This window comes from Triticum urartu, chromosome 2A, assembly GCF_056163025.1.
Source record: "Triticum urartu cultivar PI428250 chromosome 2A, HENAU_Tu73, whole genome shotgun sequence".
Classification (NCBI taxonomy): Eukaryota; Viridiplantae; Streptophyta; class Magnoliopsida; order Poales; family Poaceae; genus Triticum; species Triticum urartu.
This window is the reverse complement of record NC_141874.1, coordinates 351,112,551-351,184,639: the sequence shown is the minus strand read 5'-3', so window position 1 is coordinate 351,184,639 and position 72,089 is coordinate 351,112,551. Positions and strand designations below refer to the sequence as shown.

The 72,089-nt window shown below is 44.9% G+C and overlaps 3 long non-coding RNA genes across 45 annotated transcripts in view; 1 reads left to right on the top strand and 2 right to left on the bottom strand.

Moving 5' to 3' along the window:
- LOC125537076 (uncharacterized) overlaps window positions 1-590 on the top strand; it is an 8,522-nt gene extending 7,932 nt beyond the window's left edge. For 42 of the 43 annotated variants that reach the window (XR_015616400.1, XR_015616399.1, XR_015616404.1 and 39 more), the window contains one exon: window positions 1-105. This exon is cut by the window's left edge and continues 193 nt beyond it. This is a non-coding gene — a long non-coding RNA (uncharacterized LOC125537076). Of the gene's footprint in view, window positions 106-439 lie in introns of those variants that run through there. The other variant, XR_007295527.2, reaches the window with a different exon arrangement.
- A 54,164-nt stretch (window positions 591-54,754) lies between these two features.
- On the bottom strand, window positions 54,755-58,248 carry LOC147985076 (uncharacterized). The gene is made up of 2 exons (XR_015615094.1): window positions 57,588-58,248; window positions 54,755-55,063 (listed from the first exon to the last, which is right to left on the bottom strand). It is a non-coding gene; the product is annotated as an uncharacterized LOC147985076 (long non-coding RNA).
- Window positions 58,249-62,809: 4,561 nt separating this feature from the next.
- LOC147985075 (uncharacterized) lies at window positions 62,810-66,218 on the bottom strand. The gene is made up of 2 exons (XR_015615092.1): window positions 65,630-66,218; window positions 62,810-64,478 (listed from the first exon to the last, which is right to left on the bottom strand). It is a non-coding gene; the product is annotated as an uncharacterized LOC147985075 (long non-coding RNA).
- Window positions 66,219-72,089: the final 5,871 nt, after the last annotated feature.

Genomic DNA, 72,089 nt, shown 5'->3' with positions numbered 1-72,089 from the left:
TTAAAGAAAGTGTACATAACAGTTAGATGTTTGTGCTAGAAAGGAAAACTTGTTTGAATTAAAAACATTGACCAGTATGAATCAAAAACATTGATCAGTTTGATAGTGCTCTCTCCTACCTATTTTGGTTGATGCCATGATGCCACGAATAGTGAAAAATTTGTATGGGAATGTTTAATTATTACTAGCATGTAAGTTCAAAAAAATAAAACAGAGTCAGTTTGTCTATGAAATTTGAGGAAGTCCGTCAATAGACCCGAGGAAAATAACATGCTCTTTAGGTGTTGTCACTATTCCTGTGAGCACAAGTTTAAAAAAATGTTTACATTCTGCTCCTGCGTATGTTTTTGGGCAGTACAAACACATCGCCATAGTGAGTACAGATGCAACACCTTGGGAAGTACTACTAACATTGCCGCGCTGGGCTTTCCGTTTGCAGGGTCCACTAGGTTCCGTCCTGAGAGAAGCATCGCCGGCTGGGAGAGTTCAATGATCTGAACTAGGAAAGTTCAACGTGAAAATTTGCTACAGATTGCATTACTTGAGAATTTTTTTCTAACTGGGTGCAGATGAGCCTGGGCACCGAAACGCCCTACTCACTCTTTATTGACTTCCCTGTATTTTGTGAATAAATGTTTATATAATAAATGTTCACATAGTATACTCCCATGGTTGTACAAGTAAACATACACTAAGTGTAGACGTTCACTACGTGCTTTATAATCAGTTAAAAAATGTCGGGTGAGTTCAAACTAGAAAGACAGATAAGTCCAAAACCCGCACAACAAAAAAGTTTCACCTACGAAAGAAAATGTGGCACTTCCACATGAAGTTAATAAACAAGGGTTAGAAAAAAAAGGATGTTTATATAAAAAAAAGTGCTCAAAAGTTCAATTACTCTCCGTGTGAACGTTCATACACTCTGTTTCCAAAAGAGAGTGCACATTTTACTAGGAAAAAACTTGGGTAAGTTCAAGGACAGAAAAAACTGGAACTTCAAAATCGACAAAATAGCAGTGAGGAATACAAAGTAAAGTCTTGTTTGTGAAAGCAATGAGCAGCGCAATGCAGAGGAAGGCCTGGACATAAACGGAGAGGACAGTCTAAGCTGTTGTGCCTGAACTAGGCCTTGACAAGAATAGCTAAATTCAATAGCACATACACACCTTGTGCCACACAGGCCTGTCATGCTGCTGGCAGACGCCTTGGCTGAGCAGGGGCCCGCTGTCCACCGGCAATTTCTCCTCTTTCCTTTTCTTCGTTCTTCCAGAGAAACAGAGAGAGCTGATGAGAGAAAGGGCAGCATGCCACCGTCGATCCATCCCTCGCTAGTCGCTACCCGCACCCACCAGTCATTGTCGTAACCTGCCTCTGGCTGTCGCCGATGCACTCTCGGCTCTGATTTCATCCCCACCCACTGTCTCTTGGTCGCATTCGTCCGCACAGCACTGCGGTGTGCTGCCGTTTCTTGCAAGGGGTTCGGCCGACAGCCGCAAGAAGCCACCGTCTGCTGCATCCTCTATCCTATCCCTAACTCTCTGCTGCCCCTCCCTTTTCCAAGCCTCTCTCCTTCTTCCCACAAGATCGACATCCCTGATGGGATGGCCACTGAGTCACGGAGGGGCAGTCGATGGCGGTGGATGAGGAGATAGACGCCACAATCACTGCACTCCATCACTTCCTCCTCCACGGCAGGTTTCCTACCCGCATCCCTCCTTCCTTGCAAGTCGACGGTGCCATCATGTTGGAGACGGCTGTTGGTCTTGCGTTTCTCCGAGCTCTTCTCCTCCCTACTACGCGCTGGATCCGCGGGGATTTAATTTGACCATGGCGCCCTTGATGCCTCGCAATTCAGCACGTTACCTTGCCCGTGCCTGCTACTGATGCGACCATGTTGATTTGAGCCGAGGCGCGAGCAGTGCGCCAGAGACGTTGAGTGTGGGGATGAGCCCGTGGTGAGGCTAAGCTTCATGGCGATCGATGTGTACACCACGCTGATGAGCAGCGCCGCCACCATCCCGCGGACCGTCACCTGCTTGCGCCACGGCGGCTCCGACTCCATGTCCGACGAGGCGACCTCGCGCGACGTCTTGTCGATCTCGCCGGACGCGCCCAGGTCGTGGCGGTTCATTTCGGCGCCCACGAAAGCCCTCAGGGCGAGCATCTCGAGCTCCTCGACGGCGGCAGGGGCTGTGGCGACTACGCTGCGGGGATGAAAACACCATTAGCCCAATAACACAGGTCCAAACCGAGAGCATCAATTCATAAAGAAGATGATCAGTTCGACAAAAATGAGAGCATCAGTTCAACCCCTCGAATTCGTCAGTTCAAGAAGGGTAACAGAATAATATTCTGTTACGCGTAACAGAATAGCCCAGATGTATATATATATATATCTACCATTGTAGTAGAATGATGTATGTCTTGCTGATAATAATTTTTGTTACTGTGTGTGCTGTGTATGATCCAGGGATAGCACAATAAGCACAGAGACTTGGATTCTACCAAATCCAGGTCGTGACATGTGCTCCCCTCGGAGCACCCCCCAGGTGCTTCTTCGGCCCACTAGATGTCTTCTAGTCCAAAAAAAATCCACCAAGAGTTTCGCTGCATTTGGACTTCATTTGGTATTGATTTCTTGTGATGTAAAAAACATGCAGAAAACAACAACTGGCACTTGGCACTATGTCAATAGGTTGGTACCAAAAAAGGATATAAATGACTATAAAATGATTGTAAAACATCCAAGAATGATAATATAACAGCATGGAACAATAAAAAATGATAGATACATTGGAGACGTATCAGCATCCCCAAGCTTAATTCCTGCTCGTCCTCGAGTAGGTAAATGATAAAAACAGAATTTTTGATGTGGAATGCTGCCTAACATGGCATCTCATATTCTTTTCTTTATAGCATGGACATTTGGACTTTTATATGGTTCAAAGCAATAGTCTAGTTTTGACATGAGACTTAAATACTCAAGCATATCAACAAGCAACCATGTCTTTCAAAATATCAACGCTAAAATAAGTTATCCCTAACCCATCATGCTCAATCAGTGATCCATTCATGAAACACACTCGCATATTAGCTACACCCAATGCTCAAGTACGATCATAGTGCCCACTAGTTGGTTCTTTTTAAGAGAAGATGGAGACTCAAATAAAAAATAAAAAATTGCATAAAGTAAAAGAAAGGCCCTTCACGGAGGGAAGTATGGATTTGTAGAGGTGCCGGAGCTCAAAGCGAAAAACTTAGAAATAAAAACATTTTGGGAGGTATGCTTTTCCCACCAACAAAAATGACTTAGAGTTCCCAACACTTCCCATGCTAGATATATCATAGGCGGTTCCCAAACAGAAAATAATGTTTATTCCTTTTTCCACCATACTTTCACTTTCCATGGCTAACCGTATCCACGGGTTCCCTCCATACCAACACTTTCCAAGGAATTTGTTATTTGACAACATAAAGTAAATTCATTTTTCATTTCGGGACTGGGCATCCCTAATATCTTTGCCTTACTCTCATGCAATTACAAGTGAATAAACACTCATTGTGAGAATAACACATCTAGCATGGAAAATATTAGCCACCCCTCACCGCCTCGCGAGCAGTACGAACACACAAAAGAGAAGTTTATTTTGAAAATTAGAGATGGCACATACAAATTTGCTTAGAACGGCAAAAGAATACCGCATATAGGTAGATATAGTGGATTCATGTGGCAAAACTAGTTTAGAGGTTTTTGGATGCATAAGTAGTGATCATACTTAGTGCAAAATGAAGGCTAGCAAAAGATTGAGAAGCGACCAACCAAGAAATGAATAATCTCATAAGCGAGCATTAAGCATAATTAACACCGAATAATGCACCCCAAGTAGGATATAATTTCATTGCATGACTATTGACTTTCGTGCTTGCATAGGGAATCACAAACCTTAGCACCAATATTCTTACGCACAATTACTCATCAACATGACTCACATATCACATCATCATATCTCAAAACTATTTCAAGGAATCATGTTTTTTTGTCTGATGATCTTCATGAAAGTTTTAATTATATCCTTCTTGGATATCTATCACTTTGGGACTAATTTTCATGTGTTGCTTTTGATAATCTTAAACAAATATAAGTGAAGATCATGAGCATAATATATCTTTATCTCAAATTAATTTAAGTGAAGCAAGATATAATTTCTTTAAAATTTTACTAACTCTCAAATAAATCTAAGTGAAGAAAGAGAGCATTTCTTCAAAAGTAACAAAGCCTACCATGCTCAAAAAGATACTCTCTCCGTTCCTTGATATAAGGTGTATAGATTTTTGAGAAAAAATCCAAAATATAAGGTGTTTTGCGATGCACCACTCGTCCGGATCATGTTTTTAGGGATTTGATTACATTTCCTTATATTAGGAAAGCTCCTCTATTTTCTCATGTCAATTAGTCAGGTGTATTCTCGCCCAAAGCTTGTGAAATTTTCCCTCCACATGCATTCTTTAATTTCCGTGCCAAAAACTATACACCCTATATTAAGGAACGGAGGGAGTATAAGTGAAGCACAAGAGCAATTCCATAGCTCATAAAAATTGAAGTGAAGCATAGAGAGCAATTCTAACAAGTCATGGCATAATTTTGGCTCTCTCAAATAGGTGTTCCCAGCAAGGATTCATGACTCAAAACACAAAGAAAAACAAGCAAAGACTCATATCATACAAGACGCTCCAAGAAAAACTCATAGTATGTGACGAATAAAAATATAGCTTCGAGTAAAATACCGATGGTCGTTAGAAGAAAGAGGTGATGCCACTCGGGCATCCCCAAGCTTAGTTGCTTGCTTCTCTTTGGATAATAACTTGGGATGCCATGGGAATCCCCAAGCTTAGGCTCTTCTTACTCCTTATTCCTTCGTCCATCGTAACATCACCCAAAACTTGAAAACTTCAATCACACAAAACTCAACAAAACCTTCGTGAGATCCGTTAGTATAAGAAAACAAATCACTACTATAAGTATTGTAGGAAAACAATTCATATTTTATTCTTGCATTATATTTACTTTATTTCAACTTTTCTATGGCAAAACTCATCAAGGAAAACCATAGAATTATCAAAACAAGCACACATGCAAAGAAAACAAAATCTATCAAAAAACAGAACAGTCTATAGCAATCTGGATATTTCAAATACTTCTGTAAATCCAAAAATTCTGAAAACTTAGGACCATGTGAGAAATTTTTATATTAATCTTCTGCAAAAATAATGGGTATTTTATCATGTTTATGTGATTTTTAACAATTCTGTGACTAGCGTGCAAAGTTTCTATTTTTCAGCAAGATCAAACAACTATCACCCAAGAAGATCCTAAAGGCTTTGCTTGGCACAAACACTAAATAAAACACAAAAAACACAATCATAATAGTAGAATAATTGTGCAAACACTCAAGAGCAGAAAGAAAAAATCAAAAATAAATCTTATTCATTGGGTTGCCTCCCAACAAGCGCTATTGTTTCACGCCCCTAGCTAGGCATAAAGTAAGGATCTAAGTTTTGGTGTCCTTCTCCTTAATTTCCTTAGAGGTGTTTTTGTCAAGAGGTTTTGTAAATACAACATAAAAACGTATTATCCATAGAGACTTTAGCACTATTAAGTTGCCTATCATCATAACCCCTCTGATTTTCAGCAATAATCCAAGAGTAATGTTGATTAACATTATTGAAAACTTGTTGGAATATATCTAAAATGGGGACTTCCTTTTTAAGATTCTCATCAAAGATTTGATTATCCCCAAGAAAATTTCTTAATGCATAATCACTATTGTAAATAATTTCATCTATCATGGGCTTTCACGATTCATACCATAAAAATCAAATATTTCCCTAGTTTCCCGTATTATGTAGTCAAATTCATTCATAAGAACGAGCGTGGCCAACTTTTTAGCCTTAGGATTCTTTATAACGGGAACCTCAAAAAACAATCTTTGCAATGTAGGATGAGTATGAATAAATTTACTTTCAAGTTTTAGAACTAGTGCTGAAATAGCTTCCGAATAAGATCTAGTCCTTCTAAGTATAGGAGCATCATCAAGACTTAAATTTCCAACACAGTTGAAACATTCTTGGATACGTTCTTTTCCCATAAAATTCCCTTGCCCAAAGATAAAAGTTTTAGCATCAAAATTTCCCATACATCCAATCTTAGGAGTTAGGCCATCATCTGTTGCTGCCATACTGAAATCACTCATGATTGCAAGTAAAGGATAGATCTGACAAGAAAACGGCGAAAGAAAAAGAGGGCGAATAAAACAAACAATTTTGTGAAGTGGGAGAGAGGAAAACGAGAGGCAAATGACAAATAATGTAAATTGCGAGGAGATGATATTTTTGATTAGGAACCTAGTAGATGTTGATGATGTTTCCCCGGTAACGGCGCCAGAAATTCCTTTTGATGTCTGCTAGAACTACGTCGGTATTTCCCCAAAGAGGAAGGGATGATGCAGCACAGCGACGATATGTATTTCCCTTAGTGATGAGACCAAGGTTATCGAACCAGTAGGAGAACCAAGCAACACTACGTAAACAATACCTGCACACAAATAACAAATGCTCACAACCCGGCGTGTTAAAGGGGTTGTCAATCCCTTTCAGGCAATGACGCCAGAGATAGGCAAACGGACGTGAGATAGTTGTAAATATTTATAGATCAAATACCAAATAAAATGCAGCAAGGTATTTTTGTATTTTTGGTTTAATAGATCTAATTATAAAAGAAAAGGAAAATAAATCGCAAAAGCAAATATATTGAAAAAGAGACCCGGGGGTCGTAGGTTTCACTAATGGCTTCTCTCTCGAAAAATAGCAAACGATAGAACTTCAAATAAGGCAATTGATATAACTTCAAATAAGGCATCACGTCCAAGATTAGTAGACCGACTCCTGCCTGCATCTACTACTATTACTCCACACATCGACCGTTATCCAGCATGCATCTAGTGTATTAAGTTCATGGAAAAACGGAGTAATGAAATAAGAACGATGACATGATGTAGACAAGATCTATTTATGTAGAAATAAAACCCATCTTGTTATCCTTAATAGCAATGATACATACGTGTCGGTTCCCTTTCTGTCACTGGGATCAAGCACCGTAAGATCGAAGCCATCTCAAAGCACCTCTTCCCATTGCAAGATAAATAGATCAAGTTGGCCAAACAAAACCCAAATATTGGAGAAGAAATAGGAGGCTATAAGAAATCATTCATATATGAGATCAAAGAAGACTCAAGTAACTTTCATCAATAAAAAGATAGATCTGATCATAAACTCAAAGTTCATCGGATCCTAACAAAGACACCGCAAAAAGAGTTACATCATATGGATCTCCAAGAGACCATTGTATTGAGAATCAAACGAGAGAGAGAGGAAGCCATCTAGCTACTAACAAGGACCCATAGGTCTACAAAGAACTACTCACGCATCATCGGAGAGGCACCAATGGACATGATGCACCCCTCCGTGATGGTGTCTTGATTGGATCTGGTGATTCTGGAACTTGCGGCGGCTGGAATTGATTTTCGTCTACTCCCCTAGGGTTTGTGGAATATTGGGGTATTTATAGGGCAAAGAGTCGGTTCGCGAGGCATCCAAGGTGGGCACAACCAACCCGGGCACGCCTGGGCCTCTAGGCGCGCCCTAGTGGGTTGTGCTCCCCTCGGAGCACCCCCCCACGTGCTTCTCTAGCACATTGGATGTGTTATGGTCCAAAAAAATTCCACAAAATTTTTTTTTGTGTTTGGACTCTGTTTGGTACTGATTTCCTGCGATGTGAAAAACATGCAGAAAACAACAATTGGCACTTGGCACTATGTCAATAGGTTAGTACCAAAATGATATAAATGACTACAAAATGATTGTAAAACATCCAAGAATGATAAAATAACAACATGGAACAATAAAAAATTATAGATACGTTGGAGACGTATCACATAATTTCTTTGAGCACTGTCTAGGGTTTTACTAGCATATGGGATAACATTCAATTTCTTATCAACTCTTTGTCCTAGAAGAGCACCAACAACATAATCACTTGCATTACACATAATTTCAAAGGGTAGGTTCCAATCAGGCTGGTGAATAATAGGTGCAGAGATTAAGGCTTTCTTAAGAATTTCAAATGCTTCAACACAATCATCATCAAAAACAAATGGAACATCTTTTTGCAAAAGATTAGTAAGAGTCCTAGAAACTTTAGAGAAGTCTTTAATAAATCTCCTATAGAAACCAGCATGACCAAGGAAACTTCTTATACCTTTGATATCTTTAGGACACAATTTTTTTTCAATAGCATTAACTTAAGCTTTATCAACTTCAATACCTCTCTCGGAGATTTTATGTCCCAAGACAATACCTTCATTAACCATAAAGTGGCACTTCTCCCAATTCAAGACAAGATTAGTTTCTTCACATCTCTGCAAAACTCGGTCAAGGTTGCTTAAGAAATCATCAAAAGAAGTTCCGTATATGGATAAATCATCCATGAAAACCTCAACAATCTTTTCAAAAAAGTCAGAGAATATAGCAGTCATACATCTTTGAAAGGTAGTGGGTACATTGCATAAACCGAAAGGCATACGTCTATAAGCAAAAGTACAAAAATTGCATGGAAAAGTAGTTTTTTCTTGATCCTCTTGTTACACAGGTATTTGGAAAAAACCAGAATATCCATCTAGAAAGCAGAAATGTGTATGTTTTGAGAGTCTTTCTAGCATTTGATCAACTAAAGGTAGATGATAATGATGTTTCCTAGTAGCTTTGTTTAGTTTTGTAAAATCAATTACCATTCTATAACCCATGATAATTCTTTGTAGGATAAATTCATTTTAATCATTAGGAACAACAGTAATACCTCCCTTCTTAGGACACAATGAACATGACTCACCCATCTACTATCAGCTATGAGATAGATTATACCTGCTTCTAGAAGCTTTAATATTTCATTTCTTACCACTTCCTTCACCATTGGATTTAACCGTCGTTGGTGATCAACAACTGGTTTAGCATCAGGCTCCATATTAATTTCATGCTGACATAGAGTGGGACTAATGCCCTTAAGATCATCAAGAGTATATCCAATAGCGGCTCGGTGCTTCCTCAGAGTTTTTAATAATCTCTTTTCTTCATGTTCTGAAAGGTTAGCACTAATAATAATAGGATATATCTTCTTTTCACCAAGATAATCATATTTCAAAGTATCAGGCAATTGTTGATATCGAACATAGGATCACTCTTGGGTGGAAGATCTCCAAGAGTCTCAATAGGCAAGTTGTGTTTCAAAACAGGTATTTCTTTAAAGAATATCTCATCTATTTCATTTCTTTCATTCATAAACATATCATTTTCATGGTCTAGCAAATATTGTTCTAAAGGATCAGTAGGAGGCACAACAATAGAAGCAAGACCAACAATTTCATCTTTGCTAGGCAATTCTTTATCACAAGGTTGTCTACTGAATTTGGAGAAGTTAAACTCATGAGACACATCACCGAAACTTACACTAACAGTTTCTTTCTCACAATCTATCTTAGCATAACAGTGTTTAGGAAAGGTCTACCAAATATAATGGGACAAAAATCATCTTGTGGGGAACCAAGAACTAGAAAATCACTAGGGTATTTTATTTTCCCACACAAGACTTCAACATCTATAACAATCCCAAATGGTGTGACAGTATCTCTATTAGCATCTTTAACATCAATATCTTCTATTTCAGATGGTGCAATATCATCAATTATTTCTTGATATAAAGTAAAAGGAATTGCACGCACACTAGCACAAAATCACATAAGCCATGATAACATTGATCTCCTATTTTAACAGAGACAACAGGCACGCCAACAATAGGTCTATGTTTGTCCTTTTGATCGGGTTTAGCAATTCTAGTAGCTTGATCACACAAATAAATAATATGCCTATCAATATTTTTCCCAAGAGATCTTTAACCATAGAAACATTAGGTTCAATTTTAATTTTTTTAGAGGGTGTAGGTGTTCTTCTATAACTCTTGCGAACTAAAACTGATGCTTTAGCAAGTTTTTTTACCCTAACAGGAAAAGGTGGTTTCTCAATATAAGAATTAGGGATAACTAGATCAACATTATAAGTATTGGTTTATTCTTTAGCTTCAATGGGTTATACTATTTTTACTTCAATTGGAGGAGGATATTTAAACCACTTCTCCTTAGGGATCTCAACATGAGTAGCAAATGATTCACCGAAAGAAGCTACTATCTCGGAGTCAAGTCCATATTTATTGCTAAAATTCTAAAAAGTATCGGTATCGATAAAAGTTTTAACACAATCAGATTCAAATTTTATACCTGACTCCTTACCTTCATTGAGTTCTCAATCTTCGGAGTTGCATTTAATTCTTTCCAAAAGATCCCATCTGAATTCAGTAGTCTTGTTCATAAAAGAACCAGTACAAGAAGTATCGAGCATGGATTGATTATTACGAGAAAGCCGAGCATAAAATTATGAATAATGATTTCTCTTGAGAGCTCATGATTGTGGCATGAGTATAACATTGACTTAAGCCTCCCCCAAGTTTGAGCGATACTTTCTCCTGCACGAGGCCATATATAATTATGATCACGATGAACCAGATGCATAGGATAGAACTTTTGATGAAATTCCAATTTCAATCGGTCGAATTCCAAGCTCCAATATCATCTCATCGCCTATACCATGTCAATGCCTTTCCCTTCAAAGAAAAAGGGAAGACCTTCTTCTCGACTTCATATCCGGGTAAACCTACAAGCTTAAATAATCCACAAACGTTATCCACATAGATTAGATGCATATCATGATGTAGTGTTCCATGTCCTACATAATGATAGAGGCAAAGTTGTCCCATCTTTCGATGAGAAGGTGATTATCATTTCAGAGGAGTAGACTTTGACGATCCGACTACGAACGTGCGAGGACGTCGCGCCTTAGCAATCGCGAAACCAACTACGAGAGGTCATTGATCATGCCGGAGCATGATCAACCTAACCACTATGGTCTATTTCCTACAACCAAACGAAGAGCAAGCAAGAAACTGAGATTGCAATCTGGATATTGCGATTATAAGATGAAAGCTTTATTGATCAAGGTGGGGTTCTATGATGTCTTGGTCTGGTCATTGAACACAAACGAAGTACGCGAAGTTGCAGCTATGGCGAACTTTTAATCTAAACAAAACCCAAAGTCTAAACAATGCCCTAAGGGCTGTATATATGGAGGAGAGAGGGGGAATTTCGTGGCCCTTGGCGGATGGGTCCGAAACCAACCCTAACTCTTGTTTCCCCACACATATGGACTCAAAAAATAGCCTATAATCAAGTATTTCAAAATTACATGGGCCTAGCCCGAAAATAAGGTGACGCAGCACCTAGAATAGCCTCTAGGCAAAATTTATGAAGTGGCATCTTGTATATTTCGTCCAAGGCTTCATGCACTCGTTATGGTGGCTTCAAAGTCCTGGAATCATCACTTGTAACTCTGTTCTTGTTCCCCTTGCGCATGCCATCATCTCCATGCTTGAACTTGCTCCAAGGTTCATCTTTCTTGTCCAAGATAGGCCCTTCGTTTGTAAGCAAAACAAATGTATCCAATTTAGGTAGCATCATATTCTCATGAACATTAGAATCGTTACCAAGAAACAAAAGTACCTGGTAATTCAATTGGCATGCACGAGCTTTATTAATTGGTCCAGTATGTATAGTAGCAGGGGTTGTGGGTGTAACAATGGTATTGATGTCCTCATCATCCTCCCCTTCTTGAAATGAAGTCATCATCGACGGAAGCTCATCTTCCTCACCCAAATAAGGCTTCAAATCTGCAATGCTAAAAGTGGGACTAACCCCAAAATCTGCAGGCAGCTCAAGTTTATATGCATTATCATTTATTTTCTCTAACACCTTAAAAGGACCATCAGCACGTGGCATTAGCTTTTATTTGCGCAAATTAGGAAATATATCCTTACGCAAATGTAACCAAACAAGATCTCCAGGCGCAAACACAACATGTTTTCTACCGTTATCTCCAGCAAGTTTATAATTAGCATTCATATGCTCAATGTTTTCCTTAGTTAACTCATGCATTTTTAAAATCAATTCAGCAGGTTCTTTAGCATCAAAATTGACCTTCTCCGAAGATGGAAGAAGCCAAAAATCAATAGGTGCACGAGGTAGGAAACCATACAAATTTCAAAAGGGCACATCTTAGTAGTAGAATGCAATGAACGATTATACGAAAATTCAATATGATGCAAGCATTCTTCAAACATTTTCTTATTATTCTTCAAAACAGCCCTAAGCATAGTAGACAATGTTCTATTGACTACTTCAATTTGTCCATCAGTTTGGGGGTGACAAGTAGTACTAAAAAGCAGTTTAGTCCCCAACTTAGCCCATAAACATCTCCAAAAGTGTCTAAGAAATTTTGTATCGCAATCTGAAACAATAGTATTTGGCACACCATGCAAGCGAATAATTTCACGAAAGAACAAATGAGCAACATTAACAGCATGATCGCTTTTATGACATGGTATAAAGTGTGCCATTTCCGAGAATTTATCCATGACAACAAATATGATATCCCTCTCATTCTTTGCTCGAGGTAAACCTAAAACAAAGTCCATAGATATATCCTCCCAAGGAACACTAGGTACAGGCAAAGGCATATATAAACCATAAGGATTGAGTCGTGACTTAGCTTTTTGACATGTAGTGCAGCGAGCAAAAAAATGCTGAACATCCCTTCTCATCCTTGGGAAAAAGAAATGTGTAGCAAGTACATCCTCCGTCTTCTTCACGCCAAAGCTTCCCATTAATCCTCCTCCATGCGCCTCCGGCAACAACAAAAGACGAACGGAGCTAGCTGGAATGCATAGCTTGTTAGCACGGAACACAAATCCATCATTAACGACGAACTTGTTCCACGTTCTTCCTTCTTTAAAATTCTGCATTACATCTTTAAAATTAGCATCATGCACATATTGATCTTTGATGGTCTCCAAACCAAATATTTTGAAGTCAAGTTGTGAAAGCATAGTATAGCGACGAGACAATGCATCGGCAATAACATTTTCTTTACCCTTCTTGTGTTTAATGACATAAGGGAAAGTCTCAATGAATTCAACCCATTTAGCATGTCTATGACTCAGTTTAGCTTGACTTTTAGTATGTTTCAATGGTTCATGATCAGAATGTATAACAAATTATTTGGGCCATAAATAATGTTGCCATGTTTCTAAAGTCTGAACAAGAGCATATAATTCTTTATCATAAGTAGAATAATTCAGACTAGGCCCACTCAATTTTTCAGAAAAGTATGTAAATAGGTTTGCCATCTTGTAATAACACACCTCCTAATCCAATTCCTCTAGGATCACATTCAAGCTCAAAAGTCTTATTAAAATCAGGAAGTTGGAGTAAAGGAGCATGTGTCAACTTATCTTTCAATACCGTGAAGGCTTCTTCCTGTGCGGTACCCCAAACAAAAGGCACGTCCTTCTTTGTAAGCTCGTAGAGAGGTGCAGCAATGGTGCTGAAATCTCTCACAAAACGCCTATAGAATCCAGCAAGGCCAAGAAAGCTCCTCACTTGTGTGACCATTTTTGGTTACGACCAACCCTCAATAGCTTCAATCTTGGCTTTATCAACTTCAATTCCCCGTGGAGTAACAACATAGCCAAGAAAAGATACTCGGTCGGTGCAAAAGGTGCACTTCCCAAGGTTACCAAACAAATGTGCATCACGTAGAGCAATAAAAACAACACATAAATGTTCCAAATATTCCTCCAAAGATCTGCTATAAATCAGTATATCATCAAAATAGACTACAACAAATCGTCTAATGAAAGCACGTAAAACTTCGTTCATTAATCTCATGAAAGTACTAGGTGCATAAGTTAACCCAAAAGGCATGACTAACCACTCATATAATCCAAACTTCATTTTAAATGTTGTTTTTCGTTCATCTCCCAATTTCATACGAATTTGATGGTATCCACTACGCAAATCAATTTGGAGAATATTGTAGAGCCACTCAATTCATCAAGCATGTCATCTAGCCTAGGAATAGGATGACGATAACGGATAGTAATATTATTAGTGCTTCTACAATCAACGCACATACGCGATGTACCATCCTTTTTCGGCACTAAAATGATAGGAATGGCACAAGGACTAAGGGATTCGCGTATATAGCCTTTGTCGAGCAGTTCTTGTACTTGACGCATAATCTCCTTCGTCTCCTCTGGATTGGTACGGTATGGTGCACGGTTGGGTAATGATGCACCGGGAATTAAGTCAATTTGATGCTCAAATCCTCTAATAGGTGGTAATCCCGGTGGCACGTCTTGTGGAAACACGTCAGCGAACTCCTGCAAAATGTTAGTGACAGCAGGAGGCAAAGAGGAAGGCACGTCCTCGAATGAAAATAATGCCTCTCTGCACACAAACGCATAGCAAACAGATTTGCTAAAATCTAGATCATCAATATCAGATTTGGTGGCAAGTAAACATGCACTTTTCAATTTAATTTGAGGAACAACACTAGATGGTTTATTATTCGGCTTCATTTGTTGCTCAAATTCTTTTGCCACAATCTGATTTTCACTCCTATTTTTCTCCTATTTTGCTTTATTAGCTCTATTAATACCATATTTCAAAATGGAATCAGGAGTCATAAGAAAGCAAAGTAATATTTTTATCCTTATGAACAAGAGTATACTGATTGTTTCTACCATGGTGTATAGAGTTTTTATCAAATTTCCATGGTGTGCCAAGTAATAAGGGACATGCTTGCATAGGTACCACATCACAATCAACATAATCAGCATATGTAGAGATACTAAAATGCACATGAACAGTACGTGTTACCTTAACCTTGCCACTGTTGTTGAACCATTGGATGTAGTAAGGATGTGGTTGTGGTCTTGTGGTGAGAGATAGCTTCTCCACCATCTCCATGCTAGCCAAGTTGTTGCAGCTCCCTCCTGCTACCTCTTGAGCACTGCGTTGGTTTTCCCTTGAAGAGGAAAGGGTGATGCAGCAAAGTAGCGTAAGTATTTCCCTCAGTTTTTGAGAACCAAGGTATCAATCCAGTAGGAGACTACATGCAAGTCCCTCGTACCTGCACAAACAAATAAGAACCTCGCAACCAACACGATAAAGGGGTTGTCAATCCCTTCACGGTCACTTACGGGAGTGAGATCTGATAGAGATAAATAAATATTTTTGGTATTTTTATCATATAGATTGAAAGTAAAGATTGCGAAATAAAATAGATTGGAAACTTATATGATAAAAGATAGACCCGCGGGCCATAGGTTTCACTTGTGGCTTCTCCCAAGATAGCATAAGTATTACGGTGGGTGAAAAAATTACTGTCGAGCAATTGATAGAAAAGTGCATAATTATGAGAATATCTAGGCATGATCATGTATATAGGCATCACGTCCGTGACAAGTAGACCGAACGATTCTGCATCTACTATTATTACTCCACACATCGACCGCTATCCAGCATGCATCTAGAGTATTAAGTTCATAAGAACAAAGTAACGCATTAGGCAAGATGACATGATGTAGAGGGATAAACTCAAGCAATATGACATAAACCCCTTCTTTTTATCCTCGATGGCAACAATACAATATGTGCCTTGCTTCCCTTGCTGTCACTGGGAAATGACACCGCAAGATTGAACCCAAAGCTAAGCACTTCTCCCATTGCAAGAAAGATCAATCTAGTAGGCCAAACCAAACTGATAATTCGAAGAGACTTGCAAAGATAACTAATCATACATAAAATATTTTAGAGAAGAATCAAATATTGTTCATAGATAAACTTGATCATAAACCCACAATTCATCGGATCTCGACAAACACACCGCAAATAGAGTTACATTGAATAGATCTCCAAGAAGATCGAGGAGAACATTGTATTGAGACCCAAAGAGAGAGAGAGGAAGCCATCTAGGTAATAACCATGGACCCGAAGGTCTGTGGTAAACTACTCACACATCATCGGAGAGGCTATGGTGTTGATGTAGAATCCCTCCGTGATCGATTCCCCCTCTGGAAGAGCTTCGGAAAAGACCCTAAGATGGGATCTCTTGGGTACAGAAGGTTGCAGCGGTGGAAATAGGTTTTCGTGTTGCTCCTGGATGTTTTGGGGTATATGGATATATATAGGAGGAAGAAGTAGGTCGGTGGAGCTGTGAGGGGCTCACGAGGGTGGGGGGCGTGCCCAGGGGGCAGGCACGCCTTCCTGTATCAGTGTACAAAAGTAGGGGCTCTCCTTTTGACCCCTTTACTTGGGCATGGGCAGTAAGAGCCACGCGTCACGGCCACACTTAGCCGGAGAGAAGCCGAAGCACAAGACAACCAAGGCAGCCCCAAGACCAGAAGCACATGAGAGCAAGAGGGCGAGGTGGACTCCCACGACAAGATCCTTGCCGAGGCAGCCTTCACAGCACCGGCAAGGGCCTTGGCGGGGCAACTTGCCCAACACCAGCGGAGCGAGCCACCCTTGAGCCCACAGGCTCCAACCCAATCAACTACATTGGAGCCAAGGCTCGGAAGGCGCCTCTGTGGTGGCATGCAAATCTTCGTCAAGATCATAAACATGTGAGTTCAGATGAGGACCAGAAGACGGCGATCCTCGGCAGGATCCTAGCCGAGGAAATCCACAAGACCCCCGGCAAGACTCTTGCCGGGGATGACAGCAATGCCACGACAAGACCCTTGTCGGGCCCCCGGCAAGACGCTTGCCGGGCCCCCGGCAAGTCCCTTGCCGAGGGCATCAGCAGGGCCACTGCCAGGCCTGCGCCAGCCAAGACTCCACCGCCGTCCCCATGCAACTGCCAGCTCAACCAGTTGAGCAGGCGTCTGCGTGGTGACATGCGGCCTCTACACCAACCCAACAAGCTCCTACATGGTGGCATGCAAGTCTTCCTAAAGGCTCCACCACCACGCCAGCCCAGCAGCCAGCCAACATGGCGCCACGACGCCCCATCAGCTCGGACGCGTGTCAAGGCCAGGCGAGGCGGCGACAGATGGGACGTGCTTCCCTGGTGTCCCTGATAAAGCAAGGGGGGCACGTCGGTAGTGCATTAAATGCGTTTGTCCGACGGTCCCAGAGGATAGGCTCATTGACTGTAGACCTTTCCACCTCCTGTGTGCCACTGTGGCGACCCCTTTTGCCTATAAAAGGAGGCCCGAGGAGACCAGGAGGGGGATTCGGCTGTTTTGGGCAAGTTGCACACCGTAGCTAGTTCAAGAACACAAGAACACTCAAATACATCCACCAAAGCAGGACTAGGGTATTACGCATCTTCGCGGCCCCAACCTGGGTAAACGATCCATGCGCTTCCTGTCAGACCCGCTCTTCTCACAACTCCACGCCCGCCTACCGTAGAAGGGATCCCAATGACCCCATAGGTGTCGTTTCCACCGACATCTCTGGAGCACCAGGTAAGGGGCGCGGTTGTGAAAATCTGGTCTGGCAGTCAGCCTAGCAGTTTTTTATCATCGTGGCTCCCAAGAAGAAGGCCTCGGCGGTCGGTTCGTCGGGAGCCGGACGGCCCGTACCAGTGCGGGCGAGCAGCGAGCTGGTCGCGGACAGAACCCGAGGCGCGACCCGCGAGCATCAACATCGCTCTGGTAGTCAGAGCCCGGCGAGCGGCGTCGTTCGTGCGCAACGCGATGGGCCGCACGCCACGAAATCCAGAGACAGAGCTGGGCCCCCCGCAGGCAGCGCGGGACCCTCCAGGGGCGTCGCCGTACCACCCGCTGGTGGTGCGGCGACCTCCAAGACGCCCACTCCGGCACCCACAGTGCGCTCTTCCCAGGTTGTGCGCGACGAGCAGCGTCACCACACCGGTGACCCTAGACGCTGCCGTGGGAAGAGTCCTGTGCGTCATCCGCGGGACGAAGGAGGCCAGCGTGCCCGGCGAAGTGCTGGCGAGGATGGCGCACTGCCGCTGGGCCATGACAGAGCTCCGTCTAACGTGGTTAGAAGTCGAAGCACGCCACGGTCCATGCAGCTTTCGTCGCCACACACGGCAGCAGAAGCCTTGGCATGCGCGCAGCTGCTCCTCGACTTCCCTCCCACAGCGGAGAAGCTCGACGAGTGGAGAGCCACTATCCGGAGCCTCGTCGGCGTCGCCAACAAAGACGAGCCATGGCCGGCGGGGCCCTTAGGCCGGCGCTCCATCGAGCCACTGCATGCCGGTGGTGGAGGGGCCGGAGGCGCCGCGGCCACGGTGCACTCTCCTCCTCCACGTGAGCCACCGCAGATGTCGGTCCGTCGTGATGACGCTTGTGATGACATTTCCATAGCGTCATCCGACCCATGGACCCATCGCGACCAACGCCAGGTTCTTCAGGAGCGAGCCCATGTAGACGCTCGAACCACCACAAAGCGCTGGCGCGATACACGCCACCAGTCAGACAGGCGGGCGGGGCCTGCTATGCACCACCCAGCACCGGGAGGCTCTGGCGGCCTACCTTACGAGGTGGGTTGCCCAGCCTTTACCCGTGAGCTGCGGCAGTTCCAGTGGCCGTCCCACCGCACATTCAAGCCCGACGTCGGCGAGAAGCACAACAGCAAGACCCACCCGTCAGAGTTCCTCAGCATCTACACCATCGCGATACAAGCCGCTGGAGCTCGCGACGACAAGGTGCTTGCCAACTACTTCCCGTTGGCCCTGAAACCTAATGTCATGTCTTGGTTGATGCACTTGCTAGCGGATTCCATTTATTCTTGGTCAGATCTGTGCCACGAGTTCGTTGGTGCCTTCACTGGAGGCCACCAAGCTCATGGCCATGCGAGTGATTTGCATATCATTCCCTAGAAGGAAGGTGGAAACCTGCGCAAGTACATACAAAGGTTCAGCCGAGTGCAATACAACATCCCAGATGTTCATCCTGCCACCGTGATTAGCGCATTCCATCAGAATGTGCATAACCACAAGATGCGTGAAGAGCTGGCAATGAACAAGGTGAAGGACGTGGCCGAACTTTACGTTCTGGCCGATAGATGTGCCCGGGCTGAAGAGGGAAGGAAGTACCCTGGCGAAGACGCCGGTGCGGAAATCGACTCTACCGACGAAGACACTGCCACCCCGACGAAGAAGGGCCGGTTTCGCAACAGGAAACGCAAGGAGAAGACCGTGCTTGCCATCGAGGGATTTGGCGACACCAGCGCCACAAAGAAGGCCAAGGCAGACGACCCCGGTAAGGAGATTGCCGGATGCACCGCTTGCCGGGCCTTGGCGGCTGCCGACAAGCCAGGAGGCTCCGACAAGCAGTACTGCAAGATCCACCACACCAAGGCCCATGACCTCCAGAACTGCCGACAAGTTGAGCTGCTTGCTAAAAAGCAAAAAGCTGAATATGAGTGGCGGGACAAGGAGAAGGGTCAGGATGGTGCCGAAGGATCCAGCAAGAAGCGTGGCGGCCAAGGAGGTCGCCGCGGCAAGGATATCCAGCAAGAGAGGCCCGCTCGGGGCCGCGACAAGAAACATGAAGACGATGGATGAGGATGATGAGTCCGGTGAGCATGAGTTCCAGAAGGCTACGGAGGCCATGTGCGTCGATGGTGGTGCCTCGCTGCATACTTCTCACCGCCAGCTCAAACAGTGGGCGTGTGAGGTCACAACAGCGGAGCCCTCGTTCGACGCTCAGAGGCCACTGAAGTGGTCCAACACGCCCCTCATCTTTGATGCCGAGGACCACCCTGACCGCACAACTGCGGTTGGGTGTTTGTCGTTGTTGGTCTCACCAATGATACACAACCTCAAGGTGAACAAGATGTTGGTTGACGGCGGGGCCGGTCTGAACTTGATCTCACCCGTTGTGATCAAAAGGCTGCAAATTCCTGATGGAGACCTCAAGGAAACGGGCACATTTCAAGGGGTCAACCCGGGAAGGAGCCACCCGAAGGGGAAGATCATGCTGCCTGTGACGTTTGGAGGCGAGTTGAACTACAGGATGGAGAAGATTTTCTTCGATGAAGCCGAGATTCCCTTGCCCTAAAATGGGATCCTCGGCCGCCCGGCACTAGCCAAGTTCATGGCGGCGTCACACTACGCCTAAAACACGCTGAAGGTGCCTGGGCCGATGACCATCACCACCTTCCCCTCCGAAAAGAAGGACGCGCTGATCTGCGCTGACCAACTCTACCGAGATGCAGTTGCAGTAGCTACCGCTAAGGCACTTGCTCCTGCCATTGAAGCCCCGGGAGGGAAGAAGAAGACCAGCAAGACCTCTCGCACCCACTCCGGCAAGCGCACCTCTTCGAAGTGTTGTGCTGCCGTCGAGGACATGCCAGAGAGCTCCTCTGGCAAGGGCAAGAAATCCAGAGCTGCACCACCAGAGACCAAGAGGGTGTCTATCAAGGAGGATGGCACGGGAGGAGCTTTCACCATAAGCTCCACCCTCGACAGCAAATAGGAAAGCGCGCTCGTTACTTTCCTTCGGGCGAATGTCGATGTGTTTGCATGGCAAGCATCCGACATCCCCAACACCCAGGGAAGTGATTGAGCACCACCTTGCTGTCTGTCCCCATGCGCGACCCGTCAAGCAGAAGGTCAGGAAGCAAGCTTTGGAACGGCAGGAGCTCATCACAGAGGAGATCAGGAAATTGGAATCGGCGAGCTTGGTGAGAGGAGTGCTCCATCCGACGTGGTTGGCCAATCCGGTGGTAGTGCACAAGGCGAATGGGAAGTGGAGGTTGTGTATTGATTACACAGATATCAATGAGGCTTGTCCCAAGGACCCCTTCTCGTTTCCGCGCATTGACCAGATTGTTGACTCCACGGCCGGGTGCGATCTGTTGTCATTCCTCGATGCCTACTCAGGCTACCACCAGATCTTCATGGCAAAGGAAGACGAAGAGAAGACAACATTCATCACCCCATGTGGTACGTATTGCTTTTTACGGATGCCTTTCGGGTTGAAGAGTGCTGGCTAGACATTCGCAAGGGCGGTCCAAATTGGTTTTGAGCCCCAGCTACATAGAAATATAGAAGCCTATATGGATGACATAGTGGTCAAAACCAAGGACAAGGCAACCCTTGTGCAAGACTTAGAAGAGACATTTTCCAACCTATGCAATATCGACCTCAAGCTGAACCCGGAGAAGTGTGTGTTCGGTGTTCCATCTGGCAAACTTCTCGGGTTCTTTGTGTCGCAGCGTGGGATCAAGAAAAACTCGGACAAGGTCAAGGCTATTGAGCAGATTGAGGCACCCAAGCGGATCAAGGATGTGTGTCGGCTCACTGGCCCCGTTGCCGCCATGAGCATATTCATCTCCAAGTCCGCTGAGCGCGCCCTTCCCTTTTTCAAGATCTTGAAGAAGGGGGACCCAATGGAGTGGACCCCAGAGGCTGAGGCAGCATTGGAGGATTTGAAGAAATACCTTTCCTCCACACCAATACTAGTTGCGCCTAAACCATAAGAGCCGTTGCTGCTGTATCTAGCAGCGATGAATCAAGTGGTCAGTGTCGTGCTAGTGGTGTAGAGGGAGGTCGGTGAAGAGGTAGTGGCGGCGGCGGGACTGGCGGATGGCGAGCCAGAGATTCCCCCGGCAGGGCCCGATGCGGCAAGGCAAGGCCCCCGGCGGAGTCTGACACCATCAGGACAGACCCCATGCAATCAAGTGAGGCGGTGCAGAAGAAGAAGATGATGCAGCACCCGGTTTACTTTGTCAGCTCCCTCCTGCAGGGGCTAGGTCAAGGTACTCTGGTGTGCAGAAATTCCTCTCGGCCTCCTTATGGCCTCGAGGAAGCTGCATCACTACTTCCAAGCACACGAAATCACCGTCGTCACCCGCCTCCCGTTACAACGGATACTGCACAACCCAGACGCAACCGGAAGGATTGTGGAGTGGGCCTTGGAGCTTTGGAGCTTCGGTTTGAAGTTTGAAAGTACTTCGACAATCCAGAGCAGATTCTTGGCAGAATTTATTACAGAATGGACCTCAACGCCTGATGAAGAGATCCAGGAGACCACCCTCCCCAGCAAGGAAGCAAGTCGTGACTGGATCATGTACTTTGATGGGGCTTTCTCACTGCAAGGCGCCGGTGCTGGTGTGCTGCTCGTCGCGCCCATCGGAGAGCACCTCAAGATCGCGGCAGACCTCGGGGTCAAGAAGCTCATCGTCAGGGGAGATTCACAGCTTGTTGTCAGGCAAGTTAACAAAGATTATCAGAGCCCGTTGATGGAGGCCTACGTAGATGAGGTGAGGAAGCTGGAGGAGCAGTTTGATGGTATACAAGCGGAGCCCGTTCCCCGAGCGGAGAACGGCATCGCCGATTACCTGTCAAAGCGCGCTGCATTCAAGTTACCTGTGGAACCAGGTACTTTTTTGCTTCGGTTAACTCAACCATCCGTCGAACCATCAACGGAGAAGAACAAACGGAGGAAATCAGGCCCCGACAAGTAATTTCCTGCTGAGCCCCCGGGGGTCGCCGACGAGGGTGTTGCCGCGGATTCTGAGCCTGCCAAAGAGTGACTGATTTCGGCGGGCCGTCAAGCCCTAGCCTTAGAGACGACCACTCCCATGGCACAAGAAATGCCTTTGGCCCTTGCCGTCGAGCTCCAGGCTCCAGCATGGGCACAACATACCGTCCGATTCCTCCAAACAGGGGAGCTTCCTGAGGAGCAGGAAGAAGGGGAGAAAGTAGCCCGTCGGTCTGCCATGTATCAGTTCGTCGATGACGTCCTATACAGGAAGCGACCGAACGACGTGAAATTGAAGTGCATTCCCTGGGAGGAAGGACTGGGGCTATTGGCAGAGATACACAGAGGCATATGTGGCTCCCACATAGGGTCGAGGGCCCTTGATGACAAAGCGTTCCGGCAAGGTTTCTTCTGGCCCACTGCCCTCCAGGATGCAATGGCACTAGTAACCAAGTGTGAAGCATGTCAGTTCCATTCAAAGAAGCTTCATCAACCAGCTCAAGCCCTTCAAACAATCCCCCTCTCCTGGCCATTTTCGGTATGGGGGCTCGACATACTGGGCTCCTTCCCCCATGCTGTCGGGGGCTTTGAGTACTTGTACATTGCAATCGACAAGTTCACAAAGTGGCCGGACGTGGAAGCAGTGAGGAAGGTGACAACACAGTCAGCTGTCAAGTTCTTCAAGGGACTAGTCTGCCGTTTTGGTGTGCCAAACAGAGTCATCACCGACAATGACACGCAGTTCAGAAGCCACACCTTCATGCAGTACACCCAAGACCTCGACAACAAGGTATATTTCGCTTCCGCGCACACCCACGGAGCAACGGGCAGATGGAGAGGGAAAATGCTGAAGTACTGCGAGGCCTGAGAACAAAGACTTTTGACAAGCTGCACAAAAGCGGAAGGCGCGGGATTGATGAGTTGTCGGTGGTTCTTTTGTCAATCAGAATGATGCCAAATCGAGCCACCGGCCAGACACTCTTTGCCCTGGTATACGGGGCAGAAGCAGTTCTCCCCATGAAACTCATATACAGGTCACCTCGAGTGCTCTCTTATGACGAGCTTGAGCAAGAGCGATTCGGCAAGATGACGCAACGCTCCTTGAGGAAGATCGTCTTCGGGCGGCTGTGAGAGCAGCATGCTACCAGCAAGCCTTGCGCCGCTACCATGGCCGCAAGGTTCATGCCCGAAGCTTTGAGGAAGGCGACTTTGTTCTTCGGCGCGTTCAGTCGGCCAAGAATTCCAACAAGTTGATGCCGAACTGGGAAGGCCCTTATCGGGTAATATGAGTCAACAGGCCTGGCGCAGTCTTCCTGGAGACCGAAGATGCTATTACAGTGAGCAACTCCTGGAATATTGAACATCTTCGCAAGTTTTACCCATAAGGCGCAGTTGTCGGGCCCCCCGACAACCCACCTTTTGTACAAGCCTTGTCAGCAAGGCATGTAACCCTCTGTACAAAGCCAGGCGCAGACGCTGAGCATAAATAAATGAAGCACTGGCGCCCTAAGTTTTAGCATGCATGCTAGGTTAAGTCTCTCCCTCGGTTAGGGTTGATAGTGCGTAGCGGCGACTAACCCCTAGCCTAGAGGTCGAGTATGCATTTTTCTGTCTCCTTTGGTTCACAGGGCACATGGACACTTCTGTTGAGCCGCTTGGGATAAAGAAAACAAATCGGCGCTCCGGCCCCAGCATGCCGAGACTGCCTGGGGCAGAAGACACAAGGATCTAACCACGGCAAGCCAAAGTTGCCGGGGGCTGCGGATTCAGATAAGTCCTTCATCTCGTGTTATGCATTTCCATACAAAATTGGGACAAATGAAACCTCGTTTTGCTCCAAGACCACCGTGCCCCCCCTTCTTCTTGTACCCAAGTCCCTGGGACAGAACCGGGTCGTAGACGTGGTGGCAAGGAAAAAAACGGAGGGCCTAACTCTACTTCGCCCCTGCCTCCGCCGAAGGCGTGAGAATGGTCGATCGAAGTCAGGGAATGGCAAGGCCTGTTGTCGGGCGACAATGTTTAACTTAAAAATAACAAGGATTCGTTCCTTGGCATGGGCCTCGCTCATGCACAGATAACCCAGCAAGCACCCTTTTTCATTAAAAACATCCCATATAGGTACAGTTCATACGGAATTAAAAACATGAGCAAGGGGATGACAAGTCTTAAAATTAACAAGTGCTCGCAGGCTTACAAACTAAAAAAAGATAAGATGCCCACAATCCCTTTCTTGTCCCTCTCCTCAGAAGGTGGAACAAGAGGGCAGCAGGGTGAAAAGAGCGCCTATGCGAGGTGTGAGGAGCAGGAGGCACCAAGAGAACGTCCCGGTGTCGGGAGGGGAGCTGGAAGATGAGGCAGTGGGTCGGCAATACACGACGAAGGCGTCGGTGCCCACGTACTCTGACTTGACGGCCGCCACCCGCCTTCTTCGGCCCTCCTATGCCAGCCGCCCAAGGAGACGACGAGGAGTGCCCTGATGGAGAGCTTAGTGAGGAAGGCCCTCGGTAGGCCATGCGACGTAGGGCGGGGCGACGCGATGAGTCGTAGACGAGGTCAACGTGACCCCACTCGACGCTCTCGTCGTCGTTGTCCCTGTCCTCCTCATCACTCCCGCTTGAAGAGGAATCTTCATCATCGGAGGAGCTACCACGCAGCACGTCAAGCGAGTTCCGAGATCTCCAAAGACCTTGATGGAGAGCAAGCTACCCTCCATTAACTTGAAGTAGAGGACAAACCCCGCCGTCAGGCTGTGGATGCGAGTGAACATCTTCCATCTACGGCGGAGGTACATGACATGAGGAGCGGGGAAGTCGACATCGACCCGCGCGCCACCGCTCCCGCAGCCCCTCATGTGCAACCAGAGGGTCTGGGGTGGATCGAGCTCTATCTCCCAAGCAAATATAGTAGGGAGATGGAGGCGGCGACGTGGTGGCCCGCGCAGCCTGATGAAGAACTCGTGGGGCTGGTCCCCGACGTGGCGCTCCGTTGGGGGAGGCATCGCTAGCGGAGGCGAGGCCGATGTGCCGCCCCGTCCTCCTCTCCCCCGAGCACCACGATGACCTCGGCCTCGCCCCTCCCCCTTCCTCTTGTGGCCGGTTCCGCCGCCACGAGATCTTGGGGAGGAGGAACGCGTTGACGAGCAGTAACCCTCGCCGCCTACCGTAGAAGGGATCCCAGTGACCCCATAGGTGTCGTTCCCACCGACACCCTACCTCGTGGCCGCCTTGTTTCTTTCTTGACGTCCACTCCAAGTCCCATGGATCACGTTTGTTCCAAAAATAACTCTCCCGAAGGTTTCGTTCCGTTTGATATTCCTTTTCCGCAAAACACTAAAATAGGCAAAAAATAGAAATTTGCACTGGGCCTTGGGTTAGTATATTAGTCCCAAAAATAATATAGAAGTGTATAATAAAGCCCATAAACATCCAAAATAGATAATATAATAGCATGGAACAATTAAAAATTATAGATATGTTGGAGACGTATTGCTACCTCTTGAGCACTGCGTTGGATTTCCCCAAAGAGGAGAGGATGATGCAGCAAAGTAGCGTAAGTATTTCCCTCAGTTTTTGAGAACCAAGTTATCAATCCAGTAGGAGGCTATGCACGAGTCCCTCGTACCTACACAAAAATAATAGCTCAACGCAACCAACGCGCTTAGGGGTTGTCAATCCCTTCATGGTCACTTACGAAAGTGAGATTTGATAGAGATGATAAATAATATTTTTGGTATTTTTGGTATAGAGATGCAAAGTAAAAAGTAAAAGGCAAAGTAAAAACAAAGCAATAATAAAGTGATGGAGATTGATATGATGAGAAATAGACCCGGGGGCCATAGGTTTCACTAGTGGCTTCTCTCAAGAGCATAAGTATTCTACGGTGGGTGAACAAATTACTGTTGAGCAATTGACAGAATTGAGCATAGTTATGAGAATATCTAGGTATGATCATGTATATAGGCATCACGTCCAAGACAAGTAGACCGACTCCTGCCTGCATCTACTACTATTACTCCACTCATCGACCGCTATCCATCATGCATCTAGAGTATTAAGTTAAAAATAGAGTAACGCCTTAAGCAAGATGACATGATGTAGAGGGATAGTTTCATGCAATATGATAAAAACCCCATCTTGTTATCCTTGATGGCAACAATACAATACGTGCCTTGCTGCCCCTTCTATCACTGGGAAAGGACACCGCAAGATCGAACCCAAAGCTAAGCACTTCTCCCATGGCAAGAACAACCAATCTAGTAGGCCAAACCAAACTGATAATTCGAAGAGACTTGCAAAGATAACCAATCATACATAAAAGAATTCAGAGAAGATTCAAATATTATTCATAGATAGACTTGATCATAAACCAACAATTCATCGTTCTCAACAAACACACCGCAAAAAGAAGATTACATCGAATAGAGCTCCACAAGAGAGGGGGAGAACATTGTATTGAGATCCAAAAAGAGAGAAAAAGCCATCTAGCTACTAACTATGGACCCGTAGGTCTGAAGTAAACTACTCACACTTCATCGGAGGGGCTTGGATGATGATGTATAAGCCCTCCGTGATCGATGCCCCCTCCGGCGGAGCTCTGGAACAGGCCCCAAGATGGGATCTCGTGGATATAGAAAGTTGCAGCGGTGGAATTAGGTTTTTGGCTCCGTATCTGATTGTTTGGGGGTATGTGGATATATATAGGAGGAAGAAGTACGTCGGTGGAGCAACAGGGGGCCCACGAGGGTGGAGGGCGCGCCTGGGGTGGGGAGGGTGGGCAGGCGCGCCCCCTACCTCGTGGCCTCCTGTTAATTGTCTTGACATAGGGTCCAAGTCTCCTGAGTTGTATTCGGTGAGAAAATCACGTTCCTGAAGGTTTCATTCCGTTTGGACTCCGTTTGATATTCCTTTTCTTCGAAACCCTAAAACAGGCAAAAAACAACAATTCTCGGTTGGGCCTCCGGTTAATAGGTTAGTCCCAAAAATAATATAAAAGTGGATAATAAAGCCCAATAATGTCCAAAACAGTAGATAATATAGCATGGAGCAATCAAAAATTATAGATACGTTGGAGACGTATCAAGCATCCCCAAGCTTAATTCCTGCTCGTCCTCGAGTAGGTAAATGATAAAAACAGAATTTTTGATGCGGAGTGCTACTTGGCATAATTTCAATGTAAATCTTCTTAATTGTGGTATGAATATTCAGATTCAAAAGATTCAAGACAAAAGTTCATGTTGACATAAAAATGATAATACTTCAAGCATACTAACAAAGAAATTATGTCTTCTCAAAATAACATGGCCAAAGAAAGCTATCCCTACAAAATCATATAGTCTGGCTATGCTCTATCTTCACCACACAAAGTATTTAAATCATGCACAACCCCGATGACAAGCCAAGCAATTGTTTCATACTTTTGACATTTTCAAAACTTTTTCGATCTTCACACAATACATGAGCGTGAGCCATGGATATAGCACTATATGTGGAATAGAATGGTGGTTGTGGAGAAGACAAAAAGAGGGGAAGATAGTCTCACATCAACTAGGCGTATCAACGAGCTATGGAGATGCCCATCAATAGATATCAATGTGAGTGAGTAGGGATTGCCATGCAACGGATGCACTAGAGCTATAAGTATATGAAAGCTCAACAAAAGAAACTAAGTGGGTGTGCATCCTACTCGCTTGCTTACGAAGACCTAGAGCATTTTGAGGAAGCCCATCATTGGAATATACAAGCCAAGTTCTATAATGAAAAATTCCCACTAGTATATGAAAGTAACAGAATGAGAGACTCTCTATCATGAAGATCATGGTGCTACTTTGAAGCACAAGTGTGGTAAAAGGATAGTAACATTGTCCCTTCTCTCTTTTTCTCTCATTTTTTTTGGGCATTCTCTTTTTTTATGGCCTCTTATTTTTCGTCCGGAGTCTCATCCCGACTTGTGGGGGAATCATAATCTCCATCATCCTTTCCCCACTTGGGACAATGCTCTAAAAATGATGATCATCACACTTTTTATTTTTCTTACAACTCAACAATTACAACTCAATACTTAGAACAAAATATGACTCTATATGAATGCCTCCGGCGGTGTACCGGGATATGCAATGAATCAAGAGTGACATGTATGAAAGAATTATGAACGGTGGCTTTGCCACAAATACGATGTCAACTACATGATCATGCTAGCAATATGACAATGATGGAGTGTGTCATAATGAACAGAACGGTGGAAAGTTGCATGGCAATATATCTTGGAATGGCTATGGAAATGCCATGATAGATAGGTATGGTGGCTGTTTTGAGGAAGGTATTTGGTGGGTGTATGATACCGGTGAAAAGTGCGCGGTATTAGAGAGGCTAGCAATGGTGGAAGGAAGGAAAGTGTGTATAATCCATGGACTCAACATTAGTCATAAAGAACTCATATACTTATTGCAAAAATCTAGAAGTTATCAAAGCAAAGTATTACGCGCATGCTCCCAGGGGGATAGTTTGGTAGGAAAAGACCATCGCTCGTCCCCGATCGCCACTCATAAGGAAGACAATCAATAAATAAATCATGCTCCGACTTCATCGCATAACGGTTCACCATACGTGCATGCTACCGGAACCACAAACTTTAACACAAGCATTTCTCAAATTCACAACTACTCAACTAGCATGACTCTAATATCACCATCCTCATATCTCAAAACAATTATCAAGCATCAATTTTTTTTCTTAGTATTCAACGCACTCAAAAGAAAGTTTAAAAAATCTTGAATACCAAGCATATTATTATTAAGCAAATTACCATGCTATTAAGACTCTCAAAATAATCTAAGTGAAGCATGAGAGATCAATAGTTTCTATAAAATAAATCCACCACCGTGCTCTAAAAGATATAAGTGAAGCACTAGAGCAAAATTATATAACTCAAAAGATATAAGTGAAGCACATAGAGTATTCTATCAAATTCCAAATTATGTATGGCTCTCTAAAAAGGTGTGTACAGCAAGGATGATTGTGGTAGACTAATAAGCAAAGACTCAAATCATAAAAGACGCTCCAAGCAAAACACATATCATGTGGTGAATAAAATTATAGCTCCAAGTAAAGTTACCGATAGAAGGAGACGAAAGAGGGGATGCCTTCCGGGGCATCCCCAAGCTTTGGCTTTTAGGTGTCCTTAGATTATATTGGTGGTACCATGGGCATCCCCAAGATTAGGCTCTTGCCACTCCGTGTTCCATAATCCATCAATTCTTTACCCAAAACTTGAAAACTTCACAACACAAAACTTAAAGTAGAAAATCTCATGAGCTCCGTTAGCGAAAGAAAACAAAAGACCGCTTCAAGTTACTGTAATGAACTTATTCTTTATTTATATGGGTGTTATACCTACTGTATTTCAACTTCTCTATGGATTATAAACTATTTTACTAGCTATAGATTCATCAAAATAAGCAAACAACACACGAAAAACAGAATCTGTCAAAAACAGAACAGTCTGTAGTAATCTTTAGCTAGCGCAAGATCTGGAACCCCAAAAATTCTAAAATAAATTGCTGGACGTGAGTAATTTATATATTAATCATCTACAAAAAGAATTAACTAAATATAACTCTCCAAATAAAAATGACATCAGTTCTCATGAGCGCTAAAGTTTCTGTTTTTTTACAGAAAGTTCAACAAGACTTTCCCCAAGTCTTCCCAATGGTTCTACTTGGCACAAACACTAATTAAACAAAAAAAGCACAACCAAAACAGAGGCTAAATAATTTATTTATTAAATAATAGAAATGATAAATATTGGGTTGCCTCTCAACAAGAGCTTTTCTTTAAAGCCGTATAGCTAGGCATTAATAATTTTAATGATGCTCACATGAAGGACAAGAATTGAAGCACAAAAGGAGCATCATAAAGCATGTGACAGACACATCTAAGTCTAACATACTTCCTATGCATAGGCATCTTATAGGCAAACAAATTATCTAGGCAAGCAAAAACTAGCATATGCAAGGAAGCGGAAAGAAACAATAGCAGTCTCAACATAACGAGAGGCAATTTAGTAACATGAAAATTTCTACCACCATATTTTCCTCTCTCATAATAATTACATGTAGGATCATAAGCGAATTCAACAATATAGCTATCACATAAAATATTCTCAACATGATCCACATGCATGCAAAGTTGACACTCTTCCGATATAGTGGGATCAACATTAACTAAAGTCATGACCTTTCCAAACCCACTTTCAATATTATTGCAAACATTATAATCAATCTCATATTCATCATGGGGTTTAAATAAATTTTCAAGATTAAAAGAAGAATCACCCCAATCATGATCATTGCAACAAGTAGAGGACATAGAAAAACTAGCATCCCCAAGCTTAGGGTTTTGCATATTATTAGCACAATTGACATTAATAGAATTTATAATAACATCATTGCAATTATGCTTTTTATTCAAAGATCTATCGTGAATCGCTTCATAAGGTAATTCATCACACTTTTCAGATTCACGAATTTCAAGCAAAACCTCATAAACATAATCTAGTGCACAAAACTCACTAGCAATTGGTTCATCATAATTGGATCTCTTAAAAAGATTAGCAAGCAGATGAGGATCCATAGATCTTAGGTTCTCTGTTTAGTAATAAATAAACAACTATTCCAACCATACGAGCAAACAAGAAGCAAGCAAAAAGAGGCAAATAGAGAGGGAGGATAGAGAGAGAGGGCGAATAAAACGGCAAGGGTGAATTGGGGGGAGAGGAAAACGAGAGGCAAATGGCAAATAATGTAATGCGGGAGATAGGGATTGTGATGGGTACTTGGTATGTTGACTTTTGCGCAGACTCCCCGGCAATGGTGCCAGAAATTCTTCTTGCTACCTCTTGAGCACTGCGTTGGATTTCCCTGAAGAGGAGAGGATGATGCAGCAAAGTAGCGTAAGTATTTCCCTCAGTTTTTGAGAACCAAGGTATCAATCCAGTAGGAGGCTATGCGCGAGTCCCTCGTACCTGCACAAAAACAATAGCTCAACGCAACCAACACGCTTAGGGGTTGTCAATCCCTTCATGGTCACTTACGAAAGTGAGATCTGATAGAGATGATAAATAATATTTTTGGTATTTTTGGTATAGAGATGCAAAGTAAAAAGTAAAAGGCAAAGTAAAAACAAAGCAATAATAAAGTGATGGAGATTGATATGATGAGAAAGAGACCCGGGGGCCATAGGTTTCACTAGTGGCTTCTCTCAAGAGCATAAGTATTCTACGGTGGGTGAACAAATTACTGTTGAGCAATTGACAGAATTGAGCATAGTTATGAGAATATCTAGGTATGATCATGTATATAGGCATCACGTCCGAGACAAGTAGACCGAATCCTGCCTGCATCTACTACTATTACTCCACTCATCGACCGCTATCCAGCATGCATCTAGAGTATTAAGTTGAAAACAGAGTAACACCTTAAGCAAGATGACATGATGTAGAGGGATAGTTTCATGCACTATGATAAAAACCCCATCTTGTTATCCTCGATGGCAACAATACAATACGTGCCTTGCTGCCCCTTCTGTCACTGGGAAAGGACACCGCAAGATCGAACCCAAAGCTAAGCACTTCTCCCATGGCAAGAACAACCAATCTAGTAGGCCAAACCAAACTGATAATTTGAAGAGACTTGCAAAGATAACCAATCATACATAAAAGAATTCAGAGAAGATTCAAATATTATTCATAGATAGACTTGATCATAAACCCACAATTCATCGGTCTCAACAAACACACCACAAAAAGAAGATTACATCGAATAGATCTCCACAAGAGAGGGGGAGAACATTGTATTGAGATCCAAAAAGAGAGAAGAAGCCATCTAGCTACTAACTATGGACCCATAGGTCTAAAGTAAACTACTCACACTTCATCGAAGGGGCTTGGATGATGATGTAGAAGCCCTCCGTGATCGATTCCCCCTCCGGCGGAGCTCCGGAACAGGCCCCAAGATGGGATCTCGTGGATACAGAAAGTTGCGGCGGTGGAATTAGGTTTTTGGCTCCGTATCTGATCGTTTGGGGTACGTGGATATATGTAGGAGGAAGAAGTACGTCGGTGGAGCAACAAGGGGCCCACGAGGGTGGAGGGCGCGCCTGGGGGGGGGTAGGCGCGCCCCCTACCTCGTGGCCTCCTGTTAATAGGCTTGACATAGGGTCCATGTCTCCTGAGTTGTATTCGGTGAGAAAATCACGTTCCCGAAGGTTTCATTCCGTTTGGACTCCGTTTGATATTCCTTTTCTTCGAAACCCTAAAATAGGCAAAAAACAACAATTCTGGGCTGGGCCTCCGGTTAATAGGTTAGTCCGAAAAATAATATAAAAGTGGATAATAAAGCCCAATAATGTCCAAAACAGTAGATAATATAGCATGGAGCAATAAAAAATTATAGATACGTTGGAGACGTATCACGTATCAAGCATCCCCAAGCTTAATTCCTGCTCGTCCTTGAGTAGGTAAATGATGAAAATAGAATTTTTGATGTGGAATGCTACCTAGCATAATTCTAAATGTAATTTTCTTTATTTTGGCAAGAATGTTCAGATCCGAAAGATTCAAGACAAAAGTTTAATATTGACATAAAAATAATAATATTTCAAGCATATTAACAAAGCAATTATGTCTTGTTAAAATAACATGGCCAAAGAAATTTATCCCTACAAAATCATATAGTTCGGCTATGCTCTATCTTCACCTCACAAAATATTTAAGTCTTGCACAACCCCGATGACAAGCCAAGTAATTGTTTCATACTTTTGTTCTCAAACTTTTGCAATCTTCACGCAATACATCAGCGTGAGCCATGGACATAGCACTATAGGTGGAATAGAAGGGTGGTTGTGGAGAAGACAAAAAGGAGAAGATAGTCGCACATCAACTAGGCGTATCAATGGGCTATGGAGATGCCCATCAATAGATATCAATGTGAGTGAGTAGGGATTGCCATGCAATGGATGCACTAGAGCTATAAGTGTATGAAAGCTCTACAAAAGAACTAAGTGGGTGTGCATCCAACTTGCTTGATCACTGTAGCGACCCGACCGGTCAAGTCTCTGTGCTTCAGTGTCATCCCTGGATCGGTAATGCTGACACACACAGTACTCAAATGGTTTTATAACAGAGTAGCAATCACACACTTATTACATCGATAGTCTCAAAGAGAGAACTTATTACAATAAATATGGCTTAAGGCCATCTAAGTAAGATAACAACGGAAGGATTGGAAGATAAAGTGAGTCCATCAACTCCAACGGCATAGCTGAGTGCACGACAAATGACCTAGCGCACCTTACTCTTCGTCTGAAAAGTCTGCAACATGATATGTTGCAGCCCGAAATGGGTCAGCACATGGAATATGCTGGCAATAAAAACACAATAAAGCAAAGAACAGATAAATGCTATCACTACATGCATATATGCCTGGTGCAGGCTCTATGGTTATATAGTTTTTGTGAAAGCCAATTTTTCCCTACAACAAACGAATATATTTTATTTAACTATCATGGTAGTTGAAACATTGAGAAGGTTCCTCCAACTCAATCCCAATTAAAGTAATCATTATCAACCCAACAATTTAATTTAGAGTGATGAGATCAAATCAATAATTCAAGTACCAGATACTCAAGTTGTCCATAACCGGGGACACGGCTAACCATGATTAGTTTGTACACTCTGCAGAGGTTTGCGCACCTTTCCCCACAAGACTCGATCTCCTTCGTTGGGTTTCTCGCACTACATGGTGTTTGAGAAACGGATGACCGAGACACAGTCTTTCGGAAACATTAACTCTAACCCTGGGTAGACAGTACCAACTTACATCCCCTACATCTGCTAGCCTACCACTGGAAGAGGTCATGCAACCTACTCAACTATGCTAGAGCCCATAATAGCTTGTGGTTGCACATGGAAGTTTCTAGCATGAATAATCTTATGATCCCTTTGAACCTGGGTGGCGAACCGTAGGATGATCACACGGGTACTCCGGGATATCCTAGGACAACACTGGATTCTCTAGTTGCCCGCAACCAATCCACCCAGATGTGCATTCAAGTAGCCACCTTATGTAAACCATTAATTAATAATCTCACATCTGTCATGGAGACTCTCAAACCCAAACCACGTCTACAAGCATAGCATGGCAATAAGTAGCATAACTTAGAAGTAACTCCCAGGGTTTGATAATAAAAGGGTAACATGTTCTACCTCATCATCCACTTCCCAAACCCACAAGTTAAGAGATCATACTCAAGCAATGTTTGAGGGTTGAAAGTAATGCATAAAAACTAGGTAATAAAGGGTTATGATCAAAGTGTTACTTGCCTTGCTGACGATCCGCAAAACCTAGAGACTCGTAGAAGCACGCTTCGCACTCCGGGAATTCTATCGCAAACAAACAATAGCATACATAAGCACTCAAATAAAAGAATGGATAAAACTCAAATAAGAAGATCTAACCATAAAGTTCAACTCAAGAACTCCGGTTTGCAAAAAGAATCAAATCAAATGGAGCAACGAAACTCAAACTACGAAAGAAACAAGATCTGTTTACTAATATGGACTAAAGTCAAATTTTATAGCATTAAAATCTTGTTCAAGTTGGTTAAATAGAAAGAGGGTTTCGTGTCGAAGATCTAGGCGCTTGTTTCACCTGATTTGGATAAACGAGCGAAAAGATAAACTAAAACAAAGATCAGGGCAGAAATCGCGATAAAAAATAATCACAGAAAAATCCTGGAAAAAAACGAGAAGAACAGGCTAACGAACAAACGTTCGCTGTCTGCGGCTAACTAACGAACATCGTTCGTTAAAATGAACGTAAGGACGAACATCCACTATTTAACTAAACCGAAAAAAACGAACCGAAACTACAAAAAAACTAGATCCAGGGTTTCGAAAAAAACCGAGTCGGCGGTGGCGGCTACCTCGGCAACGGCGGGCGGCGACTCTGGCGGCGGGGAACAATGGCGGTAGGGTGACAGGGTGGCGGCGGCGACGAGCGGCAGCTCCGCGGGGCGGCGGCTTCGCGCGGCGGCGGCTGGGCTGGCGGACCGAGGCCTCGGCCTTTAAAGGGCCGGCCGGGGCGAGGTGTCCAGGACGGACACGACCCATTAGGTCAGTTTACTTTTTTCTAAATAATCCTGACACGGAAAAACTAATAAAAGAAATACTAAATGGAGTCCAAAAATCCTGAAATAAATTTTCACGGTCCTCTAATAATATTGCGGACAAAGTGAACATTTATTTGGGCCTCTAATGCAATTTTGAAAAACGCATATTTTTCCTAATTCAAATAAAATAGCAATAAAAGTCCAAATAAAATACTTATTTGATTTTAATATTTTTCCTCCAATATTTCTTTATTTGGAGAAGTCATTTTATCCCCTCTCTTTTATTTTTCATATTAGAAGTATTTGAAGAGAAAATAATTAAAACTAAATGATCCTCTTTTCAAAATTTGAGAAAAACTTAAATATGAAAATAACGAAATTCCCAACTCTCTCCGTGGGTCCTTGAGTTGCTTAGAATTTCTAGGATCAACCAAAATGCGATAAAATATGATATGCAATGATGACCTATGTATAGCATTCCAAATTGAAAATTTGGGATGTTACAAACCTACCCCCCTTAAGATGAATCTCGCCCTCGAGATTCAGGTTGGCTAGAAAATAGGTGTGGGTGGTCCTTGCGTAGGTCTTCCTCTCGTTCCCAGGTGGCTTCATCCTCGACATGGTGGCTCCACTAAACTTTGCAAAATTTGATAGCCTTGCTGCGTGTAACTTGGCTGGCAAACTCGAGAATCTTGACTGGTTTCTCCTCATAGGTCAGATCACTATCCAACTGAATTGCTTCCAGGGGCAAGGTATCTCTCAGAGGAATATCGGCCATCTCAACATGAAACTTCTTCAACTGTAAAATGTGAAACACATCATGAACTCCTAACAGTCCTTTGGGTAACTCCAACTTGTAGGCAACTTCTCCCATATGTTCCAAAACTTGGTATGGTCCTACGAATCTTGGGGCTAGCTTTCCCTTAACTCCAAAACGTTTAACTCCTCGCAGGGGTGACACACGAAGATATGCTCTGTCTCCGATTTCGTAGACTACCCCCTTGCGTTTTGAGCCTGCATAACTTTTCTGCCTGGACTGAGCTACCTTCAGTCTGTCTCGAATCAGCTTAACCTTCTCTTCTGACTCTTTGATCAAATCTGTTCCAAACAACTGGCGGTCTCCTACTTCATCCCACATCAACGGCATCGTGCACCTTCTTCCATACAAATCTCCGAAAGGTGCCATCTTCAAACTGGCCTGGTGTAACGCCCTCGATGCGGCTATAGCTCCCACGTGTCGAGGCACGACTTAGAGACATAACCGCATTGAAAGCAATGTCGCAAGTCAGGCAATCATTACAACATCCCATGTAATATATAATAAAAGGGGAAGAACATAGTTGGCTTACACTCGCCACGTCACATCAGAGTACATAAATAACATCCATCAAATAGACACTCATGGCCCGACTACGGCGCCAAAATGGAAAAGAACCCAACATGCGACAAGGCCCTGAATCGAACCCCAACTAGGCACCACTACTGATCATCGGGAAAGGAAACATAATAGCGCTGAGAGTCCTCGTCGAACTCCCACTTGAGCTCGTACTCGTCACCTGGAGCGAAATCACCTGGACCTGCATCTGGAGTTATAGTATCTGTGAGCCACAGGGACTCAGCAATCTCGCACCCTCGCGATCAAGACTATTTAAGCTTATAGGAATGGATAAGGCAAATATAAGTGGAGCTGCAGCAAGCGACTAGCATATGTGGTGGTTATCTTATACGTAAAAGAGAGCGAGAAGAGGAGGCAAAGCACGAGCGAGAATCTAGAGGAACAACCTGCGCAAACATAACTCCAACACCGTGTCCACTTCCCGGACTCCGCCGAGAAGAGGCCATCACGGTAACACACACAGTTGATTCATTTTAATTAATTAAGGTTTAAGTTATCTACAACCGGACATTAACAAATTCCCATCTGCCCATAACCGCGGGCACGGCTTTCGAAAGTTCAATCCCTGCAGGGGAGTCCCAACTTAGCCCATGACAAGCTCTCACGGTCAACGAAGGAATAGACCTCCACCCGAGACACACCGATCAGACTCGGTAACCCGGTACAACAAGACAATTCGACAGGTTAAAACAAGACCAGCAACACCACCCGCTGTGCCGACAAATCCCGATAGGAGCTGCACATATCTCGTTCTCAGAGCACACCGGATAAGCTAAGCGTACGGGAGCCAACGTAACCCAAGTTGCCGAGGGACGGCCCCGCACGGTGCTCTAGTTTGGACCAACACTCAGAGGAGCACTGGCCCGAGGGGGGGTAAAATAAGATGACCCTTGAGTGTGCAGAACCCAAGGGAAAGAAAAGGCTAGGTGGCAAATGGTAAAACCAAGGTTGGGCATTGCTGGAAAAGCTTTAATCAAGGCGAAATATCAAGGGGTTCCCATTATAACCCAACCGCGTAAGGAACGCAAAAATCCGGGAACATAACACCGATATGACGGAAACTAGGGCGGTAAGAGTGGAACAAAACACTAGACAAGAGGCCGAGCCTTCCACCCTTTACCAGATATATAGATGCATTAAGATAACATAGCAATATAATGATATCCCAACAAGTAAATAAATGTTCCAACAAGGGACGGCCTCCAAACTTCACCTGCAACTAGCAACGCTATAAGAGGGGCTGAGCAAAGCGGTAACATAGCCAATCAACGGTTTGCTAGGACAAGGTGGGTTAGAGGTTGACATGGCAATTAGGAGGCTGACAAGCAAAAGGTAGGCATCGTAGCATTGGCATAGCAAGAGCGAGCAAACTAGCATAGCAAAGATAGTAGTGATTTCGAGGGTATGATCATCTTGCCTGCACAGTTGTCAGAGTTGACTGGATCCTCACAAGCAAACTCAACGGGATCCTCGGTAGCGAACTCGTCTCCCGGCTCTACCCAACAAGACAAACAAGCAACAAGGATACAATCAACCACGTGCAAGACCAAGCAATATGATGAAATGATGATATGCTATGCGGGATGCGATACGGGATACAAAATGCAAGATATGGCAGGAAATGCATGAACCTGGCCTCAACTTGGAATTCCAAGGGTGCCACTGGATAGAGGGGATGAAATCGCTTGAAAACGATATAAAGATCATTGGAATCGGAGTTACGGTTTGGAAATGGCAAGCGTTTTAATATATGACACCGGTCTGCGATTTACAGCAAGTAGGCATCTAAATGCAACGAAATGAACATGCTACAGCCACCAAACATGACAACAAAATACATGGCATGGATGCACACAAGATTTTTAACAAAAGACTAGCACTGAGACACGGCCAATTCATCCATTATGAGGTTCAAACAAGCATGGCAAAAACGCAAATGCAAAACAGATTCCAGACTTAGTGAAATTAACACTTGTCTGAAATTTCAGATCACGATGCTCTCTTCGGAGCAGCAAAACAACATGATACATGACCTGAACATGACAAGCAAGAACATGGAATGGAGATACTCAACAAGCTTAACAAAAGTCCCAAAGTGACCTGGGGCCAAAAGGGATCACAAAATATATTAACGGGCACGGAATCATAGCTAAAACACAATCAGTTTTCAGACTTAGTGAAAACTGAGACATGCTGAAATATAACTCACGAAGGCATGTAAACGAGCTCGATGCACTCACCACGGTGCAAGTCATGGCAAGGCAAGCATACAGACATTAAGAAGGCACAAAATACAAGCTAGACATGGCAAGAAAAATTGTATAGCATACACGGATCAACTACAACAACGCCGGCAAAATCGCAAACGAGTTGACGATCTGCCCAGATTCACCACGAAGTAAAAGTAGAGCTCGATTGACTCAAGCTAGGGTGCTCCATAATTGCAAACAAAGACATGGATGGATAGATCATAACATGATTAACAAAACTCCTTGACTGATCATCCTCAAAAGAGGCACGGATCACTAGGAAACAAGCTGGACATATGGCATCATGAACTAAAATATCCCAGACTTAGTGAAAACAACTAAGTCCCTGAAAACAGATTTACCGGGTGCCTCTCTTTGCAAGCTTGCACAAGTCACCACACACATCCTAAAAATGCATGGGTTGCACCTCTGGAAATAAGACAAAATGCTTAACAAAACATATGAAGGACTCACAGGCATAGCAAGCACACAATAATCATGGCAAAAATGACAAAAGTCTAAGATGAGCTAACGGATCTGACAATTAACTCACGAAGCCTCCTTCTAACAGCATTTTGGGCATCAAGATGAGCTTAAATGAAAATGATGCAATGGAATGAAATGATGTACTCGTTGAGGCGAACATTTTGATATATCATATGTCCAAAACGGAGCTACGGATGCAAAGTTACGGGCGGTCAAAGTATGCATAAAAAAATTAACGGAGAGAGACAAAGTCAACCGGCTAGGGTTTTCTTTTCCCAGATCTGAGATCCGCACGGATTGCGAGGATCGTCGGGGAGCTCGCTGGAGTTCCTGTAGATGACGGCGGCCGGCGAGGGAGAAGTGGCCGGAGCAGCGGGGAGAGGCCGGGGCCGGCGACGAGGTGGAACGGCGGCGAGGTGGGCGCCGGCCTCCGGGCGGCGCGGCGAGCCAGGCGACCGCGACGGAGTTCGCCGGAGCCGGGGACTGCGGCGGCGCGGGAAGGACGGCGGCGAGCGGCGCGGAAGGCGCGGCCGGTCGGCTCGGGGAAGAAGGGCGCGGCGTCTCGCGGGCTGGGGAGGGCCCCGCGTGGGCCGGCGGCCGCGGCGATGTGGTCCTGCCACGTGGCGCGTCGTGGCTGGCGGAGGCGGGCGGCGGCGGACGCGTCCGGCCAGGGGCGGACGTGTCCGTCGGTGGCGGAGATGTTTTTTTTTTGACTAGGGTTTGGACGGGGAAGAAGATCCGAATTTGGAGGGGGCTATTTATAGGCATAAGTGGAGCTAGGAGAGTCCAAATGAGGTGCGGTTTTCGGCCACGCGATCGTGATCGAACGCTCTAGGACATGGAGCAGAGTTTGGTGGGTTTTGGGCCAAATTTGAGGGGTGTTGGGCTGCAACACACACGAGGCCTTTTCGGTCCCTCGGTTAACCGTTGGAGTATCAAACGAAGTCCAAATGATACGAAACTTGACAGGCGGTCTACCGGTAGTAAACCAAGGCCGCATGACAAGTCTTGGTCCAATCCGAAAATGTTTAATCCCCACACACGAAAGAAAGCTAGAAATGACCACCGGAGGAGAACGAAGCGCCGGAATGCAAAACGGACAACGGGGAAAATGCTCGAATGCATGAGATGAACACGTATGCAAATGCAATGCACATGATGACATGATATGAGATGCATGAAAACGAAAACAACACACGGAGACAAAACCCGAACCCGAGGAAATAAATATAACTTAACGCCGGAAACGGCAAGAGTTGGATACAAATAGGGAAAGTTACATCCACTCCACCACTACGAAAAGATCTCGTCCCGAGATCTAGGACTGAAAGAACTCTGGGTACTCAGAACGGAGGTGATCCTCGCGTTCCCAGGTAGCTTCACGGTCGGAATGGTGAGACCACTTGACTTTGAGAAATTTGATTGACTTGTTGCGAGTCTTGCGTTCAGTCTCTTCAAGAATAGCAACTGGGTGCTCACGATAGGAGAGATCTTCTTGGAGCTCAATGTCCTCGAAGTTGACGGTGCGGTCAGGAGTCTTGAAGCACTTTCGAAGCTGAGAGACATGGAACACATCATGAACATTTGCAAAGTTTGAAGGAAGCTCGAGTTGATAGGCGAGGTCGCCTCTCTTGCTGACAATCTTGAAAGGTCCCACGTATCTAGGGGCAAGCTTCCCTTTGATACCGAAGCGACGAGTACCTTTCATAGGAGAGACACGGAGGTAAACATGATCTCCGATCTCGAAAGCCAAATCACGGTGCTTACTATCATAGTAGCTCTTCTGGCGGGATTGGCTTGCTTTGAGGTTATCACGAATGACTTTGCACATTTCTTCTGCTTCTGTGATTAAGTCATTACCCAGCAGCTGACGTTCACCGGTTTCAGACCAGTTGAGAGGGGTACGACACTTCCTGCCATACAGAATTTCAAATGGGGCCTTGCCCGAACTTGCTTGAAAACTGTTGTTGTATGAGAATTCAGCATAAGGAAGACAATCCTCCCACTTCATGCCGAAGGAGATCACACAAGCCCTGAGCATATCTTCAAGAATTTGGTTGACACGCTCGACTTGACCGCTTGTTTGAGGATGGAAGGCAGTGCTGAAGCGGATGTTGGTGCCCATGGCCTTCTGAAAATAATCCCAAAACTTGGAGGTAAAGATGCTGCCACGGTCTGAAGAGATCACTTGAGGAATACCGTGCAGAGAGACAATGCGAGAGGTATAGAGTTCCGCCAATTGAGCTGCAGTGATCGACTCTTTGATAGGCAGAAAATGAGCCACTTTGGTGAGCTTGTCGATGACAACAAATATAGCATCATTGCCACGCTTGGACTTTGGAAACCCAGTCACGAAGTCCATTTCAATGTGGTCAAACTTCCATTCTGGAATGGCAAGAGGTTGGAGGAGACCAGCTGGCCTTTGGTGTTCTGCCTTCACTCTTCTACAGACATCACATTCATTTACGAATTGAGCGATCTCGCGCTTCATTCGAGTCCACCAATAAGCTTGCCTGAGGTCCTGATACATCTTCGTGCTCCCAGGGTGGATGGAGAGGAGAGAATTGTGAGCCTCGTTCATGATCACTTTACGAAGTTCACCTTTGGGCACAACAATACGATCCTCGAAGAAAAGAGTGTCCTTGTCATTAAGGCGGTAGCACTTGTACCTGGACTGACTCTTGGCAATCCCAATCTTCACCTTTTTCACCATAGCATCAAGAAGCTGGGCTTGGCGAATCTGGTCTTCTAAGGTAGGAGAGACTTAAAGGTTGGCGAGGAAACCTTGAGGGACAACTTGCAGATTAAGTTTGCGGAAAGCTTCACAAAGCTCGGGTTGATAAGGCTTGAGAATCAGACTATTGCAGTAGGCCTTTCTGCTCAAAGCGTCAACAATCACATTGGCCTTGCCTGGAGTATACTCAATACTCGGATTATACTCTTGAATCATTTCGACCCATCGAGTTTGCCTTAGGTTGAGATTAGGCTGAGTGAAGATGTACTTAAGACTCTTGTGATCAGTGAAAATGTCCACTTTTCTTCCCAATAAAAGATGTCTCCAAGTCAAAAGAGCATGCACAACTGCCGCCAACTCGAGATCATGAGTGGGGTAGTTCTTCTCATTAGGCTTCAACTGGCGAGATGTATAAGCAACAACTTTCTTCTCTTGCATCAAAACTGCGCCAAGACCTTGGAGAGAGGCATCACAAAAGACCTCGTACGGCTTGGATTCATTAGGCGGAGTCAGAACTGGAGCAGTGATCAACTTCTCTTTCAAAGTGTTGAAAGCAATATCACACTCTGGAGACCAAACATACTTGACGTGCTTCTGAAGAAGATTTGAGAGAGGCTTCGCGATCTTGGAAAAGTTTTGAACGAATCTTCGACAATAGCTAGCGAGACCGAGAAAACTGCGGAGTTGCTTCACATTCTGAGGAGGTTCCCAATTCACAATTGCAGAAACCTTCTCGGGATTCACGGAAATGCCCTTGGCAGAGATGATATGACCAAGATAAAGAACCTCATCGAGCCAAAATTCACACTTGGAGAACTTGGCATAGAACTGATGTTCTCTGAGCTTATCGAGAACCAAACGCAAGTGCTTGGCATGATCTTCCTTATTCTTGGAGAAAACCAGAATGTCATCGAGATAGACCAAAACAAAGTCATTGGTGTAGGCGTTGAAGATGAAGTTCATCATGCGAGAGAACGTCGGAGGAGTGTTGGCGAGGCCAAAAGACATGACAGTGTATTCATATGAACCAAAGCTTGTTCTGAATGTTGTCTTGGGAATATCTTCTTCACGAATGCGAATCTGGTGATAACCCATACGGAGATCAAGCTTGGAGAATACTTGGGCACCTTTGAGTTGTTCGAACAGCTCATTGATGTTGGGAAGTGGGTATTTGTTCTTGATGGTCTTCTTGTTCACTGGACGGTAATCAACACAAAGTCGGTCCGTTCCATCCTTCTTCTTCACAAAAAGAACACCACAACCCCACGGAGAAGTACTAGGCCGGATGAGACCCATTCTTTCTTGCTCATCGAGTTGCTTCTTCAGCTCCTTCAACTCTTCAGGTCCGAGCTTGTAAGGACGTTTGCACACAGGTTCTGTGCCAGGCTCAAGTTCAATAACGAATTCAACTGGCCGGTGCGGAGGCATTCCTGGGAGCTCTTCTGGAAAGACGTCTTGATATTCGCAAACGACTGGAATTTGCGAGATAGCATCCAGTTCACCCTTCTCATTGAGAGAAAACAGACGGATGGTATTATCCCGAGCGGCAAAGACAATTACTTCCTCAAACGAATGAGTCAATTGAATCTGCTTGGCTGCACAATCAAGCTGAGCCTTGTGCTTAGAAAGCCAATCCATTCCGAGAATAAGATCAATATCCGAGTTGCCAAGAACCATTGGAGAAGAAAGGAACTTGTAGTCGCCCAATGTGATAGAAACATCCGGAACTATTGAAGTAGCCCTCATAGACTTAGCCGGAGAAACCACTCCCATAGGTTTACCCAACATTTGTGAAACGAAGTCATGCTTGGAAACAAATGATCTTGACATGAAAAAATGCGATGCACCAGAGTCAAAAAGAACTTTTGCTGGAAAAGAGTTAACCGGAAAGTTACCCATGATCACATCTGATGAGTCCTCTGCCTGAGCTGCATTCATCAAATTCACCTTGGCATGCTTGTGGTTATGCTTGACCACAGCTGTACTTGCCGATCTGACAGGAGGAGGAGGAGGAAGACGCCTCTGGTTGAAACACTTGTTGGCATAGTGACCCTTCTGTTGGCACTTGTTGCACGTGACCTCTGAAAGCGGACAGTGATACGGAGCACTCGATCTTGGAGCTTGAGACGAAGTCTTGTTCTGAAAGCCTGGGTTGGGTGGGTGGGAAGAACCACTGCCACCTTTGCTCTTCTGCTGATATGGCCGACGGAACGGAGGAGGAGGAAGCCAAAACTTCTGCTGCTTGGCCACTTGAGTAGAGGAAGAAGGAGTAACATCTCTGGATCGCTTCCTGGAAGCATCACACATCAACTGAGCAGCCTCTTGCTTCAGTGCCATGTTGTAGAACTCATCGTATCTCAAGGGCTCAAAGAGAACAAGAGCGAGCTGAATATCTTCTCTGAGACCACCCCTGAACTGATATATCATGCTCTTCTCATCAGGCACGTCCTGCTTGGCAAAGCGGGCAAGCTTCTGGAACAATTTGTTGTAGTCATAGACAGACAAAGAACCTTGCTTCAGATTGCGGAATTCCTCACGCTTGCTTTCAACCACGCTCTGCGGAATGTGATGAGCTCGGAAATCTTGACGGAAATCATCCCAAGTGATAACACGTCCACCTCTGGAATCCTTGTATTGCTGGAACCATTCTGCTGCCTGATCTTTGAGTTGGAAGGAAGCGAACTTGACAAAGTCCTCAGGCCTGACATTACTGCACTCGAAATGCTTACACAGATCCACAAGCCAATCGTCAGCATCGGTTGCCTCAACACAATTGCTGAAAGCCTTTGGCCCGTTAGCAAGGAACTGGTTGAGTGTAGCAAAGTGACTCTGATTGCTGCCTTGATTCCCTTGACTGCCTTGATTGCGCTCTTGAAGAATTTGCATGATCAGCTGAGTGTTTGCATTGGTTGCGGCCATCACAGCTTGCCATGCCTCTGGAGGAGGTGGAGGCGGTGGCGGATCAGGATTCGGAGTCGTGCGCGTTGGAGGAGCCATCCTGAAGAGGTTGACCACCATTAGCACATTGATAGATAAATATTGAAGCTGAATCCAATGGAATGAAAATTGCAACATATAGTCTTCACATCCGAACAAAATGAACGAATGCATTCCTCTTCAAATGGTCACATATCCATAAATTGAGAAGCCACGTAGAATTAAGGTAGAGAAATAAATCAACAAGGTACGGATCAAGAACGAATAATCGGTAAGAAATCCCAATCTCAAACCAATATCCGTGGAAGAAGAACTAGAGCTACTAGAATTCCCACCTATGGAACTCCCGAACCTTTCCGGTTATGCAATCAGGTGTTGGGGATATAGGGGAAGCATAATATCTCACCCAAACTAGCAAATCCTACATCCAGCTGTACCCATACTTCAACACATAACCAAGAAAACTTCAGAAACCATCTACCTCAACCTTCGAAAAGCATCCGTTATACAAGTTATGGTGATACTCCCGAACTCACGCCCCAGTACTGGGTGGCGTCGAGGTTATCTCACCAACGAACTGCATAAAAGAGATTTTCGATGTCGGCGAACATATCTCAAGTATTCCAGAATTGCAACGATAAAATTATGATGACAACACCTCAGAGCTCAACTCCCCGGGACACTTCCACTAAACCCCTGACAGGAGGCACCAAGACAGTATTCTCATCATAAGCCATCGGAACAAATCCAAGATACTCGCGTGATCCTAAAAAAATAATTTAGTGAAATTTGAGAAGAGAAGAGTCAAAACTCTACGTCAGGATGCCTTACCAGAGCAATGAGGAGACTGGGAAGTAAAAGAATTCCTAAGCTCTCCGATATATAATTCCTAAGTGACTCAAAACATTTTTCTAGACACAACTCGGCTGCTAAAAATCGATCAAGCAATGGGGCTCCTAAGGTCGGGGAAGGCTCTGATACCCAACTTGTAACGCCCTCGATGCGGCTATAGCTCCCACGTGTCGAGGCACGACTTAGAGACATAACCGCATTGAAAGCAATGTCGCAAGTCAGGCAATCATTACAACATCCCATGTAATATATAATAAAAGGGGAAGAACATAGTTGGCTTACACTCGCCACGTCACATCAGAGTACATAAATAACATCCATCAAATAGACACTCATGGCCCGACTACGGCGCCAAAATGGAAAAGAACCCAACATGCGACAAGGCCCTGAATCGAACCCCAACTAGGCACCACTACTGATCATCGGGAAAGGAAACATAATAGCGCTGAGAGTCCTCGTCGAACTCCCACTTGAGCTCGTACTCGTCACCTGGAGCGAAATCACCTGGACCTGCATCTGGAGTTATAGTATCTGTGAGCCACAGGGACTCAGCAATCTCGCACCCTCGCGATCAAGACTATTTAAGCTTATAGGAATGGATAAGGCAAATATAAGTGGAGCTGCAGCAAGCGACTAGCATATGTGGTGGTTATCTTATACGTAAAAGAGAGCGAGAAGAGGAGGCAAAGCACGAGCGAGAATCTAGAGGAACAACCTGCGCAAACATAACTCCAACACCGTGTCCACTTCCCGGACTCCGCCGAGAAGAGGCCATCACGGTAACACACATAGTTGATTCATTTTAATTAATTAAGGTTTAAGTTATCTACAACCGGACATTAACAAATTCCCATCTGCCCATAACCGCGGGCACGGCTTTCGAAAGTTCAATCCCTGCAGGGGAGTCCCAACTTAGCCCATGACAAGCTCTCACGGTCAACGAAGGAATAGACCTCCACCCGAGACACACCGATCAGACTCGGTAACCCGGTACAACAAGACAATTCGACAGGTTAAAACAAGACCAGCAACACCACCCGCTGTGCCGACAAATCCCGATAGGAGCTGCACATATCTCGTTCTCAGGGCACACCGGATAAGCTAAGCGTACGGGAGCCAACGTAACCCAAGTTGCCGAGGGACGGCCCCGCACGGTGCTCTAGTTTGGACCAACACTCAGAGGAGCACTGGCCCGAGGGGGGGTAAAATAAGATGACCCTTGAGTGTGCAGAACCCAAGGGAAAGAAAAGGCTAGGTGGCAAATGGTAAAACCAAGGTTGGGCATTGCTGGAAAAGCTTTAATCAAGGCGAAATATCAAGGGGTTCCCATTATAACCCAACTGCGTAAGGAACGCAAAAATCCGGGAACATAACACCGATATGACGGAAACTAGGGCGGTAAGAGTGGAACAAAACACTAGACAAGAGGCCGAGCCTTCCACCCTTTACCAGATATATAGATGCATTAAGATAACATAGCAATATAATGATATCCCAACAAGTAAATAAATGTTCCAACAAGGGACGGCCTCCAAACTTCACCTGCAACTAGCAACGCTATAAGAGGGGCTGAGCAAAGCGGTAACATAGCCAATCAACGGTTTGCTAGGACAAGGTGGGTTAGAGGTTGACATGGCAATTAGGAGGCTGACAAGCAAAAGGTAGGCATCGTAGCATTGGCATAGCAAGAGCGAGCAAACTAGCATAGCAAAGATAGTAGTGATTTCGAGGGTATGATCATCTTGCCTGCACAGTTGTCAGAGTTGACTGGATCCTCACAAGCAAACTCAACGGGATCCTCGGTAGCGAACTCGTCTCCCGGCTCTACCCAACAAGACAAACAAGCAACAAGGATACAATCAACCACGTGCAAGACCAAGCAATATGATGAAATGATGATATGCTATGCGGGATGCGATACGGGATACAAAATGCAAGATATGGCAGGAAATGCATGAACCTGGCCTCAACTTGGAATTCCAAGGGTGCCACTGGATAGAGGGGATGAAATCGCTTGAAAACGATATAAAGATCATTGGAATCGGAGTTACGGTTTGGAAATGGCAAGCGTTTTAATATATGACACCGGTCTGCGATTTACAGCAAGTAGGCATCTAAATGCAACGAAATGAACATGCTACAGCCACCAAACATGACAACAAAATACATGGCATGGATGCACACAAGATTTTTAACAAAAGACTAGCACTGAGACACGGCCAATTCATCCATTATGAGGTTCAAACAAGCATGGCAAAAACGCAAATGCAAAACAGATTCCAGACTTAGTGAAATTAACACTTGTCTGAAATTTCAGATCACGATGCTCTCTTCGGAGCAGCAAAACAACATGATACATGACCTGAACATGACAAGCAAGAACATGGAATGGAGATACTCAACAAGCTTAACAAAAGTCTCAAAGTGACCTGGGGCCAAAAGGGATCACAAAATATATTAACGGGCACGGAAACATAGCTAAAACACAATCAGTTTTCAGACTTAGTGAAAACTGAGACATGCTGAAATATAACTCACGAAGGCATGTAAACGAGCTCGATGCACACACCACGGTGCAAGTCATGGCAAGGCAAGCATACAGCCATTAAGAAGGCACAAAATACAAGCTATACATGGCAAGAACAATGGCATAGCATACACGGATCAACTACAACAACGCCGACAAAATCGCAAACGAGTTGACGATCTGCCCAGATTCACCACGAAGTAAAAGTAGAGCTCGATTGACTCAAGCTAGGGTGCTCCATAATTGCAAAAAAAGACATGGATGGATAGAGCATAACATGATTAACAAAACTCCTTGACTGATCATCCTCAAAAGAGGCATGGATCACTAGGAAACAAGCTGGACATATGGCATCATGAACTAAAATATCCCAGACTTAGTGAAAACAACTAAGTCCCTGAAAACAGATTTACCGGGTGCCTCTCTTTGCAAGCTTGCACAAGTCACCACACACATCCTAAAAATGAATGGGTTGCACCTCTGGAAATAAGACAAAATGCTTAACAAAACATATGAAGGACTCACAGGCATAGCAAGCACACAATAATCATGGCAAAAATGACAAAAGTCTAAGATGAGCTAACGGATCTGACAATTAACTCACGAAGCCTCCTTCTAACAGCATTTTGGGCATCAAGATGAGCTTAAATGAAAATGATGCAATGGAATGAAATGATGTACTCGTTGAGGCGAACATTTTGATATATCATATGTCCAAAACGGAGCTACGGATGCAAAGTTACGGGCGGTCAAAGTATGCATAAAAAAATTAACGGAGAGAGACAAAGTCAACCGGCTAGGGTTTTCTTTTCCCAGATCTGAGATCCGCACGGATTGCGAGGATCGCCGGGGAGCTCGCCGGAGTTCCTGTAGATGACGGCGGCCGGCGAGGGAGAAGTGGCCGGAGCAGCGGGGAGAGGCCGGGGCCGGCGACGAGGTGGAACGGCGGCGAGGTGGGCGCCGGCCTCCGGGCGGCGCGGCGAGCCAGGCGACCGCGACGGAGTTCGCCGGAGCCGGGGACTGCGGCGGCACGGGAAGGACGGCGGCGAGCGGCGCGGGAGGCGCGGCCGGTCGGCTCGGGGAAGAAGGGCGCGGCGTCTCGCGGGCTGGGGAGGGCCCCGCGTGGGCCGGCGGCCGCGGCGATGTGGTCCTGCCACGTGGCGCGTCGTGGCTGGCGGAGGCGGGCGGCGGCGGACGCGTCCGGCCGGGGGCGGACGTGTCCGTCGGTGGCCGAGATGTTTTTTTTTGACTAGGGTTTGGACGGGGAAGAAGATCCGAATTTGGAGGGGGCTATTTATAGGCATAAGTGGAGCTAGGAGAGTCCAAATGAGGTGCGGTTTTCGGCCACGCGATCGTGATCGAACGCTCTAGGACATGGAGCAGAGTTTGGTGGGTTTTGGGCCAAATTTGAGGGGTGTTGGGCTGCAACACACACGAGGCCTTTTCGGTCCCTTGGTTAACCGTTGGAGTATCAAACGAAGTCCAAATGATACGAAACTTGACAGGCGGTCTACCGGTAGTAATCCAAGGCCGCATGACAAGTCTCGGTCCAATCCGGAAATGTTTAATCCCCACACACGAAAGAAAGCTAGAAATGACCACCGGAGGAGAACGAAGCGCCGGAATGCAAAACGGACAACGGGGAAAATGCTCGAATGCATGAGATGAACACGTATGCAAATGCAATGCACATGATGACATGATATGAGATGCATGAAAACGAAAACAACACACGGAGACAAAACCCGAACCCGAGGAAATAAATATAACTTAACGCCGGAAACGGCAAGAGTTGGATACAAATAGGGAAAGTTACATCCGGGGTGTTACACCTGGTAGCTGTTGTTGTATGAGAACTCCGCGTAGGGAAAGTTATCATCCCAACTAGATCCATAATCTAGCGCACAAGCTCTCAACATGTCCTCCAGAATCTGATTGACTCTCTCGGTCTGTCCATCTGTCTGCGGGTGGAATGCCGTACTGAACTCTAACCTTGTCCCTAAAGTTTGGTGCAGCTGATGCCAAAACTTTGAAGTAAATTGTGTTCCTCTATCTAATACGATGGTCCTCGGGACTCCATGCAGACATACGATCCTGGTCATATATATCTTGGCCAAATTTGCACTTGTATAGGTGATTTTCACCGGGATAAAGTGAGCTACTTTGGTCAAGCGATCAACTACTACCCATATAGAATCATATCCTGATTTGGTCCTGGGTAATCCGGTGATAAAATCCATGCCAAGTTTATCCCACTTCCATTCGGGTATCAGCATAGGCTGTAACAATCCTGCTGGCTTTTGATGCTCAGCCTTCACTCTCTGACATACATCACATACGGCTACATACTCGGAAATATCCTTCTTCATACCAGTCCACCAGAAACGTTCCTTCAAATCCAAATACATCTTGGTGTTTCCAGGGTGTATCAAGTATGGGGAGTCATGAGCCTCCTGAAGAATTAACTTCCTGATCTCTGGGTTATTGGGCACATAAACGCGGTCCTCAAACCATAAGGTGTCGTGCTCATCCTCACGAAAACCTTTGGCCTTTCCTTTGCTCATGATCTCCTTTATCTCACCATTTTCCTTATCATCCTTTTGAGCTTCTTGAATTTTCCCAATAATGTCGACTGAATTTCCAATGCTGCAACAAAACCTCTAGGGATTATCTCCAAGTGTAGCTCCCTAAGATCTTCAACTAACTCCGTTGGCAATCCTCCGCTTACGAGGGTATTGGCGTAACTCTTCTGGCTCAAAGCGTCTGCTACGACATTGGCCTTGCCTGGATGATAGTGCAACTTCATATCGTAATCCTTTATGAGTTCCAACCATCTCCTTTCCATGAGATTCAACTCCTTCTGTGTGAAAATGTACTTCAAACTCTTATGATACATGTACACATCACAATGGTTTCCAATAAGAAAATGTCTCCAGGTTTTGAGTGCATGCACTACGGCTGCTAACTCCAAATCATGTGTGGCATAATTTAATAAAGGAGGTTGAAGCTGTCATGAGGCATACGAAACAACTCTTCCGTCTTGCATAAGTACACTTCCAAGTCCTAAGCGAGACGCGTCGCAATACACTTGGAAATCCGTGCTTATATCTGGCAGAATTAGCATTGGGGCTGTAGTTCAACGTTTCTTCAACTCCTGAAAACTTGCCTCACATTCATATCTCCATTTAAACTTGGTGTCCTTCTTCAACAGCTCTGTCATGGGCTTTGCAATCTTCGAGAAATTCTCAATGAATCTCTGATAATATCCCGCGAGTCCTAGAAAACTATGGATCTCTCCAATCGAGGTGGGTGCCAACCACTCAGTGACTGACTGAACCCTAGTAGGGTCTACTGCTATACCTTCTCCTGATATAATAAGTCCAAGGAATCCAACTTCCTTCAACCAAAACTCACACTTGCTAAACTCGGCGTATAATTGATGTTCCCTGAGCTTCTCGAGAACTAAACGAAAAGGCTCCTTATGCTCCTCTCATTCTTCGAGTATACCAAAATGTCATCAATGAACACCACAACAAACTTATCCAAGAACTCCATAAATACTTTGTTCATCATGCTCATGAAATAGGCAGGGGCATTAGTCAATCCGAATGACATAACCGTGTACTCATACAACCCATACCTTGTGGTAAAAGCTGTCTTAGGTATATCCTGATCTCGAATCTTTAGCTGGTGGTACCCTGATCGTAAATCGATCTTGGAAAAAACTTTAGCTCCTTGCAGCTGGTCAAAGAAACCATTGATCATTGGTAGTGGATACTTGTTCTTGATCATCACTTCATTCAATGCACGATAATCAACAACCATTCTCAGAGATTTATCCTTCTTGTCAACCAAGAGCACTGGGGCTCCCCATGGTTACGAACTTCGTCGAATCTAACCTTTCTCCAATAACTCCTTAATCTATTTCTTAATCTCCTCCAGATCATTTGCACGCATCCGGTATGGTCTCTTTGATATTGGTCCGGTGCCTGGCAATTACTCTATCAAAAACTCAATGTCTCGATCCAGGGGCATGCCTGGTAGTTCCTCTGGAAATACATCCGGGTAATCCTTCACTACAGGCACTTCTTCCTGAAAAACTCCCATGAGGGAATTTACGTGAGTACTCTTAGGAGTATGCCTGGATACATACTTACTATTTTGTCCCTCCAGTGTGGTGTGTAGAATTGACCTACTGGCGCAATCAATGTTTCCTCCATACTTCGATAGCCAATCCATACCTAGTATCACATGCAATCCTTGTGATTCCAAAATTATAAGGTCTGAGGGGAAAACATGGCTACCAATGGTTAAGGGTAACCGATCGCACCGTCGGCTGGCCATATACTCTGCACCGAGTGAGCTCACTAGCAAAGGTGTCCTAAGGGCTAGTGTGGGTAACTTAAACTTGTCCACAAATCCCCTTGAAATGTATGAATGTGATGCACCAGTATCAAAAAGAACGAGAGCGGTAAATGACTTAACCAAAAACTTACCGATGACTGCATCTGGCTGCTCTTCCACCTCCTCCACATTCACGTGGTTCACTTGTCCCCTATTGAAATGGTTGGGCTTCTTCCCAGAGCTTCCATTGCCATTACCATTCTTTGCTTCAGAAAATTCAATGGCATAATGTCCAGTCTTCCCGCACTTGAAACAAGTAATGTGACTTATATCCTTCTTGGCGGGCATTGCTGGGTTAGAGCGGTTTTGATTTCTGCCTGCTCCATTCCCGTTTACATTCTTGGGGCCACTGTGGTTATGCGAACTTCCTCCATTGTGAGTATGGCCTCCATGGTTATGGGCAAATCCTCCTGAGTTCGGGGTGAAACAAGGCTTCTGCCGAGCTACTGAGTTGTACTTCCCCTGTCCATACTTCCTCTTGCGGCTCTCAATCTGTCGTTGCTTCCCTTCAATCGTAAGAGCCTTGTCTACCAACTCCTGGTAGTTGTTGAATGTTGCCACCAACAACTGCATACTCATCTCATCATTCAGCCCTTCCATAAACATCTCCTGCTTTGCGGCATCAGTGGCCACGTCATCTGGGGCATAACGGGCTAGCTTGCTAAACTCCTCCACGTACTGCCCTACAGTACGATTGCCCTAGCGTAAGTTGCGAAACTCACGCTTCTTCATGCTCATAGCTCCAGTTGAGACATGAGCAGTGCGGAATGGTTGCTGAAACTGCTCCCAAGTAACATTGGCTATGGGGAAAGTGGTTGTGTAATTCTCCCACCATGCGGCTATGGGTCCATCCAATTGGTGTGTGACAAAACACACCTTCTCAGCATCTGTGCAACCGGCAGTGGTTAACTCCCTTCCAATCCTACGTAGCCAGTCATCCACAACTATGGGCTCGGTGTTACTGGAAAACACCGGTGGTTGTAACCTCAGAAAACGGGCTAAGTTGTCAACTGGAGGTCGTGGCGGTGGGTTGTTTTTGTTATTGTTGTTGTTGTTTCCCTGGTTCTGAACTAGCAACTGCATCAGTGTATTTTGCTGCTAGATCAACTGAGTGAGCTCCGGTGGGAAGGCAAATCTAGGGTCACGTCTCGGAGGCATCTGATGGGTTTAGAGGGGAGAGATTAGAATAGAATGAGGTCTAGTGAGAAAGCACTACCCATATGCACCTAAGACAAACACAATCAATATCACTCCAAAACAAAATCAATCAAGGGCATACAATTGATCTAACTATCGTTACAGTGCCCGGACTACTAATATATACATGGGGAATACTACTAATAATATGGTGGTCTACTAGAAATTTTGATCAGTAGAAGACTCCATGATATCTGCTTGTGATGCCCCCGATTCAATCATACACTAATCATACACGCAAACATGTACGATCAAGATCAGGGACTCACGGGAAGATATCACAACACAACTCTACAAATAAAATAAGTCATACAAGCATCATATTACAAGCCAGGGGCCTCTAGGGCTCGAATATAAGAGCTCGATCATAGACGAGTCAGCAGAAGCAACAATATATGAGTACAGACATAAGTTAAACAAGTTTTCCTTAAGAAGGCTAGCACAAACTAGGATACAGATCGAAAGAGGCGCATGCCTCCTGCCTGGGATCCTCCTAAACTACTCTTGGTCGTCGTCAGCGGGCTGCACGTAGTAGTAGGCACCTCCCGAGTAGTAGTAGTCGTCATCAACGGTGGCATCTAGCTCCTGGACTCCAACGTCTGGTCACAGCAATCGGATATAGGAAAGGGGAAAAGGGGAGAAAAGCAACCGTGAGTACTCATCCAAAGTACTCGCAAGCAAGGAGCTACACTACATATGTATGCATTGGTATCAAATGGAAAAGGGGTATCATATGTGGACTGAACTGCAGAATGCCAGAATAAGAGGGGGATAGCTAGTCCTGTCGAAGACTACGCTTCTGGCCACCTCCATCTTGCAGCATGTAGAAGAGAGTAGATGGTAAGTTCACCAAGTAGCATCGTGTAGCATAATCCTACCCGGCAATCCTCTCCTCGTCGCCTTGTTAGAGAGCGATCACCGGGTTGTATCTGGCACTTGGAAGGGTGTGTTTTATTAAGTAACCGGTTCTAGTTGTCATAAGGTCAAGATACAACTCCAAGTCGTCCTGTTACCGAAGATCACGACTATTCGAATAGATTAACTTCCCTATAGGGGTGCACCACATAACCAGACACGCTCGATCCCATTTGGCCGGACACACTTTCCTAGGTCATGCCCGGCCTCGGAAGATCAACACGTCGCAGCCCTACCTAGGCACAACAGAGAGGTCAGCACGCCGATCTAAATCATATGGCGCAGGGGTCTGGGCCCATTGCACACATGCACGTTGCGAGGGCGGCCGGAAGCAGTCCTAGCCTAGCAGGCATTCCAGTCCAATCCGGCGCACGGCGCTCAGTCGCTGACGTCACGAAGGCTTCGGCTGATACCACGACGTCGAGTGCCCATAACTGTCCCCGCGTAGATGGTTAGTGCGTATAGGCCAGTGGCCAGACTCAGATCAAATACCAAGATCTCGTTAAACATGTTATCTTGAAATAACCGCGAATGCCGACCAGGGCCAGACCCACCTCTCTCCTAGGTGGTCTCAACCTACCCTGTCGCTCTGCCACAAAGATCCACTCAGAGGGCCGTCGGGACAAACGTCCTTTCGGACCCAATCCGTGAATCACTCGCGGGTACTCCTACGAGCCGACCCGTCTTTAGTCACCACAAGTATCATGTATAAAGTATATAGTATATACCCGTGATCACCTCCCGAGTGATCACGGACCGATAGTATAGCATGGCAGACGGACAAGAATGTAGGGCCATTGATGATAAACTAGCATCCTATACTAAGCATTAGGATTGCAGGTAAAGGTAACAACAGTAGTAGCAAGGACAGGCTATGCATCAGGATAGGAATAACGGAAAGCAGTAACATGCTACACTACTCTAATGCAAGCAATAGAGAAAAGAGTAGGCGATATCTGGTGATCAAGGGGGGGCTTGCCTGGTTGCTTTGGCAAGAAGGAGGGGTCATCGTCGATGTAGTCGATCACGGGGGTAACAACGACGGTCTCGAGGTCTACCGGAAAGAAGTAACCGAAGGGGAACACAAATAAATAATAAAGCAATCAAAGCAACACAAAGTATAACATGGCAATATGTGATGCTAGGGTGACCTAACGCAGTAGTAGGCGATACCAGCGAAGGGGGGAAACATCCGGGAAAGTATTCCCAGTGTTTCGTGTTTTCGGATAGACGGATTGGAGGGAGAAAGTTGCGTGTCCGCGATGCTAGGTATGTGTGGCGGACGAATGGACCGCGTATTCGGATTTGCCTCGTCATTCTTAGCAACTTTCATGTATAAACTATTTTCATCTGAATTATGGATTATTTTATATTAATTTTCAAAGTTTTTATAACATTTTGTAGTTTCTTATAATTCGTATTTAAAAGGTGGAATTGATATGGGTACCCAGGGATTGCCTAGCCTAGTGTATTACAGAGGGGTCAAGGGGGGTTGGTTGACTTTTGACCAGGTCAAAGATTGATCAGTCAACAGGGTCAGTGGACCCATGTGTAAGTGTAACATGTGTTTAAATTATTTACTTAAACAATTTACCTAGTGGGGGCCACATGTAATAGACTAAGGGGGGGGGGGTAGTACGTACTAGAGAGGAATTAGTCCCTAGCTAATTGATTTTTGGGCTGGCCTGATGGCACATCCAGCCGTGAGGCTCTGCACACACACGCACACATACCACATGCCACACTTGGCCATGGCCATTAGCAGCAACTAGCAGCGGCTGTAGGAGAAATCAACATCGGTAAGTAGCAGCATCTACAAGCAGTGCTTAGGAGTAGCACCAGCGACTAATTAGCAGGAGCAGTAGCAAAACAACGAGCGGCAGCAGCGGAGTAGCAAGCAGAAGCAGTTGAGCAGCAGCGCACCAAGTAGCTAGGAGCAGCGGGCGGCCAGGGCGCGGCAAGCGCACGCGCACGCGGCCGGACGCGGCCAGGGGCGCGACCATGCCGCGACGGGCACACGGACGGGTGGCTGCAGGTCGAGGCGCACAGACGAGGTTACCAACAACAATCAAGTAATGGCAGCAACATCAGCAGCTGGTGGGCGCGCGCGTAAGCGGAAGCTCGGGAGAGCTCCGACCATGGTGAGGGGTGGCGTAAAAAGGGCACATATCGAAAGGGAAAAGGCCGGGAATCGGATGAGGGGCTCACCGCAAGCGCGATGGCGAGGTCGGGGAGGCCGGAGGTGGACCGGAGCCGCGGGAACGACGACGAACGTCGGGGATGTACGCGACGGAGATGAGCTCGATGGCGAGCGTACGGGCTGTCCCGGCTCGATTTAGAGCACATAGGCGAAGGAGACGACGATGGAGAAGCTCCTGGACGCCTTGGCGCGACGAGGGGAGGCCAGTGGCCGCGGGATCGATGGCGGCGCGTCGGGGACCGCGCTCGGGCGAACGAGACAGAGAGGAAGAGGTGGCGAACGAGGGGAGTGGGAGGCGACTAGGGTTAGCAGAGGGGTTGCGGGGCACTTGTAGGTCGCCGGGATCGACGGATGCTCAGCACATGGAGATCCCCCGCCATGGACGCGCGGGCATCGTCCACGGTGCCTGTGTGAACAGAGGTAGGAGAAAAAGGTCAAGTTGGGCTGGCTACGCTGCCAATTTTGCCAGATGGGCCAAGTGCCTAGTAGTTTAGGTTTTTTTACATTTTTGTTTACTGTTTTTTTATAACTATTGTTTTTATTTAGTTTAGATATTAAATTATTTTAGTTAAAGTTGAAACTTCCCGCATAATTACCTGCTAATATTTTGTTGTTGTCCAAAAAGTTTGAGGTTATTTGGAAATGTTTGAAAATAGGTTTATATTTAAATGGGCATAATAAGTGTTGCTTGTGCACTTAAATTATGTCTAGGGCAATTTAAAAATCCATTTAATGTTGGTTCCTACAAGTTAAATACTTGGTGAATATTTGCAAACCCTCGAACATTTTTATTTGAAAGTTTGAAGAAATAAGAATTTGACTTGTTATTTGAAATTTGAATTTGACTCAGATTTTCATCAAGTGGCAATTGGCTTAATAAAACCTGATGACACGGCACATTTGGGTGAGGTTATTGTACCTTGATTATCGGGGTGTTACAAATCTCCTTCACTACAAGAAATCTCGTCCCGAGATTTAAGAGGTAGAGTAAGGGGGAAAAGTCTGGTTGCGAAATTCTAACGGATCTTCTCGGTTTTGGCTGCTCTTCTCGAAGAAGTTAATCCCTTTCGTTGATGTCTTCAATTCTCTGCTTCAGATAATCATGATGAAGTCATCTGCCTTTCTTCGTGAACTCCATCATAATTACGAATAGGTAAGGGGCAACTGGACAGCGATAGAATGCCATAAAGGAAAATCATATGGAAGCCATCCCATGAACGAGCGCATGATTAACTCTTTAGTTGAGCAAATGAAGCATGTCGAGAGCAAAGTAATAAGATACAATATGAAGTTTCAAGCGGACAGACAATCATTTGATGTCTAATCAGAAGGTGAAAGGGGTTCAGGGTAATGAAAATAAGTGATGCGTTTGATACAAGAGTAGATCATCTCTAGGAAGGTGGCTCATGAATTACACACAAAGCCAAGCATGTGTATTGACTTTGGGGACGGGGTGTACAGGAGAGTCATGTTTCGATCCTGTGTAACTGTGGGTTATGGGCCCACCATGTGGTTAAAAGTAGGAAGGTTGGTGACATCTTGCACGATCATGTAAGCAAGTCATGTCAGAGGATAGTCTGTCGGTCATGTCGGCAACAACATCGGTACCAAGGGCGAGGGACGAAGAGAACCATTTTCCTGCTCGTTGAACGAGGTGGACCACTAGGCAAAGTTCTCATCCATCGGTGGTTACCGGAATGTCATCAACAAAAGTAACAGGGTCTTTCTGCCAGAGTGGTACAACGAGGTGTTTATATAAGCAAGGAATATAGATCACAAGAAGGTTTAAACAAACCAATGGAAAGGAAAAGTGATTATCAGGTTTAAATAAAACAATGGAAAGGAAAATGTGTTTAAACACATATTTCAAGGGTATATCCTTCCCAAGGACAAGCAGAACATGATATCCATGGCAGGATATAATGTAGAAAACTCTTTAGGTAAGGTGAGAGAAATTTCATGACATTACCCATACAACGGTGTTTGGATAATTGAGTAAGAAACATTTAGCATTGGGCTTCAAATGTTCTTTGTTGAAAATTGGAGTACCACAGACATGCTTCAAGATAGCATTGACATGGTCATCATGTAAGGGTCAGATTTTGGATACACAAAGGATCCATCAGGAACAACTTATATAATAAGTCTTACAATTTCCTCATGGAAGAATGGTTAACCTTGCTAGAAAAGGAAACTATAACACTAGGTCCTCCGGCTAGGTGTGCTAGGAATGACACCACCTTACCAGTCATATAAAGACCAATGTTATAACTCATGGAAATATATTCCAACCATCATATCTGGCCGAGATCCAGATCTGGTTGATGTCAGGATACCTCAGACTCAGGATGCCTGAGAAGAAAAAGGTGCAACACAAATTGACGAGCTGGCATTTCAAGATTCTCAGGAAATGAACTATGGAAGCAAGTTCCGAAACAAGAGTTCATCATTAAACCAAGGAGAGGATGAGGAGGTGGTTGATGGTCTTAGCGACAATTCATCGAGATTTCCAAAAGATGGATCTCCACAATTATTTGAACAAGGAGATAACATTTATCAGATCAAATGATATAATGATGTATGCTCAAGGAAAACATGCACAATTAAACATTGGTTGAAAGGTGCACCCAAAATATTGGCTTAGGTAGCATGATCAATGTTAGAATGGTGATTCAATAACCAATAGTCTAAGGATGAACTATCGACCATTAACTTCAAAGCAATAGGGTTGCTAGAAGTACAGAATCCAAACATCACCGTTCACTTGTTGGTATCCCGGTTAGAAACAACACGGGGACCAGGAAAAGAATGGTGATGGTGATAAGTATCACTTGTATCAAGAATTTTCGAGAGGTGGTGAAATTCCCACGACATTCTTGACTTAAAAGATGGTAATACTCCAAGGTAAAGAAGAATGCTGGAAAGCAAGGATCTCAAGGTATAACACAAATCACAAATAAGTTTGTGTTCGAGGGAAGGCAGTAAAGTGGTCAATGATAACACAAATCATCAAGGGCAAGGATGGTATTTCTCATCATGAATTCAATTGATATCCTGGAAGAGCTCAGAAGGCTGATGATGATCCGACACATTAGTCGAGAGATTTCATGAAGATGTAATCGGTCGGCGATGCCATCAAGTCAAATGATGATGAAGCGAAAGGTTATGGGAACCGAGGGTACGACACAAACTTGAAACCAAGCTCGCTGTTCAAGGCGAAATGATATGATGAGGAAGATCGATGTAAGCTTAGCTCATCGTCGAAAATTATGCTCCGGGAATAAGGACCAGTAGCACAGTTAAAATCAGCATGATAATGATATAGCTGATCAGGCTAGGAATGACTTGAAGGATTATTAAACTCATAAGCAACGAAAATTACTTAGGGTTACCGAATTGGAATGAGGAATCAGTTCACATATCAATGTTCTCGGTTGACAACCCAGAACCCAGGAAAATTGGAATCGGTGAGAAATAACAGTTGATGAAGAACCCATAAGAAGTTATGCCATTCCATGATATTCTTGAGTTACCAGAGTGTAATACTCGACGGTAGATCAAAGTAAAGGTTGGACAGGTGCAGTGATCTGCAAAAGACAAGTACTTCAACTTGTCCGAGAAATGGTATCAAAGAAGAACAATATGGTCGGAACCACGATTGCAAAAGACCAGATCCCAGATATAAGATGAACTTATACCAAGGAATAATTAATTTAAGAGAAGCTTCCACGATAAGGTCTACATCGTGTCCATGGGCATGAACACAAAGTTCAAGGTCGACTCCCACTTCTTCAATGTATAACCTTCCATTCACCTCTCGCTTTTCGAAAATGTCATTACTTGTTGAAAGTTTTACCTGGTGCAATACCAGATAAGTATGACCCGTGAAATCTTTCGGGTCCACACAGATTAGGTAAGGCGTTGGTTCAACCCATCGGGGCATCTTAAGAACATATACCACAAACTTCGTAGTAAATAATACAAGCTCGAAAGTAGAGTATGATTATCAAAGCAGAGGATACAAATTACCAAAGGCATTATATACCCATGGAAATGCTCACAAGGTTTTTGAATATGAAGGATATTGTCGGATAAAATCCAACGAAGGATCCGGTGGTCTTCAATGGGTCTGATGTGAGCATCGGTACTCAACCAGAGGAGGAAAGGATGCAAGGAGATCAGACTATACAAACAACTAACTAATTCCAAGCTGAAATACAAAGGAATTATGACCTTCAAATCAAGGGATCAGAAGTAAACACTCTGATCAAGGATGGATAAGTTGAGTAGGCTTAGGGGTACAATCAATGGCAATTTGGTTGGTCGAGATCTAGCTCAAGTTTAAAATAACGTCTAAGCCAGAAGGGTGAACTCAGGGTTGGATTGATGATTGTGAGCATTCGCAAAGATATTGAATCAAAGACTCAAAATGACGGTGACAAAGGATGCTCATGAATATTGCTAGACATATGGAAAGTAACCACAATGCAAATAGACAGGTATTTGCAGAGCAATAGTTGGCAATGGATTATCGAAAAACCGGATAGTATTTCAAAGTATCTTGTGGATCACATGATCAACTAGGAATGAACAAATCCTCGATGAGTGTGAGGAATTATCCGTAGATGTATTAAAGTGAAATGGAGCTGCAGGCAGCAGGCATAATGGATTCTCGGAATATTGGAATGTTTCAGGGTATCTTGTAATAACAAGAGCAATTGGTGATGAAGGTATGAACGACAAATGCAGGTAGTTAACCATAACGATTTATCGGTGGTAGGGATTGCAACGGCAAAGGCACAAGGGTCTCGGGAAAACATCGGAGAGTATCTTCGGAATCTTCTGGCGCAGCAGGAAATCATCTATAATAAGGGGCCCTCCGGGAGGAAGTAGTTATGAGAACCTAGAGTCATAGTTAGTAAATCATTTAACCCGAATAGAAAAGATATCAGAGACCCAGAGTAAAGATCGAGCAATAAAAGATCCTAATACCACCCAATGGCGACGTGGGCCCATAAGACACACAACCATGTTAGTAAAAGTTTGCAATGACTAGACTCGACTTCGGCCAAGGAGTTTGGAACGGGATTCCTACAGGCAGTCGGCTCTGATACCAACTTGTGACGCCCCTAATTCAATCGTACACTAATCATACACGTAAACATGTACGATCAAGATCAGGGACTCACGGGAAGATATCACAACACAACTCTACAAATAAAATAAGTCATACAAGCATCATATTACAAGCCAGGGGCCTCGAGGGCTCGAATATAAGAGCTCGATCATAGACGAGTCAGCGGAAACAACAATATCTGAGTATAGACATAGTTAAACAAGTTTGCCTTAAGAAGGCTAGCACAAACTAGGATACAGATCGAAAGAGGCGCAGGCCTCCTACCTGGGATCCTCCTAAACTACTCTTGGTCGTCGTCAGCGGGCTGCACGTAGTAGTAGGAACCTCCCGAGAAGTAGTAGTCGTCATCAACGGTGGCGTCTGGTTCCTGGACTCCAATGTCTGGTCGCAGCAATCGGATATAGGAAAGGGGAAAAAGGGGAGAAAGGCAACCGTGAGTACTCATCCAAAATACTCGCAAGCAAGGAGCTACACTACATATGTATGCATTGGTATCAAATGGAAAAGGGGTATCATATGTGGACTGAACTGCACAATGCCAGAATAAGAGGGGGATAGCTAGTCCTGTCGAAGACTACGCTTCTGGCCACCTCCATCTTGCAGCATGTAGAAGAGAGTAGATGGTAAGTTCACCAAGTAGCATCGTGTAGCATAATCCTACCCGACAATCCTCTCCTCGTCGCCCTGTTAGAGAGCGATCACCGGGTTGTATCTGGCACTTGGAAGGGTGTGTTTTATTAAGTAACCGGTTCTAGTTGTCATAAGGTCAAGATACAACTCCAAGTCGTCCTGTTACCAAAGATCACGACTATTCGAATAGATTAACTTCCCTGCAGGGGTGCACCACATAGCCCAACACGCTTGATCCCATTTGGCCGGACACACTTTCCTGGGTCATGCTCGGCCTCGGAAGATCAACACGTCGCAGCCCTACCTAGGCACAACAGAGAGGTCAGCACGCCGGTCTAAATCCTATGGCGCAGGGGTCTGGGCCCATCGCCCATTGCACACATGCACGTTGCGAGGGTGGTCAGAAGCAGACCTAGCCTAGTAGGCGTTCCAGTCCAATCCGGCGCGCGCCGCTCAGTTGTTGACATCACGAAGGCTTCGGCTAATACCACGACGTCGAGTGCCCATAACTGTCCTCGCGTAGATGGTTAGTGCGTATAGGCCAGTGGCCAGACTCAGATCAAATACCAAGATCTCGTTAAACGTGTTATCTTGAAATAACCGTGAATGCCGACCAGGGTCAGGTCCACCTCTCTCCTAGGTGGTCTCAACCTACCCTGTCGCTCCGCCACAAAGATCCACTCAGAGGGCCGTCGGGACAAACGTCCTTTCGGACCCAATCTGTGAATCACTCACGGGTACTCCTACGAGCCGACTCGTCTTTAGTCACCACAAGTATCATGTATAAAGTATATAGTATATACCCGTGATCACCCCCCGAGTGATCACGGCCCGATAGTATAGCATGGCAGATGGACAAGAATGTAGGGCCACTGATGATAAACTAGCATCCTATACTAAGCATTAGGATTGCAGGTAAAGATAACAACAGTAGTAGCAAGGACATGCTATGCATCAGGATAGGAATAACGAAAAGCAGTAACATGCTACACTACTCTAATGCAAGCAGTAGAGAGAAGAGTAGGCGATATCTGGTGATCAAGGGGGGGCTTGCCTGGTTGCTCTGGCAAGAAGGAGGGTTCGTCATCAATGTAGTCGATCACGGGGGTAACAACGACGGTCTCGAGGTCTACTGAAAAGAAGTAACAGAAGGGGAACACAAATAAATAATAAAGCAATCAAAGCAACACAAAGTATAACATGGTAATATGTGATGCTAGGGTGACCTGACGCAGTAGTAGGCTATACCGGCGAAGGGGGGAAACATCCAGGAAAGTATTCCTAGTGTTTTGCGTTTTCGGATAGACGGATTGGAGGGCGAAAGTTGCGTGTACGCTATGCTAGGTATGTGTGGCAGACGAATGAACCGCGTATTCGGATCCATCTCGTCGTTCTGAGCAACTTTCATGTATAAAGTATTTTCATCCGAATTACGGATTATTTTATATTAATTTTCAAAGTTTTTATAACAATTTGTAGTTTCTTATAATTCGAATTTAAAAGGTGGAATTGATATGGGTACCCAGGGATTGCCTAGCCTAGTGTATGACAGTGGGGTCAAGGGGGGTTGGTTGACTATTGACCAGGTCAAAGATTGATCAGTCAACAGGGTCAGTGGACCCATGTGTAAGTGTAACATGTGTTTAAATTATTTAGTTAAACAATTTACCTAGTGGGGGCCACATGTAATAGACTAAAGGGGGGGGGTTAGTACGTACTAGAGAGGAATTAGTCCCTGGCTAATTGATTTTTGGGCTGGCCTGATGGCACATCCAGCCGTGAGGCTCTGCACACACACGCACACATACCACATGCCACACTTGGCCATGGCCATTAGCAGCAACTAGCAGCGGCTGTAGGAGAAATCAACAGCGGTAAGTAGCAGCATCTACAAGCAGTGCTTAGGAGCAACACCAGCGACTAATTAGCAGGAGCAGCAGCAAAACAACGAGCGGCAGCAGCGGAGTAGCAAGCAGAAGCAGTTGAGCAGCAGCGCACCAAGTAGCTAGGAGCAGCGGGCGGCCAGGGCGCGGCAAGCGCACGCGCACGCGGCCGGACGCGGCCAGGGGCGCGACCATGCCGCGGCGGGCACACGAACGGGCGGCTGCAGGTCGAGGCGCACGGACGAGGTTACCAACAACAATCAAGTAACGGCAGCAACATCAGCAGCTGGTGGGCGCGCGCGTAAGCGGAAGCTCGAGCGAGCTCCGGCCATGGTGAGGGGTGGCGTAAAAAGTGCATGTATCGAAAGGGAAAAGGCCGGGAATCAGAGGAGGGGCTCACCGCAATCGCGATGGCGAGGTCGGGGAGGCCGGAGGTGGACCAGAGCCGCGGCAACAACGACGAACGTCGGCAATGTACGCGACAGAGATGAGCTCGATGGCGAGCGTACGGGCTGTCCCGGCTCGATTTAGAGCACATAGGCGAAGGAGACGACGATGGAGAAGCTCCTGGACGCCTTGGCGCGACGAGGGGAGGCCAGTGGCCGCGGGATCGACGGCGGCGCGTCGGCGACCGCGCTCGGGCGAACGAGACAGAGAGGAAGAGGGGCGAACGAGGGGAGTGGGAGGCGACTAGGGTTAGCAGAGGGGTTGCGGGGCACTTGTAGGTCACCGGGGATCGACGGATGCTCAACACGTGGAGATCCCCCGCCATGGACGCGCGAGCATCGTCCACGGTGCCTCTGTGAACAGAGGTAGAAGAAAAAGGTCAAGTTGGGCTGACTACACTGCCAATTTTGCCAGATGGGCCAAGTGCCTAGTAGTTTAGGTTTTTTTTACATTTTTGTTTATTGTTTTTTATAACTATTGTTTTTTTTATTTAGTTTAGATATTAAATTATTTTAGTTAAAGTTGAAACTTCCCGCATAATTACCTGCTAATATTTTGCTGTTGTCCAAAAAGTTTGAGGTTATTTGGAAATGTTTGAAAATAGGTTTATATTTAAATGGGCATAATAAGTGTTGCTTGTGCACTTAAATTATGTCTAGGGCAATTTAAAAATCCATTTAATGTTGGTTCCTACATGTTAAATACTTGGTGAATATTTGCAAACCCTCGAACATTTTTATTTGACAGTTTGAAGAAATAAGAATTTGACTTGTTATTTGAAATTTGAATTTGACTCAGATTTTCATCAAGTGGCAATTGGCTTAATAAAACCCGATGACATGGTACATTTGGGTGAGGTTACTGTACCTTGATTATCAGGGTGTTACACTCCTCCAGCTTCATGTTCATAATCATGATCACTGGGGTCGGAGTCGGTGTCGTCAATGATGATGTAGTCCTTGGGGTGGTCAGCATCTCCTCCTGGCGCAGGGTCTCCCATGAATACTCCTAGGTTCCTTGTCAGGTCATCATTCTTCTCCACTAGTATGATGATTTCCTCCTCGTATCCGTCACGTGTAGACTTGAGTTCCTCTTCCAGCTCCATGTTCCTAGTAATCAACTTCTTTAGATCTATCATGCTTCTGCACATCTGGTTCTCCTGGCGACGAATGTGATGATTTAACTCCTGGATGAAGGCTGCGATGGACCTGTCCTTTCTGGTATTGATCATCTTTTATTGCTCATCTCGGCGCCCACATATCTGGTAGATAGTGTCCTTAAGCTCCTTGTGATAAACTTCGCCGATGCATCCCATGGCGATGTGGGCTGCCATGCTCTTGCCTAGACTCCAGGTTGGTGCATCAAAGGAAAACTCTATGGGCTCCGTTACTGGCATGAATGTCCTTCGAGGAACTTAAACTCGAATCATCCAACACTCCTCTTCTGGTAGTGTGGCGGTGTAGGTCCCGGTGAAGCTTGGTATCCCAATGTTCAGGTACCTAGTGACTTCCTTCAAGTGTCGTCCAAAAGGCGTGTCTTCATCCGGCTGTGTAAACTTATTCCTCGTGTCCGCCATCCTATAGTGCAGAAAATGGAGAGGCGTCAGAAATGAGTAGAGAAGAGTGACCTATGGCTCATCTTAGTGATCGTGTCCTACATTCAGGGTGTGCTCTGATACCATCTGGTAGCGACCCGACCTCAGATGGTCAAGTCTCTGTGCTTCAGTGTCATTCCTGGATCGATAATGCTGACACACACAATACTCAAATGGTTTTATAACAAAGTAGCAATCACACACTTATTACATCAATAGTCTCAAAGAGAGAACTTATTACAATAAATATGGCTTAAGGCCATCTAAGTAAGATAACAGCGGAAGGCTTGGAAGATAAAGTGAGTCCATCAACTCCAACGGCATAGCTGAGTGCACGACAAATGACCTAGCGCACCTTACTCTTTGTCTGAAAAGCCTGCAACATGATATGTTGCAGCCCGAAATGGATCAGCACATGGAATATGCTAGCAATAAAACACAATAGAGCAAAGAATAGATAAATGCTATCACTACATGCATATATGCCTGGTGGAGGCTCTATGGTTATATAGTTTTTGCAAAAAGCCAATTTTTCCCTACAACGAAGGAATACATTTTATTTAACTATCATGGTAGTTGAAACATTGAGAAGGTTCCTCCAACTCAATCCCAATGAAAGTAATCATTATCAACCCAACAATTTAATTTAGAGTGATGAGATCAAATCAATAATTCAAGTACCAGATACTCAAGTTGTCCATAATCGGGGACACGGCTAACCATGATTAGTTTGTACACTCTGCAGAGGTTTGCGCACTTTTCCCCACAAGACTCGATCTCCTCCGTTGGGTTTCTTGCACTACATGGTGTTTGAGAAACGGATGACCGAGACACAGTCTTTCGGAAACATTAACTCTAACCCTAGGTAGAAAGTACCAACCTACATCCCCTACATCTGCTACCCTACCACTGGAAGAGGTCATGCAACCTACTCAACAATGCTAGAGCCCATAATGTTGGGGAACGTAGTAATTTCAAAATTTTCCTATGCACGCATAGGATCATGGTGATGCATAGCAACGAGAGTGGAGAGGTTGTCCACGTACCCTTGTAGACCGAATGCGGAAGCGTTAGCACAACGCGGTTGATGTAGTCGTACGTCTTCACGATCCGACCGATCCAAGTACCGAACACATGACACCTCCGAGTTCTACACACGTTCAACTCGATGACATCCCACGAGCTCCGATCCAGCAAAGCTTCACATGAGAGTTTCATTAGCACGACGGCGTGGTGACGGTGATGATGATGCTATCGACGCAGGGTTTCGCCTAAGCACTGCTATGATATGATCGAGGTGGATTATGGTGGAGGGGGCACCGCACACGGCTAAGAGATCAATGATCAATTGTTGTGTCTATGGGGTACCCCCTGCCCCCGTATATAAAGGATCAAGGGGAGGAGGTGGCCGGCCAGGGAGATGCGCGCCCAAAGGGGGGCAATCCTACTCCAAGTAGGTTTGCCCCTTCTTTCCTAGTCCTAGTAGGAGAGGGATGGAAAGGCAAAGGAGGAGAAGGAAAGAGGGGGCCGGCCCCCCTTGCCCTACACCAATTCAGTTTGGGCCTTGGGGGGCGCGCCCCACACTTCCCCTGCTGCCCTCTACTTCCACTAAGGCCCATGTAAGCCCATTAAGCCCCCCCCGGGGGGGGGGGTTAACCCCCGTAACCCTTCTGGTGTCCGAATATAACCTTCCAATATATCAATCTTTATGTATCGACCATTTCAAGACTCCTCGTCATATCCCCGATCTCATCTGGGACTCCGAACTACCTTCGGTACATCAAATCACATAAACTCATAATACCGATTGTCACCGAACTTTAAGCGTGCAGACCCTACGGGTTCGAGAAATATGTAGACATGACCGAGACACGTTTCTGGTCAATAACCAATAGCGGAACCTAGATGCTCATATTGGCTCCCACATATTCTACTAAGATCTTTATCGGTTAATCCACATAACAACATATGTTGTTCCCTTTGTCATCGGTATGTTACTTGCCCGAGATTCAATCGTCGGTATCTCAATACCTAGTTCAATCTCGTTACCGGCAAGTCTCTTTACTCATTCCGTAATACATCATCCCGCAACTAACTCATTAGTTACAATGCTTGCAAGGCTAATAGTAATGTGCATTACCAAGTGGGCCTAGAGATACCTCTCCGACAATCGGAGTGACAAATCCTAATCACGAAATACGCCAACTCAACAAGTACCTTCGAAGACACCTGTAGAGCACCTTTTATAATCACCCAGTTACGTTGTGACGTTTGGTAGCACACAAAGTGTTCCTCCGGTAAACGGGAGTTGTATAATCTCATAGTCATAAAAACATGTATAAGTCATGAAGAAAGCAATAGCAACATACTAAACGATCAAGTGCTAAGCTAACGAAATGGGTCAAGTCAATCACATCATTCTCCTAACGATGTGATCCCGTTAATCAAATGACAACTCATGTCTGATGAGGACATCAATACCATTGTTACACCCACAACCCCAGCTGCTATACATACTGGACCAATTACTAGAGCTCGCGCACGCCAATTGAATTATCAGGTACTTTAGTCTCTTGGTAACGATTCTAATGTTCATGAGAATATGATGCTACCTAAATTGGATACATTTGTTTTGCTTACAAATGAAGGGCCTAGCTTGGACAGGAAAGATGAACCTTGGAGCAAGTTCAAAGAGATGATGGCATGCACAAGGGGAACAAGAACGGAATTACAAGTGATGATTCCAGGACTTTGAATCCACCATAATGAGTGCATGCAGCCTTGGACAAAATATACAAGATGCCACTTCATAAATTTCGTACAGAGGCTATCCTAGGTGCCGTGTCACCTTATTTTTGGGCCAGGCCCATGTAATTTCGAAATACTTGATTATAGGTTATTTTTAGAATCCGTATGTGTGGGGAAGCAAGAGTTAGGGTTGGTTTCGGACCCCTCCTCCAAGGGCCACGAAATCCCCCCTCTCTCCTCCATATATACAGCCCTTAGGGCATCGTTTAGACTTCAGGTTTTGTTTAGATTAAAACTTTGCCATAGCTGCAACTTCGCGTACTTCGTTTGTGTCCAACGACCAGACCAAGACGTCACAGAACCCCACCTTCATTAATAAAGCTTTCTTCTTTTATTCGCAATATCCAGATTGCAATCTCAGTTTCTTGGTTGTTCTTCGTTTGCTCGCAGGAAATAGACCCTCGTGGTCAGATTGATCGTGCTCCGGCGTGGTCAATAACCCTCGGAAGTTGGTTTAGCGATTGCTAAGGCGCGACATCTTCGCACGTTCGTAGTCGGATCCTCAAAGTCGACTCCCACAGAAAACGATATCTATCTCATCGAAACATCGGGACACCTTCCCATAGATGTAACTTTTCAAGTAGATGATTTTTCATATATAAAACTTTTTAATCCGAGTTCGTATGCAAAAGTTATGCCCATTTTACAAATTTCCAGAGAGAATTTGCAAATAAAGTCGAAATTTATATTTGTAAATTTTCCCAACAACTAGACCACATATCACATGGCAAACTTATTCTATTTTATTTTTTTTGACATTTTTATCATTTTTTTTATTTTTTAACTGAAAAGGCGGTCCACGGGGGGGGGGGGGGTGCATTCGGTGGAAGCCGGGCAAACTAGTAATGGCGCACCGTGGGGTGGTGCGCCATTAGTAGTTAAACTAGTAATGGCGCACCACACCCACGGTGCGCCATTAATAGTTTTGAAAAAAAATATAAAAAAATTTGAAATTTTTTTTGATTTTTTTTTGAAAAAACTTAGTAATGGCGCACCAGTGGACAGTGCGCCATTACTAGTTAAAAAACTAGTAATGGCGCACTGTCCACTGGTGCGCCATTACTAAATTTTTTTTTTATATTTTTTTTTACTTTTTTTCAAAACTTCTAATGGCGCACCGTGGGTGTGGTGCGCCATTACTATGTCAACTAGTAATGGCGCACCACACCCACGGTGCGCCATTAGTAACAATTTTTTTTAAAACTTCTAATGGCGCACCGCACACCAGGTGCGCCATTAGTAATATATTACTAATGGCGTACCTGTATGTGGTGCGCCATTGCTATATTCTAATGGCGCACCACACACGTGGTGCGCCATTAGTGTCCATTTCATCTATAGCCGTTTTCCTAGTAGTGTAAGTCACGACTCAATCCTCATGGTTATATATGTCTTTGCATGTACCTAGTGTTCCTTGGGAGGATATATCTATGGATGTTGTTTTAGGTTTACCTCGAACAAAGAAGGGGAGGGATAGCATATTTTTTTGTCGTGGATAGATTCTCGAAAATGGCACACTTTATACCATTTCATAAAAGCGATGATGCTATTAATGTTGTTGATTTGCTCTTTCGTGAAATTATTCGTTTGCATGGTGTGCCAACTACTATTGTTTCAGATCATGATACTAAATTTCTTAGCCACTTTTGGAGATGTTTATGGGCTAAGTTGGGGACTAAACTGCTTTTTAGTACTACTTGTCACCCCCAAACTGATGGACAAACTGAAGTAGTCAATAAAACATTGTCTACTATGCTTAGGGCTGTTTTGAAGACTAATAAGAAAATGTGGGAAGAATGCTTGCATCATATTGAATTTTCTTATAATTGTTCATTGCATTCTACTACTAAGATGTGTCCTTTTGAAATTGTCTGTGGTTTCCTACCTCGTGCACCTATTGATTTGTTGCCTCTTCCATCTTCGGAGAAGGTTAATTTTAGTGCTAAAGAACGTGCTAATTTGATTTTAAAAATGCATGAGTTAACTAAGGAAAACATTGAGCGTATGAATG